At 47.9% G+C, this 60948-nt stretch overlaps 1 long non-coding RNA gene across 2 annotated transcripts; it reads left to right on the top strand.

The window, feature by feature from the left end:
- Window positions 1–42019: 42019 nt before the first annotated feature.
- LOC134736695 (uncharacterized) lies at window positions 42020–60244 on the top strand. Of its 2 annotated transcripts, XR_010120948.1 has the most exons (6): window positions 42020–42341; window positions 46151–46225; window positions 53130–53329; window positions 56890–57022; window positions 58507–58554; window positions 59733–60244. It is a non-coding gene; the product is annotated as an uncharacterized lncRNA (long non-coding RNA). The 2 variants fall into 2 exon arrangements; XR_010120947.1 differs by lacking the exon at window positions 46151–46225.
- The last annotated feature ends 704 nt before the right edge of the window (window positions 60245–60948 follow it).

Consider the following 60948-nt stretch of genomic DNA (forward strand, 5'->3'; position numbering starts at 1 on the left):
TGTGGCCAGAGTTAAAACTTAGAGGCATTTCTCCCTCTTGACAGGCTGAGATCCCCTCTTACTTTAAAGGATCCAGACACTTGCCCTTGGACTTAAAGTGATCACTTCTGGGTCACAGTGTGACCTCCTGGAACTGTGCCTGCCTGCTAACCCACCAACTAAAGCTCCCTTGGGAAGCCTATTTGGGTAGCGCCCTGAACCCAATAAAGACATTGGCCCATGGATCCCTGATCCATTTTCTCTTCTGTTCTTCCCGCAACAAATCTGTGATTGTATGCTCCTCCTCCCGGATCATACCGGGAGGGTGCCAGTCTGTGGGGCCCCAGGAAGACATTGGGTAGGTCGTGAGGGTGCCAGTCTGGGCCTTAGGGACAGAGCTGGGAACTGGGCACTGCGGGAGGTGAGGACGTCATCTCTACCTCCTTGTTGTTTCCTCTGCCTCTCTCTGCCTGGCTGCTACCTTGGACTAACACAGCTTCCAGGAGCACTAGAGTTTTACATGTTAGAATCCAGATCCCACAGGGGTCTAAGTCCCAGTTCCAACCTCCTTGGGAGAGTGATGGGTTGGAACTGGGACTTATCAAATAACCATCCGTATGATAACCATTGGAAACAGAGGAAACCAATGTTCCAAACAGGAGAGTAGCAGAGGGTAGAAGAGAGGTATGGAGACCAGGCGCCGTGGCTCACGCCTGTAATCCCAGCACTTTGGGAGGCCGAGGCGGACAAATCATGAGGTCAGGAGATCGAGACCAGCCTGGCCAACATGGTGAAACCCCGTCTCTACTAAAAACACAAAAATTAGCTGGGTGTGGTGGTGCATGCCTGTAATCCCAGCACTTTGGGAGGTTGAGGCAGGAGAATCACTTGAACCAGGGAGTTGGAGGTTGCAGTGAGCTGAGATCACACCACAGCACTCCAGCCTGGCGACAGAGTGAGACTCTGTCTCAAAAAAAAAAATAAAAAATAAAAAAAATAAAAAAGAAGTGGGGTGCGGAGTATCTGGGCAAACCAAATCAAATAATACCAAGAAGCCAAGAATTCTTCTGAAGCAGCTTTACCCCTCAGCTCATATTGGCTGAGTCTAGGCCTGTCTCCTTCCCGCATGGCAGCATGGTTTTCTCAGAGTGTTGCGCAATCTCTGTCTGTCTGGGCTGTGGTCACCAGGAGGAAAGGGTGGTGACAGGGAGTGGGCAGGGCTGGGCAAGCTTGGCCTGGGTGAGTATCCAGCCAAGTGGCCCTGGGCAAGCCCCTCACTCCTGTCTTCCCTATTTGTAAAATGGGCTTGCAATGGTGCTTCTAGAGATCGTGGAACCTATACATAAGACACAGGGATCCTTCTCCGCAGCATCCTACAGGAGCAAAGGCACCAGCGTGCCCCTTCAGATCCTCCAGAACCCCCTCTGGACACCGGTGTCCTCTAGAGAAACCTCCTTTCCAGTGGTCCCATACCCTCAGCACCTGCGGTCAGACAGAACTGACTCTGGCCTCCAGCGGGCCTTTTTGTAGCCACTGGTAGTGCCCCCTTGGCCACTCAGTATTCCACTGGGACCCCAAGCCTCTTTTTTTGTTCCAGGCCTAATAATTATAGAATCTTTCTATGCAAGTTTTATAACCCTGAATTTTAAATAAAATATCCCAGATTATTTATATACAACAACCCATTGGAAAAACAGCAATGATTGACTCTAATCCGGCAACCAGTTTATATCTCAAAAGGAAAGGCTTGCTGGGTGTGGTGGCTCACATCTGTAATCCCAGCACTTTGGGAGGCCGAGGTGGGTGGATCACCTGAGGTCAGGAGTTTGAGATCAGCCTGGTCAACATGGTGAAACCCTATATCTGCTAAAAATACAAAAATTAGCTGGGCGTGGTGGTGTGCACCTGTAATCCCAGCTACTCAGGAGGCTGAGGCAGGCGAATCGCTTGAGCCTGTGAGGCGGAGGTTGCAGTGAGCCAAGATTGTGCCGTTGCACTCCAGCCTTGGCAACAAGAGCAAAATTCCATCTCAAGAAAAAAAAAAAAAAAAGAGGAAAGGCTAAGAAAATAACACTTGGAGATTGCAAGTGACCTTGGGTCTCCAGATTCAACCCCACTACTTGAAAGCTTGAAATTCACAGAACATAAAATTAACCATTTTAATGTGAACAATTTAGTAGCATTTGGTACATGCACAATGTTGTGCAACCGTCGCCTCCATCTAAGCCCAGATTTTTATCACCCAAAAGGAAACTCGGTACCTGGTAAGCTGTTGCTTCCCATTCCCCTTTCCCTCCATCCTGAGCCAAGAGTAAGTTGTTGTCTCTATGGATTTACCTATTTTGAGCATGTCCTGTAAGTGGAATCATGCAGTATGCAGCCATTTATGTCTGGCTTCTCTCACTTAGCGTCATGTTTCCACAGTCCCTGCGTGCTGCAGCATGTCTAAGTGCTTCACTCCTTTTTAGGGCTGAGTAATATTCCACTGTGTGGATAAATCACATTTGCTTAACCATTCATGATAGACATTTGGGTTGACTCCACATGTTGGCTGTTGGAATTAGTGCTGCTATGAGCATGGGGTACATGTTTGAGTATCTGTTTTCAATTCTTTGGAGTATATTCCTAGGAGTGGAATTGCTGGGACATATGGGAACTCTATATTTAACTTTTTGAGGAACCGCCATACTATTTTCCACAGTGGCTGAGCCATTTCACATTTCTGTCAGCAATGTATGAGGGTTCCAATTTCTCCACAACCTTGTCAACACTTACTTTTCGTTTTTAAAATTACGGCCATTCTAGTGGATGTGAAGTGGTATCTCGTTGTGGTTTTTATTTGCTTTTCCAAGAACTTTTTTTTAAAAAAAAACTAAAAGAGTTGGCAATTTTATGTTCACATTTCACAATACAAATGAAAACTGTACTTTTTTGGTCTCACTTCTCCCCTCCAAAACTATTCTCTGATAGGAAGGGGGGGCAGGTCTTCCTTATGCTGCTAAGGAAACACCCAGCGTCACAGCACCATGGTCTCCTGGAGAAGAACAAATAATAAAAAACTGATATGACGAGGTCTCTCCACTGTTCTAATCTGTCTGGCTTAGTTATTCTGGGCTTTGTGGCTCCACCATGCAATGGGTGGGAGGGCTTATCCCGGGGGTCCAGGTCACACTGGCATGTGACATCCCATGGGTGGCCTCATTCCGGGAGCCACTCCCCTGGCATCACCTTCAGGAAGAGGTGGGCCTGTCATTGGCATCATAAGAGGATTCCCCATAGAGGGTGCTGGCATCACACCAGGGTGGTGAGGAGGACCTGGACACTGGGGGTAGTGGGATCCCTGCCCCTGCAGGAGGAGGAGTGGAGAACGGAGCAGGAGGTGTCTTTCCTTGTTGAAATGCAGCCATTGTCCTGCCCATCAGCCTCAGAGCCTGCTCCTCCACCCCTTTCTGGTGGAGGCCTCTCACATCCTCTTTGTGTTTCCCACCGCTGCCTTGTCTTTCTTGCAGATGGAGAGTCACGGGTGAGGTCTGCACCGCAGCGATGCAGTCAGTCAGACTCAGCTTGTTGTGGAGAGTCATGGGTGAGGTCTGCACCGCAGCAATGCAGTCAGTCAGACTCAGCTTGTTGTGGAGAGTCACGGGTGAGGTCTGCACCGCAGCGATGCAGTCACAGTCAGACTTGGGCTTGTGGAGAGTCATGGGTGAGGTCTGCACGGCAGTGATACAGGCACAGTCAGACTCGGGCTTGTTGCTCCGTGGGCCGTTGGCCCGGAAATCACGTGCCTCCGAGAACGTTTTGAAGTGAGAGATAGCACTTTGTTCTTGATGTCTCGAGGTGAATTCTGGCAAATAGGAGATGGGCTGAAGCCTGTCGCAGAGTAGACGTTGTCCGAATTCACCAGCAAAAAAGAAAGACATGTGGACTCCAGAAGCTGCAGCCTCCAATCCCCAGTCACGTCCGAGGAGGATGAGTCACCAGATGGTGTCCACAGAGGAGGAGCGTGGAAAACGGTTTCCCTGCCGGACTCGTGGCCACGCCACCGCAATAGTGCGTTTTTACTTCCGTGTGGTGTTTTACCGAGTTACACATCTCTGTGAATAAGACAGGGGCCTGTTATGTGTTATGAATTGGCGGGTTCCCTGTGGGGTGCACAATCACACCCCAAGACAAGCCGTGGTCTGAAGGGCTCTGTGTGTGGCTTGCTGGTGTCAGGGACTTCCGGGGCCAAGACTGGGAAGAGGTTAGGGTGCAGCACCCAGCGGCCAGTGCTCAGGGAAGTTCTGGGAGGTCTGGGCTTCCTGAAGACAACCTGACTGCCTGCGAAGGTGAGGCTGAGTTGGGACTGGGTTCTGGGCTGCATTCAAACACAGATGATACATGTCCAAAACGGGGCCCTCTGGGTGACCGGCAACGGGGGGGTGAGAAAACTCGCTGATTTAGCTGAGCTCTGGCTTCTGTGGGTGGAGGAAGTGAGGCACTCTCAGGAGCTAATCTAAGAGATGAGGCCTTTGTTGCACGGCCACCGCGGAGGTGCGATCACAGGGTGGAAGTCCTCTGCGCTGTGAGCCGCCCACACTCTCAGGACGTGAGCGCTGGCCCCTGCGTGGAGCTCCAGGGCAGCGGAGTCCAGCAGTCAGCCCATCACAGGCAGGGGGCAATTCAAACCTCCTCTGCCTCTTGCCTCCCCATGACATTGCCCTTGTTGTCCACCTGCTCCTTTGTCCCCCAGCTCACACCTGGTGCCTTCCCGGCTTCCACCTCCGTTACTGGTTGCTTCTCCCTATTCCTCTGCTACGGAGCCTCTGCAGCCTGACCACGTGGTAATGATTCCTCCCGCTTTTCTCCCAGGCCCCAGAACTTTGTGCGCCTGTCCCCTGCGCATCCATGCAGCTTCTCCACGAGGCAGCCTAGGCCTCCCAGGACTTCCCTGCGTGTCTTCCCTGAGCACTGGCCACTGGGAGCTGCACCCCAGCTCTTCCCAGTCTTGGCCCCAGAAGTCCCTGATACCTGGTAAGCCACATGCAGAGCTCCCCAGACTGGGGTTCTGTGGACGTGACTGTGCCACCCACAGGGAGGATCTGGGAGGGCTCCCTGGACCAGTCCCTGCTCCAGCAGGAAGCCAGAGGTGGCGACATGAACTGCAGGAGGGGTTTCGCTGCTGTAATGTGGGTTGCATGAGGAGGCCCTGGTCTTCCTCCAATCCCCCTGGGGATGTGGGGTCTCCTCCAACCCTCAATCAGCTGTGGTTGATGCACTGCAAGCCCCCGCTTCTTAGCTGCCCACCAGCCTGAATGGACTCTGGGGACCAGCCCAGCCTCTGAGGTTCCTAACCAGATAGACAACGTCGTAACTCTACACCTCTCAGCTGCTGTGTGAGGCATGGAGAGTGTGCACAGAACCTTTAGCGTAGGCTCTAGAATGAGGTTTGCTGGACTTGACAGCAGGTTGGTGTGGACTTAGACAAGTCACTTAACCTCTCTCTGCTTAACTTCCTCATCTGTAAAGCAGGGATAGTAATAGTACTGAACTGTAGAGTGGTCATGAGGGTTACTAAGACAATGCATGATAAATATGTAGCCTTGTGCTTGTAGAAGAAAGAGGGATTTGAGTTATGATTTAAAACTGGCTTTGGGAAAGTCTGAACTCAGTGAGAAGCAGACAGGAAATGGCTTGATCTTCCTTACATCCCGGCTTCAAGTAAGATCACTCCTATCAGCTTTCCCTGCCCCTTGACGACATGTCAGATAGCCAGCTCACCTGTTTGCAGGCATTTTTAGTGAAGAAAAAGGCTGCTTCTTGTGAGAATGACTCACTTTTATGTATTAAAGAGTCAATTTGAGCCTGACATCCATGTCAAACTCCCCCTCCTATAGCCCCCAGCACAGGCTGGGCTGGGGTCTCAGCCAGGGGTAAGGAAGGGGCAACACATGTTCTTTTCCTAGTTCTCTCTTTCCCTCTCTCTTCTCACCCTTATGGGCAGGACAGGGGGATGGGGGATTGGAGGAAGTAAGCAAGAAATCTTTTCCCTTTTAACTTAACTAGCTCTGCAGCTGTAGTTCTCACGTGGCAGCCACCCTAACGCTGGCTCTTGTGAGGACCACGTTTTGTGGCTTCTTCAGAGGCCCCACGGGGATATGCACCCTGTGTAGTTTCTTAACCTGGGAGACATATTCTTTGGATAATCTCTTGCAGCCGCTGTTTGCTGGGGATTCTCCGTTGCACCCTTCTCCTGATCCATGCCTTCCCATCTTTGTCTTTCTCTGTCCCAGGAGGCTGACTCCCAGGGACTGCATCTTTGAACTTTCTTCCTGGATGACTTCTGGGCTTGGCCAATGGAGGTTCCAGCAGGGGAGTGGAAGATGGAGGGAAAGAGGAGTCTGAGGCCTTCTTCACCCCCTGTCTCTGCTGCAGGGCTGCATCTGGCCATAGTGTGGTCCCCACATCCACAGCCCTGGCTGGGCTGCCCGACCTCCCCACCGCCAGTCCTCACTGGGCTCACATGACAATAATTCATCCTGTTTCCCCTCCGTCCATGAGTGGGAGTGGCTGCCTGCTAATGCTAGTCCCTGGGTCTCTCAACACCCTACCTGAAGCAGTGCCTTCAGGAATATTCTTCAAAAGGCAACACATAGAGTGGGATATCAGCACTATCTATTGGCAATATATGCATCTGACAAAGGACTTGTATTCAGAATATTTATGTCACTCCTACACATCAATAAGGAAAAGACAACCCAACATACAAGGAGCTGAAGACTTGAATAGATACCTCCTGAAAGAACACGTCAGAATATCTTCCTGCATGTGTCTCATAAATATATGCAGAAGAGTTAAACTTTGCTGGCCATCGGGAAAATCCAAGTGAAGACCTATGAAAGATGGTCGTACACTCACTGGAATGACTAAAATAAACATGGTGGCCATTCCAAGTGTTGCTGAGGACGCAGAGCAACCGATACTCCCCTGCACTGCTAGCAGCAGTGTAGCATGGTGTGGACATTTTGGAGAAATCTTTGGTGTGTCTACTAGAGCTTTTTTGGGGGTGATGTAAATGTTCTGGATCTTGTTTGTGGTAGTGGCCACACGACTGGAAATATTTGGCAAAACTCATTGAATGGGACACCTTAACAGAATGAATTTCGTTTTGTATAGATTTTGTCTCAATAAAATCAGTTTTTATAAATCTCTTTATTTTAACCATTTAGGATGAATTTCTGCTGGGACCTTGACTGACAACTTCCTTTTCCCTTTGCACCTGGCAGCTCTCCTTGGCACTTGGCTGCTCCAGCCAGTCTCCCATCATCAGAGGTTTCTAGGAGAGAAGCAGGCATCATTCTTCCTGCTCATTTCTACTTCCAGACATTCACCAACTATCTCTCAGGAACATTGTCACCAGGAACCATCCAGCTAATTGCACGGGGTGGGCACACAGTCCTGTCCCCTCTGGCAGCACCCTGATTTCTAAGGGTATCTCTTGGCATCACGTCACCCGGTTCGAGGGACACCTCTTGGCACTCCCCCTGCGTGACGACCTACTGCTGCCCTCCAGACCCCTTCTTGCCCCTTTTCTCTTAATTCCTCACGCACTCTTTACAGTTGATTGGCTGGGCCACTGGGTAAGAGTTGCAAAACCAGTTTAGACTTCTTAGTAAGCCTGAGAGTAGGTTTCTGGTGGCTAGTGGCTCCGTGCTCTTTTGTAAGTGTGGGAGGTGCTTCATTCCTGTTGTCCTTGGCTTTGGAGCCGTAGCCAAAATCCAAATGCCCTGGGAAATGTTTCAACAATGGCTGATGGTAGCGTGCCCTGGTTTGCTCCCACCTGTTGGTGCGTCCACAGAAGCTTGTGCAACACAATCATCCATTGCTCTGCGGTTTTCAAAAATAGCTGGTTGGTTGGTTGAATGAGGCCAGACAACTTTTTTTGGAGGTTTGCAGTGCATAAATAACAACCACAGTGAACCTGAAGTAAATCCCAACCATTTCCTGCCCAGCTTGCGGGGCTCTGCACAGATTCAAGAATTTGTATTTCCAATGTCCCTAATACGCCCACGAAAGAGGGACCAAGATTCAGGCAGAAAATACTCTCCTAAGAATATTTGTCTTTGGTGGTCACAAGAGGATATTCCCTGAAGTTGGCTTTTTGTGACATTGCAACATTCAGAAGGAGGAGTATATATGTGTATATATATATATATATATATATATTTTTTTTTTTTTTTTTTTTTTTGAGATGGAGTTTTGCTCTTCTGGCCCAGGCTGGAGCGCAGTGATGTGATCTCTGTTCACTGAAACCTCTGCTTCCCGGGTTCAAGCAATTCTTCTGCCTCAGCCTCCCGAGTAGCTGGAACTACAGGCGCCTGCCACCACGCCCGGATAATTTTCTGTATTTTTAGTAGAGACGGGGCTTCCCCATGTTGGCCAGGCTTGTCTCGAACTCCTGGCCTCAGGTAATCCACCCGCCTCGGCCTCCCAAAGTGCTGGGATTACAGGTGGGAGGAGGAATATTTTTAAAGCTGAAGACATCTGGCCACCAGTTCCTCCATGAAAGTGGCTACAGCTTATTAGTGCATAACCAGCAAAGAGAATTTGCCAATAGCTAGGACTTTGTCACTTAAAACCTGATAGGAGCCCCGCTCCTATCTGGCCAGGACTAATGCTTTCTCTCATGTAGTTGTGAGGCTTGGCTTCTATTCACGAGCCCAAAGACTGGCAGAATCCGGGAGAAGGCTAAGAACAGGAGTGGCCTCTCCAAAAGGCATCCACTCCAAACCCAGATGATAGAGTTAGGGGGCATGAACTGATCAAGAAGCAGAAACTGGACACACAGGCAGGGACACTGACCTTTCTGGAGGATCCTAGAGGCCTCAAAGTGAGTGACACACACACCAAGTGAGTGACACACACACTAAGGTGCCCGTGGGATTCCCACCAAGGGCTGCTTCAGGTACGCACGGCCGTCCTGCCTGTGTCTGAGCACCAGACCCAGTTGAGTGGAAGGTTCTGCCTTGCTTCTTCACGGCAGGGGCACGACCTTTCGTCAGGTTTGTGCAGCATCTTCAAACACTTCTAATGCTCACTGGTAAACCAATCCACTTAAAAACACACTGCATTTCCAGGATCAATGAGGAGCTGTTAATGACCCCAATCACACGTCTTCCTCAGCCAGGCCCATCACCAGGCACTTGAGCCCTTCCTGTGGGCACATAAAGAACCATGTCGTCATTGGTTGTCCTCAGAATTCCAGCTCTGTCCTCGCAATTAAGTCCTGGGCTTGTCCACTCAACGCATTTGCTAGTACACTGGCTTCTGGCAACCTCTTAGATGACTAGTAGTTGGGCTATCAGACTGAATTCTCTCTTTCAAATGTGAATACTTCCTAGCCAGGAAAAAAAAAAAAAAAAAAAAGCCATGTCAAGTCAAATATTTAAACCCCAAGGAATTTTAGTCTTGTTCAGTTTCCAAACCTGGGGAAGTTAGGACCAGGGATAAAAACTAACACATTTCCCCCAGGGCTGCTGACAAGGGTTTCTCCACTCTTTCCTCAAGACGTCTGTCAGTGCCTGACTTCTTACACAGGCTCCAATTCTTAGTCTGGATTCAGTGATTCCTCCTGTCAGTGGCAGGACCTGCTCTATGTGGCCCTGGCAGTACAATCCAGCCTTGTTTATTGGAGGTACCTCACGCACAGGAGACCGGCACTCTAGAGCAGGCTTTCCTGAAGCTGTGAGCAGAGGAGGGGTGATGCTGTGGACCGACGTAGCTGGAACCTGGAACCCAGACTCCTCTATGCCCCAAGGCCCTCCCCTGGTGGCTCTGCCGCTTGGAGCCTTGCTTGGCCACCAAGCCTGTGACTCTGCTAATCATCTTTGCACTCCTCAAGTTTTCTCACCGTTCTCCAGCCTCCCCACACCTGCAAGGTCCCTGGCTGGTTTAAGCAGAGAAATTTCACCCCCACTACTCACTGCACCTGCCCTCGTGTATCTAAATACTCACCAATGGATGCTCAGCTGAAGTAGGGACAGCATCTAGAGGAGTTGGGGGTACAGTGGAAACTCCGAGGAATCCCTGTTCCTTCTCTCTTCCTCCTACTATCCCTGAAAAACAGGTAGAGATCTGACTCACAGAAAGGAAGGATGACACTCCACATCAAAGGTGGAAGTGGACAGGTGTTTTTAAATAATCATTTCCAGCTGGGCATGGTGGCTCACGCTTGTAATCCTAGCGTTTTGGGAGGCCGAGGCAGGCAAATCACCTGAGGCCAGGAGTTCGAGACCAGCCTGGCCAACATGGCAAAACCCCATCTCTACTAAAAATACAAAAAATTAGCTGGGCGTGGTGGCAGGAGCCTGTAATCTCAGCTACTGTGGAGGCTGAGGCAGGAGAATCACTTGAACCCAGGAGGCAGAGGCTGCAGTGAGCCAAGATCTCGCCATAGCACTCCAGCCTGGGCCACAGAGTGAAACTGTGTCTCAGTAAATAAATAAATAAATAAAATAATCATTTCCTTTCCCACCCAAATATCCTGCTACATCTTTTAATGCATTTTCACATTCTCTGAATACTTCTGTTTACATCTGCCTCTTTCACCAGACTGTAAGTAAGCCTGGGATAGGGCACAGTCCTGGAAACACCAGAGGCCTCCCTCAGCCTTGAACTAAAAGGGTGAAGTGCAATCAGTAGAGACTTCCTGGAGGAGGAGGCAAGGCGAGGTGTGAGTTAGGCCTTAACAAATTTAGATTGGCAGCAAAGAGGGAAGAGGCGAAAGAATGTTGTGAGACACAGAGGGCATGGAACTATTTTCCCTGAGTCAGGCAGGCTAAACCACAAGGCTTGGATTCACTGAATTGGGGGCCTGAATTAGAAACGTGTGTCTTCCCTCCTGTGTAGGGCTGCCAGATAAAATACAGGATGCCTGGTTAAATTTAAATTTCAGACAAACAACAAATAATTTTTTGTGTAAATATGAAGCCATGCATTTTTGGAAACATACACTAAAAATTATTCATTGTTTCTCTGAAATACAATTCACATCAAATTTAACTGGGCGCAGTGGCTCATGCCTGTAATCAGAGCACTTTGGGAGGCCAAGGCGGGTGAATCACATGAGGTCAAGAGTTCAAAACCAGCCTGGCCAACATGGTGAAACCCTGTCTTTACTAAAAATACAAAAAAGAATTAGCCGGGCATGGTGGCAGGCACCTGTAATCCCAGCTACTTGGGAGGCCAAGGCAGGAGAATCACTTGAACCCAGGAGGCGGAGGCTACAGTGAGCCAAGATCGTGCCACTGCACTCCAGCCTGGGCAACAGGAGCAAAACTCTGTCTCAAAAAAAAAAAAAAGATTTAACTGGGAGTCCTGTTTTTTATTCTGCTTGAATCTGACAACCCTCCTCTCAGAGATGCCAACGGGACCTCGCTGTGGCTACCTGCCTCGGAGGGCCCTGAAGGATGTGACCCTACTGTGTTTCCTGCACTGCCCTGCTGGATGGCGACTTGACATCTGAGGACAGAAAGCGGTCCTTTCCCGGGGCTGGGTTCCAGGCTCTGTTGTGCTGTGGCCACTCCACAGAAGAAGCCTCCTCTCCAGCTGAATATGACGGCCTCACGCCAGCAAGGTGGGAGTGGAGTCGCTCAGGACTTTTTAAAATATTTTTTTGAAAATTTTTTTATGAAAAAGTTTTTTATGAAGGCCCAAGTACACAACCTAACAGCTTCCACAAGTGCCACTGGGATCCGCAAGTCACACAGAGCCACGTCCGGTTCCATGAGAAATGTGTCATCCTTGGCAAATAGCGACTCGAGCCCCTGCCTCAGCGATGGGAGGCAGCTCCGTGGGCCCAGCCCCACAGCTTCCACCTGAGGATTCCGTGAGACTTAGCAAACACTGAGGAGTAAAAACAGACTTGGCCGGCTCAGCATTTATAAACAGCAATTCCTCAGAAAATTCCAGATCTATATTAAGGTTTCAATGTTGTCTTTAAATAAACAAACCAAGAAGGCTCACAGTTTTTGCTGAGTTGTGTTACTCATGCGGACGAGCCTTGGCTTCTAAACTACTGCTCTCTGCCTCACTTTCTTCATCTGCCAAGTGAGGATAACCATCGTATCTACCTTGTGGATTTGGGGCTGGGGTAAAATGAGATAATCCCTGTAAAGTGCCCAGTTCAACACTGGCAATAATAGCAGCTGCTCGATAAACGGGAGTTATTAGCATTGTGGGAAGTGGAATCATGGCCCCCTAAAGACGTTGCCCCCAACCTTATTCCCAGAGACAGTAACTAAGTCATGCCATGGGGCAAAGTGGGCTTTGCAGACACAGTTGAAGTTCAGGAGCTTGAGATGGGGTGGTGATCCTGGATTTTTCAGGCAAAAACAATCCAATCACACAATCCTTAAAACTGGAGATCCATTCCCAGTTGTGGTCGGAAGAGGGTGGCACCGTGGACGAGAGGCACAGAGAGACTTGGAAGGTGGATGAAGGCGCCAGGAGCCAAGGAATGAGGGCCGCCTCTAGAAACTGGAAAAGACGAGGGCGTGGATTCTCCTCCGGGACCGCCAGAGATGGCACAGCCTGCCAAGGCCTTGACTTTATTCCACTGAGACCCATGTCTTTTGGCCTGTTTCCCTGTAAAACAATAAATCTGTGCTGTTGGCTGAGCAAGTGACTCATACCTGTAATCTCAGCACTTCGGGAGGCCGAGGCAGGAGGATCACATGAAGTCAGGAGTTCAAGACCAGCCTGGCCAACATGGCAAAACCCCATTCTACAAAAAATACAAAAATTAGCTGGATGTGGTGGCACACACCTGTGATTCCAGCTACTTGGGAGGCTGAGGCACGAGAATCGCTTGAACCTGGGAAGCGGAGGTGGGTGCACAGTACAATCAAAAGAGTAAACTAATCAGAGTGTTCACAACAAGATAATTTTTAGAACTATCTTAGGAAAGAACAGAATAATTGAGGGTCAAGGGCAAATGAATTTTCAGAATAGTTTTCAATTTAAATGTCCAACAACAGGGTACTATCCTGATTGTAATAATTCCAAATATAAAATACTGTGCAGCCAAAAGTGTTGAGAATACTGAATAATGTGGAATTTTCATGCTATTGAATGAAAGATGCAAAATATACAACTGCATAAGGATTTTATACGTATACACACACACACACACACACAGGAAAAATCTCTGGAAGGAGAAATAGCAAAACAAAGCATTATAAGGAATTTATTGTTCAGCTTGCTTGTGGCTTCTCCACATTCAAAATGTTTCTACCATGATCTTGTAATGCTTTAGATTTAAGCGAAAGTTTATGAAAAGGCACATCCCCGAGGGCTACAAAATGGGATAGTAAGGAGAGGCTGCGATGGAACCAGAGCCCCTGGGTGTGTGCTGGAGAACAAGGGTCCCCCTGGGGAGGCTGGTGTTGAGGGAGAGGCCGGGAGGCTCCCTCTTCTGAGCTTCCGCTATGGGTCCTGGGGTCAGGAAGGAGGAAAGATGAAGCATCTCTGTGCCACCATCTTTCTTTGATCAATTGTATTGATTTTCTAAACCCTGGGCAGGAGAACTCCTGGGAGAAAGACAGTTCTCTCTTACTCCTCTAGAGGCCAAAATGCCACCATGGGGTGCCAGGCAGAAGGAGGGCATCCCCTCAAGGACTCTCCTTGGCTCACAAGTTCACGGGCCTGCAGTCTGAAGAACTTAAAGGAGAGAACTAAAAACTGCAGCCATCCTTTATTCTCGGCATCCACCCCCTCCTTCGAGCCACAGCTCAGTCACTGCCGGGTGCCGGGGTGCTCAGGCGTTCAGACCACGCCTTGTTCTGGAGTTTAAACTCCTGCAGAAGCAGCCCTGTCTGCAAACCGTCACCTCACCATGGTGCACATGTTTGGGAGCTGGAGGGTCCCAATGTCCCTGGCACCCTGAGGATGGAGCAGCTGCACTCAGGCTGTTCCTTTGAGGGGGTAAGGGGACCTCAAGTCCCATGGCAGAGATCGCTCTAGCACTAGCCTCCCTCCTCTCCTGGGTTCAGAGGGTTCATGGGCAGCCATGGGGTTTCACAGTTACTCCCAGTGGCAGAATTTAGCAGCACAAAATCCGATCTCTCTTGATTCTAATTAAAGATGCATAATGCTTGACTTGCCTCTGAGTTGCCTTGCCCCCTACCCACATGGGTATGGGATGCAGATTACTCGGGATGCCTGCTCCCTACCTCAGGGTCCAACAAGAGCCACAGGGGCTTGTGGGAGCACCCTAGGAGCTGCTCAGGCCCCGTGTGGGGCTGCTCTGTGAGGCCACACAGCGCTGCTGTAGGATATTGGTCTGCCAACACCTGCCTGGCCCTGCAGACACACTTCAGTGGCAATACTGCCTGGCACTGAGCTCAACCACAAGAGCCTTGCCTGGAGCTGATGGTCCCCAGTCAGCCTGGACAGCTGTGCTATTTCAGAGTCACCATTTGCACAAGGCACACTCCTGAGAACCTCTTCTGTCCCAGGCCCCAAGCTCCAACAACATCCTGGGATTCAGGCGCTCCCTACTCCAGAAGGCCAGCCATGCTGGGTAAGGAGAGAGGGGTCAGAATCTGCCCAGAGCTCATTCCCTTCGTCTCAGCTGTGATGACACCACCTGACCACCTTCCAAAAATCCTCTGCACCCTCTTCTGAGACTAGAGGACTTCCCTCCACCACTCATGTGCCCAGGCGCCCTTCCAAAGTCCAGAAGAATCTCTCTCCTTTGAAGCCAGGAGGCATCTGTGGATTCTTCTCTTTCTAGTCTGAATATTGTTTTCTGATCTCAAGGGAGAAACATTCACTATTCCATGGTTAAGTATGATGCTTGTTGTAGGGGTTTTTGTGTAGATACCCTCTGTAGCCCAAAAGGTGTCTGAGAAAGGTCTCAATCAATTTAGAAAGTTTATTTTGCCACGGTTAAGGACACACCCGTGACCCAGCTCAGGAGGTCCTGATAACACGTGCTCAAGGTGATCGGGGCACAGCTTGGTTTTACACATTTTAGGGAGACATGAGACGTCAATCATTATATGTAAGATGTACATTGGTTCGCTCTGGAAAGGCAGGACAACTCGAAGCAGGGAGGGGGCTTCCAGGTCACAGGTAGATAAGAGACAAATGGTTGCATTGTTTTGAGTTTCTGATTAGCCTTTCACTCAACATACGCTGTACAGGAATAGTCGCTTATGCCTTAGCCTGGCTCAGTGAAACCACAGGGAAGAGGAAGCAGTAGGATATGTGTTTGCCTCACGTGAGCAGAGAGGTGACTTGAGTTCTGCCGGTCCTTTGTCCACAAGGAATTTCCTGGTGGGCAAATGGTGAGGGAGGTAGGTAGCTTTTTATTAATCTTTGTAGCTGTCCTATTTAGGACTAGAATCAGAGGCAGTTCCCACCTTGACTTTTTTTTGCCTTTGGCATATAGTGATTTTGGGGAGATTTATTTTCCTTTCATGCCTCTATGATTAAGGAATCCCCTTCCATTCACAGCTTCTGTAGTTTCCACTATGAACAGGTGTTGGATTTTACCAAACCATTTTTTTCATCCAGTGATATAATTACTATAGGACTTCCTTCTTTATTCTGTTAATGTGGTGAATTCCATTGCTTTCTGAACATTAAACCAACTTCATATTCCTGGAATACCTTTTTATCTATCTTGGGTTTGCTTAACTAATATTTTGTTTCAGATATTTACACCTATGTTTGTGAGAATGATTGACCTGCCATTTTACTTTTTTGTAATGACCTTATCAGATTTTGGTATCAAAGTTATGCTTGCCTCATGATAAGCGGGGTGGTGTTTCCTTGTTTTCTATTCTCCGGAAGAGTTTGTAAAAGATTAGTATTATTTCTACCTTAAATATTTGGAAGAATGCACTAAAGTCATCTGGGCCTGGGGTTTTCTTTATAGGAAGGTTTTCTAATTATATATTTAATAGATATAAAATTATTCAGATTTTCTATTCTCGTGTTCATTTTAAAAAGTTGCTTGGGAGAGAGGGTTTGTTCATTTCATCTAAATTTTCAAGCAGATAGGCCTGCAGATAGGCCTGAATATGTCGACAAAATCCTCTTGCTTTCTTTTCAGTGGGTCTGTAAGACCTTCCGCTGTCCCCCATTGCTTTCCTGATGTTGGCAATCTCCGACTTCTTTCTTCACCCCCTGCTCGTAAGGTGAAGAGCTACCAGAATCCCCCTTCAGAAATGAAGTGCTCATTGCCCCAGCTGCCAAGAGTGCTGGCGACTCCCAGTGTCATGCGCCCTTTCCAGGGCAGCCTACAGGATGACTGCTCACTATGGGACATAAAGGTCTGCCTCTGGCCCCATCTTGGGATGACTCTCAGCTTCCGTCCTCCCTGAGTAGTTTTACACATTTTAGGGAGACATGAGACATCTTCCTCTACCCAGTCCTGGTTTCTTCCCTTTCTTTTCTCTTCCCTTCCCTTTCCTTGGATTCCAAGAATACTCCCTCATAACCTTTCAGCATTGTGCTCTTCATCTCAGAATCTGCTGCCCAGGAAACCCAACTTACTACCAACTGTATTACTCATTTCAAGAAGAAACTTTAACTTTATTGAACACCTCTGTTTGCAAATTTGTTTTCTATTTCATTAATTTCTGATATTATATTTTTTACCCCTTTCCTTTTATTTTCTTTAGGTTTAATTTGTTATTTTCCCAATTCCTTGAGATGGATGCTCAGCTCATTAATTTAAAAAATGTTAATTGTCAGATACACATAAAATGTATCATCTTAACCATTTTGAAGTGTAAGGTTCAGCAACAGTAAGTGCATTCATAGTGTTATATAGCCATCACTACCATCCATCTCCAGAACTCTTTTTATCTTGCAGAACTGCAACTCTGTACCCATGAAATACTAACTCCTTTGCCCCCACCAGCCCCTGACAATCACCATTCTACTTTCCGTCTCTATTAATTTGACCACTCTACGTACCTCATATAAGTGGAATCACTTTGTATTTATCCTGGCTCATTAAATTTTAGCCTCTTTACTTCTCTCACATATCCATTTCAGTATAGCTTAGTTTCATCTCAAGGTTTTAATCACATATTTATCATTCAGTTCAAAATATTTTTGAATTTTTATTTGAGTTTCTTTTTGACCCGGGGTTATGTAGCAAGTTAAGTTAAAAACATTTGGGCATTCCTAGTTTTGATTGCTGGCTTAATTTTAATGTGGTGAAAGAACACAGTCTGCATGATTTCAGTCATTAGAAATGTATTGAGGTTTGTATCATTTCCCTGAATATGGTCAAATTTAGCCAACGTTCCATGTGCAATTAAAAAGAAGGCACATTCTGCAATTTGTGGGTGCAGAGTTCTGCATATATCTATTAAGTCAAGTTTGTGAAATGTGTTGTTTGAATTTTCTGTACCATTGCTAACTTTTTTTGTCTACTTGTTTTTTCAGTTACTAAGAGAGTTGTGTTAAAAATCTTCCAGGATAGTGGTGTATTTGTCTATTTTTCATTTTAGTTTTGTCAATTTTTTTCTTCACAATTTTGAGGCTAATTTAGAATTACTGTCTTCCTGGTGGATCGATCTTTCATCATTACAAAATGCCATATAGTATTCCCAAAATATTACTATTGTTGTTTTGTATGATCGGTCTTGATTTAGATTTACCTGCATATTAAATCTGTGTATTTCCCTTCATTCTTCCCTGCATCTCTGTGCTTTCATCTAGGATCATTTTCCTTCTGCCTAAGGAACTCTTTTGCTAGTTTCTTTAGTGCAGGTGCTCTGGTGAATAATTCTTCTAGTTTTCACTTGTCTGAAAATGTCTTCACATCACCCTCACTTTTGAAGGATATTCTTGCTGTGTATATAATTATATGTTGGCAGCAATTTACTTTCAGTGCTTTGAACGTATAGTTCCATTGTCCATTAGCTTTCACTGATTTCTTTGAAGGAAATATGGCTTTTTTTTCTATGACTGCTTTTGGAGTTTTCTTTTTGGTTTCCAGGAGTTTTACTGTTATGTGTCTAGGTGTGTTTTTTTAAATTTGTGCTGTTTGTGCTTTATAGCTCTTCTGAAATCTGTAGTTTTCTGTTTTTCATCATTTTTGTCATCTCTCAGCCATTATCTCTTCAAATATCACTTCTATCCTCTCTCCTCTCTCCTTCTGGGACTCTAATTACATATTTTCTCTTAAATTCTTTTCTGTATTTTTCATTTTTTTCTCCTTGGGCTTCAGTCTAGATATATTTTTCTATCTTCACAATTACTTATTTTGTTCAGCTATGTCTAATTTGTAGTTAAACTTACCTATTCCTTAACTTTAGTATGACATTTTTAAGTTCTAAAGTTTTCATTTATTGCTTCCAGGATGCTACTGAAAATACCTATCTAATTTCTGGAATATACTAATCTCAGTTATTTTAGTTTTTAAAAGCCTCATAACACCAATATCAGAATCTCCAGAGGATTTTTTCTATTGTTTATTTTTTCCCTCTTGCTCCAACCTTGTCATTTTCATACCTGGTTAGTTTTGATGGAACGTTAGCTGTTGTGTATGAAAATTGCAGAAAGACTCAAGACCCTGGGTGGCAACTTTCCCCAGAGAATATTTACTTTTGCTTCTGGTCATCATCAAGGAAGGGCAGATCACCTGACTTAATTAGGGCCTGAGAGGATTTGAACCTGGGTCAGCGTGAGTTCCGGGGTTTATCAGGGGACCATCTTCATCTGTTCTCTGTTGCTATAATAAAATACACAGAGTGGGTAATTTATAATAAAAATAAATTTATTTCTTACAGTTCTGGAGGCTGGAAATTCTAAGGTCAAGGAGCTGCACCTGCTGAGGACCTTTTTTCTGTCTTGTACCATGACAGAAGGCATCACAGGGCAAGTGGGGTACACAGGGCAAGTGGGGTGCACAAGAGAGAGCCAAATTGGCTTTTATAACAGACTCACTCTCAAAATAACTAACCCACCCCTATGACAAGCCATAGTCCATTAATCCATTCATAAGGGCAGAGACCCATGACCCAATCACCTCTTAAAAGTCCCACCTGACCCCGCCTCTTAATACCCTCACAATGGCAATTCAACTCCAGCATGAGTTTTGGAGGGGACACTCAAACCACAGCAGTTACCAAGAACCCTGGATTGCCTTGGACTGAGGGGATCCCTGGGACAGGGGACCTTCGGTGCTAAAACCAGGACAGTCACAGACAAACCAGGGTGGTTGGTCACTCTAGGTAGCTCTTTGGGCCTCTGAAATGAAGGCCTGGGGTATCTACCTTTGACTCCTCCTTTGCATACCCTCTATGCCAGTTTTTGTTCCCTTGTCTTATGAGATTGTCAGCAGTTCCACCCACTTTTTCAGCCCCTCCATCACTGCTTGTTGCTCAGCTTCTCAACCTCTCAGCTGCAGCTGAGAGAGAACTGGCAGCTGCCTTGAGAGAGAAATAGGCACCAAACTTCAAGCTTGTCCTCCTACATTTCTCTTCTCTCAGGACCTGGACCTTTCAAGTGCTCACTGCCCTGGGGCTACTCCCATGACTTCAAGCAGGTGATTTATATATTTGTCTACAGCTTTTCCAGTTGTTCTTGATAGGAGGGTTGATCTGAAATAAGCTAGTCCAACATTGTTGGAAGCACATATCTGTTCACATATTTTTAACGCTTTTGAAAACAGTGCCAAAATGCCCTCTGGAACGATGGCATCCATGTTTGCTCTTAGTTGTGGGCAAGAGAACCCGTTTCTCCACGTCTCACCAACACTGGGTGTCACTGTCTATACCAAAGACAGTTTATCTTTGTATCTTTTCCACTTGCCAGCTTCAGAACGGGTGAAGCTTTAATTGTTACCTTTCCCTGGTCCCTAGTGAGGTGGGGCTTTATTTCATGTGTTTAATGGCCATTTGTGTTTACTCAACAGAATGTTTTTAGTGCAAACCTTCGCTTGGACCTTCTGCATTGAACATTGCCCTACGGATGTGATAGATGGAAACTGGAAAACGCGAGCTGTTGATGAGTTTTTGGCCGGCAGCCTCTTGTTTACAGATTCACCCAGTGACCTGGGCAATTGAAATGTCTCCAGACTTCAGGGCTCACTCCTTGTTAAGGGCTCCAGCATCAGGTCCCTACCGAAGGGAGCCACTTCACAGTTAACCCTGTGGGTCTCAAGGTGGGTTCAGGGTGCTGCAGTCCTGACCACGAAGGCTGGGTCCTGACATGAGGTGGGTGCCAGGTTCTAGAGGGTCAACGACTCTAATAAATGCAGTGATAAGAGAAGAAACAGAATCAACACCCCAAATCCTGTGGAGAAGAGAAACAAACCAGGCTCAGAGTGGACAGGCATCCCCATTTCCACTCTTCCTTCCATCTCAAGGACCATCACCACCATGGGCAAAAGGAGTGCTGCTTTTGCAAGAGGATTGTCTTAACCCTGGCTACATCCTATGCCAAGCAACGTGCCTGGCACATACAGTCTCAGAAACCCTCCTTCCTCACCGTCTCACGCACAAGGTGCATCAGTAGCATCTTCTGCAGCAGAATGAGATTGTGTCTGGGCTTAATTTCAGTGTTTGCCTTCTCAATAGTTCCCTGTGCCAAAGCGCTGCATTTTGGGCATTTAATTAATAATTTTTACAATAAGAGAGTCGGTCAAAGCATTCTTAGTGAAGGAGGGGGAGAAAGAAGCCTTTCTGTTCTCCTCAATCCCACAGCAATTCTCTTTGGGCTCCCTTGTGGTCACAAAGGCAGCAGCTCTAGGGCCAAATTTGGGCTTCCCACAATGATAGGTTCAAAGAGGGATTTTCACATTTAATTATCCCCCCAGGTAGTGCCTATATCTTTATCAAGTAAATGTGTAATTGGGAGTTCCTGCTTGGAGACTGGAGTCTCTGTCGACAAGAACTTAAAGACCAGCTTCCCACCGGTTCTAAATGGTCCTTTATAGCAGGAGACTCCCAGATACAGGGCTTTTTTCAAAGGCTTTCTACAGCAATTAATGGCTAAAAGCAAATAGCCAAACCTCAGATCCTGACTGTGTGCCAAGTCCTTCACTGCTGGGGGAGTCTCTCACAGCAGTATTTGTTCTCTTAAGTTGCTTGAAACAGGGAATATTTTACACCCATAAATAACTGTTTTTGGTGGGGAAGGAGGGACAGGTGAGCCACAGCAATATTTTTTTTTAAGAAAAGGAACAGCAAACTTATTATGCCTCAAGAAATTTCCAAGGATGTCCCATATTCCTTGCAGGAAGTACCCTGTAATTTTCCTTATTCCCATGCCAATTTTCCTTCCTCCTCGTTTTAATGAATGAGGCTTGCAGCAATCCCAGGTTAGTGCTGGCCTCTTTAACATTTTTTCCATATTGTTATTTGGAGACTGGCTTTGCCTTCAGACTCGTTCCACCCACATATACGGCCGCCCAGAACTGGCCGTCCAGACGGTCTCTGTGGGCAGGGAGGTCCATGACACTGGGGGACTGACCTCTGGCCACAGTGGCCACGGCGTGGTGAGCAGCAGAGAGGCGAGGAGCCACAGGCTGAGGTCACACGGATGGGTGGCAGGGGGGGTGGGCTGGAGGGGTCAGACCCGGGAGACGGGGGTGGGAAACAAAGCTCCTCCACCATCTTCCCAGGTGACCCAGGGCTCTGGGCCACCTGTTCCTATTGGGAGCAGGAGCGGAGCTGGAGGAGGGGTTGTGGGGACAGAACTGGGGAGACCCTGCAGGGCGGGGCCGGGGGCTCCTGGGCAGTGCCAGTTCTGTGCTGACTGAGAACGTCCTTGGCAAGTCCTGCCGGCTGCAAGCGGTGCTGTGAACAGCGCTTTCTAAAGCGAAGCCTTCCCCGTTCTCATCGGCCCAGCGGCATGAACCGGGTCTTTGGGGCCCCAGGTCGCTGCAGTGATCATCCATTGCTGTGCAGCAGGGACCACACCGGCTCAGCTGGGGGCCTCGGGGACAGGAGCCCGCTCAGGACCCCACACAATCCAAGGTGGTTTGCAGGACCTCTAGATGTTTCCTTCAGATAAAACGGGAAATACCGCGCGCTAAGCCCCAGGCAGTCCGGGGTCTCGGTTTGGTGCGTGGGCTCCGCAGCCGGCCTGGCTCAGATCCAGCCTGTCCCACCTGCCGGCCCCACCTGCGCCTCCCCCTCCCCAGCTGCAGAAGGTTCTCCCGGTGGGGAGTGCGTCGGTGTTAGGAGAAGGGCCTGGCACAGCATATGTGTCTGGTAGCTGGTAGCCGTTGCTTGTGTCTGACCTCCTAGGGTGAGATAAGGAACGTACCGCTTGGTTTGGTGAAGGCACCGAACGCAGGAGAGCAGGGGAAGCGGAAGGAGAAAGGATGCGGGTTGCCCCCCATGCCCTTCACTCCAGAACCCAGCTCAGCGGGCCTGGCAGACACCTGCCCCTTGGCTCTGGCTGCCGGCTTAGGTGAGGCCTCCTGTGCCGGGCAAGGACCCGGGTCCCGCCGCTGTGCGTGAGGCTTTGGGAGGAAGGCGGTGCCCGAGGAGCCCACACTGACTCCCTCTGAATACCACCCCCTCCCAGACACCCTCCAGATGCAGGTATTCCCGGGGGCAGCCTCACTACAGGGAAAATTGCACCCTGAGGGACCACAGGCAGCGCATGCCCAAGGCCAGTGGGGACTACAGCCCCTAGAATCCCCCCGACCCAGGCTCCTGCGCCCCCTCCTCCCTCATGGCTGCAGACAGCAACCACCAAACAAGAGTCCGCCCAAGTGGGTCTCCCCACCCCAGGACGGTGGTTTTCGGTGCCGGAGACGGCAGGGGTCGGGGGGAGAGCAGTGCTGGGGTCCTGTAGGGGGTCGGGGGGAGAGCAGTGCTGGGGTGGGGTGGGGGGACAGAGGGGAGAGCAGTGCTGGGGTCGGGTGGGGGGTCGGGGGGAGAGCAGTGCTGGGGTCGGGTGGGGGGTCAGAGGGGAGAGCAGTGCTGGGGTCGGGTGGGGGGTCGGGGGGGAGAGCAGTGCTGGGGTCGGGTGGGGGGTCAGGGGAGAGCAGTGCTGGGGTCGGGTGGGGGGTCAGGGGAGAGCAGTGCTGGGGTCGGGTGGGGGGTCGGGGGGAGAGCAGTGCTGGGGTCCCGTAGGGGGTCGGGGGGAGAGCAGTGCTGGGGTCGGGTGGGGGGTCGGGGGGAGAGCAGTGCTGGGGTCGGGTGGGGGGTCGGGGGGGAGAGCAGTGCTGGGGTCGGGTGGGGGGTCAGGGGGGAGAGCAGTGCTGGGGTCGGGTGGGGGGTCGGGGGGGAGAGCAGTGCTGGGGTGGGGTGGGGGGTCAGAGGGGAGAGCAGTGCTGGGGTCGGGTGGGGGGTCGGGGGGAGAGCAGTGCTGGGGTCGGGTGGGGGGTCGGGGGGGAGAGCAGTGCTGGGGTGGGGTGGGGGGTCAGCGGGGAGAGCAGTGCTGGGGTGGGGTGGGGGGTCAGAGGGGAGAGCAGTGCTGGGGTCGGGTGGGGGGTCAGAGGGGAGAGCAGTGCTGGGGTCGGGTGGGGGGTCGGGGGGAGAGCAGTGCTGGGGTCGGGTGGGGGGTCGGGGGGGAGAGCAGTGCTGGGGTGGGGTGGGGGGTCAGCGGGGAGAGCAGTGCTGGGGTGGGGTGGGGGGTCAGAGGGGAGAGCAGTGCTGGGGTCGGGTGGGGGGTCGGGGGGAGAGCAGTGCTGGGGTCGGGTGGGGGGTCGGGGGGGAGAGCAGTGCTGGGGTGGGGTGGGGGGTCAGCGGGGAGAGCAGTGCTGGGGTGGGGTGGGGGGTCAGAGGGGAGAGCAGTGCTGGGGTCGGGTGGGGGGTCAGAGGGGAGAGCAGTGCTGGGGTCGGGTGGGGGGTCGGGGGGAGAGCAGTGCTGGGGTCGGGTGGGGGGTCGGGGGGAGAGCAGTGCTGGGGTCGGGTGGGGGGTCGGGGGGGAGAGCAGTGCTGGGGTGGGGTGGGGGGTCAGCGGGGAGAGCAGTGCTGGGGTGGGGTGGGGGGTCAGAGGGGAGAGCAGTGCTGGGGTCGGGTGGGGGGTCGGGGGGAGAGCAGTGCTGGGGTCCCGTAGGGGGTCGGGGGGAGAGCAGTGCTGGGGTCGGGTGGGGGGTCAGGGGGGAGAGCAGTGCTGGGGTCCCGTAGGGGGTCGGGGGGAGAGCAGTGCTGGGGTCGGGTGGGGGGTCGGGGGGAGAGCAGTGCTGGGGTCGGGTGGGGGGTCAGCGGGGAGAGCAGTGCTGGGGTTGGGTGGGGGGTCAGGGGAAGTCCTTCAGCCTCAGGCAGGGGAAAGGGCAAAATGAAGTCCCTCAGCTGTGTGTGAGGACAGACGCCATGGCTGGGACCCAGGGGCTGACAGCTGCAGAGCTGGGCTCCCCCCTGCAAACCTGGGAGTGTGGGCTGTGAGGGCTCTTCAGGAGCCGCTGGGGTTCCCCCAGTTCCAGGGAAAGTGCGGTCCTGGGGATTCCCGTGAAGACCTGGTGTCCGGCAGGAGGAGGGGCAGACAGGACAGCGAGGGGGCTTGGGAAGAGGAGTGCGATGGAAGGGAGCTTGAGAGTGCAGAGAAAACAGCGCTGGAGGCCTGGAGGCTTAGAGGAACCTGGGTGGGCGTGCCTCAGCCTACCCTGCGCTGGCCCAGGTAAGGCCCGTGTTCTCCCGCCTCCGTGCCGTTTCCACCCTGCAGCCCAACGTAAGTGCTCTTTCCTTTATTCTGTCCATCAAAACCTTACCCAGAGTCCATGTGTGACCCCGTCACACCCCTGCCTAGTACCTGAGAACTCCAGCCAGAAACTCCTCGCCCACAGATCTGCCACCTGTTGAAGGTAACTGGGTAATAATGTGCACACCCTCCTGAGCCCTTTAGGACGTTAGTGCTGTGTTTTATTCATTGCTGCATCACCTGCACCCACCTCAGAGCCTGGGCCACCCACTGGCTCACTGTCCCCAACAAAGATGTGTGAGCCCTACCAGGCTGTGTGGGTACTGAGCTGGGACAGGCAGGCAGTGGCCCCGGCCCGCAAGTCCTCATCTTCATCAAGCTGACATCCAAGAGGGAAGACGGATGATGGACGAGCAAACAGGTGGACCAGGGGATTTCAGAACACTGGGGTGCTGGGGAAGAGACTGGGCCTGGGAGGCCAGATAGGGCCTCCCTGGGGAGGTGGTGCCTGAGCTTAGGCTGGCATGGAGAGATGGCGGAGACAGCTTTCAATAAACCAATCAGGTGAAGCTGACGACAACAGGCAGTGCTGGGAGAGGATTGCGGATCTCGGGGCCTCGGTGCACTTGCAGGGACCACCACTGCCTTCATGCCAGGCCCTGCCTCCCGGTGCCCTGCCAGGCTCCCTCCTCTGCCACCCAGATAGATCCCAGTCAAAGGGGAAACCGAGATGCTTTCAGGAGGGGATTACATGAGGCTAGGATGCTCGCGTCCTGGAGAAACCATCTCAGAGCTCACTGAGCCCAGGGAGTCCCCAACCGTGGGAAGTTCCTCAGGCCTCAACCCCTCGTCTGAGTCCCAGCGCTGAGTCAGGTGGGAGACGGGACAGGAGGCCCAGCCTGACTTCCCCGAGACCCTGATCTGTGCCTCACAGGCAGGAGAGGTTCCAGGAATGAGATGCCAGCCCCACCAGGAGCCTTGGGGTCTTGGGCCGTGCCCAACCAGAGAGGACACCAAATCCCACAGGTGACTGCACTGGCATAGAACACCTCATCTGGTCTCCCCTCCGGAAGGGCCCAGGAGCATCTGGATGGTCTTATCTCAGAGACCCCCAACCCTGCTCCCAGCCTCCAGGCTCCCGGGGTCCTGGTGGTCTCTCTGTGCCAAGGGCCATGCCCTCCGCACCCCCAAAGAGTAGCCTGGATCTCTTCCTGTCTGTCCACAGAGACCCTGGGCTGCCCTGGGAACTCTGCTTGTTGTAGGCACCAGACTTCTGTGGTGTGCAGGGTGCATGGTGGGTGTGGGGAAAAGTGTCCTCAGCTGACTCCTGCAGCTGTTCCTGGACCCTTCCTCCCCTCCACGTGCCCCCCACACCCCCAGGAGCCCAGGCCAGTTTGGGTTCATTCTAGTTCCTGCCCAGGGAGTGGCACCTCCCCAGACTTTGGCTGCTGATACCTGCATTCTCAGCCCCTGTGCTGGCCCTGGGCCTACAGAGAGCTCCAGCTCCCCTGCTTCTCCGCGGGATCCCTGATCCCTGACGCACCTCAGAGACCTGTGCTCCACTCCCAGACCAGCCCCAACAAATGGAATGTGATGCCACCTGTCTCCAGGCCAGATCCCCGGGGCTGGCTCCAGACCTCCTCTGGGGCGGCGCTCACCCTCCTAGTTGGACAGCCATGACCCTGTGCACTCTGCACTGTTATCCTCTGGGGGCCTCTGGTGAACAGCACTCCTAGCATCTGGCTGGAGGTGGACTTGCTGATGGGCTGTCCCCAGCACCCACTCATCATTGCCTATAATCCACCTTGGAACCCCGGGTGGACACCCACTTTTTAACTGGGCATGGTGGCTCACGTCTAATCCCAGCATTTGGGGAGGCCAAGGCAGGAGGATCATTTGAGGACAGTTCAAGACCAGCCTGGGCAACATAGTGAGACCCTCGTCTCTACAAAACAAAAACAAAAGAACCCAAGTACTTGGAAACAAAAGTGTGGCGATTCTCCCAGGCTCCATGCCTTACACCGAGCGCTTAGGTCAAGAAGCAAACCCACCTTGATTGGTTCAGGTTGTTTGGAAATTCCAACCTGGGTAAATGATGGAGGGCAAAGGAGGATGGAAAGACAAGGAGGCTCCAGGTTCCTCTATTCCTACTAAAGTGTGGATCCTAAGCAGAGGCTTCCTCAGCTCATAAGCTTTCAGCAGCTATTCGACCTTTGAACACTGCAGAGGGTGGGATGCTAGACGGAGCTTTAGGAAGCGGGAGGCAGGGACAGGGATAGTAAAGGGTCCGTACGAGACACCACCCTGGCTTCAGGAATCAGTGGCCAGGGCCCGTTGCTTCTCCAGATACTGCAAGGCAGGCCCTGGACCTGACTGTTATTATTTCACGGCCAGGGGCATGTTGAACACACACTGTATTTTGTGTGGAAGTCTCTTTGAATCATCACCTGGTGATTGGCATTCCTAAAACTCAAGATGTGGGCGTTTATATGAATATTTTAATACTGTTCTTAGGGGTAGCGTTCGAGGCTACTCCTTAATTGATTTGATTTTTGGAATCTGGAGAGAAAAAGTTTTGCCAGGCATGCATTATTGGCCTAGCAGGGGCCCCTTCCACCTCTGCAAGCACAGACGCATGCACCCGAACCCCCTCCACAAAGGCTGCTTGCTGTTCAACAAACACAGGTGCAGAAGCTGCTCCAGCTGGAAGCAGGGTTGCAGCAGCGTCCTCTCGGCCAGAGCTCACTCCGTCCTTCTCAACACTTCCATGGACTTGTCCCAGCACCCGGAGGGCAGCAGGGCACAGGCTGACCTGGCACAGTATGCTTGAATCCCTGCTGCGGTCCTGTTTCCATCTGAGAAGTTTATTCACGTTGTTTAAGTTTTATTTTTATTACATGAATAGGACCAGCTTATTGGAGAAATATCAGAGAATAGGAGAAAACAAATGAACAGCAACTCCGATTCCTCTGTCCAGATATTCAGAAATTTTCCTGTGTGTGGGCATAAGCGTGCACGTACATGTGCACACACACTTCCAGTTACAATAGCTGTGTAACAAACTATCCCCAAAACAGAGTGGCATAAAACAACCATTTATTATCCTATGAGAGGAATTTGGATGTGTGCAATGGGGATGGTTCTTCTCTGCCCAGTAATGTCTGGGGTCTCAGCAGAGACACTTGGAGGCTCAGGATCATCTGAAGCCTCATTCAGGCCAGTGGTGGGTGTTGGTGGCCAGTTGGTGCTGTTGGCCTCTTCGAGCAGCCAGGGCTTCCTCACAACATGGTGGCTGGGTTCTGAGGGCAAGTGTCCCAAGAGATAGAGAGAGCCAGAGCCGGCAAAAACAGCTTTTCTGACCTAATTTCAGGAGTAATGGACATCTCTTTTACCACCTCATTAGCTGAAAGTTGCAAAGACCTGCCAGGCTCAGGGGGAGGGAAGAGACACTCCACCTTCGGACAGACAGTGGCAGAGTTCTGGGAATGCATTCAGGACCAGAAATATTGCTATGGCCATTTTTGGAAAATACAATCTGCCATGTTAAAATTTCATGCTACACTTACAGCTTCTCTTTTATTGAGGTATAACATTCACACAATGCAGGGCTCAAATCTTAAGTATACAGCTCAATGATTTGATAAGTCTATAATCCTTTGTATCCCCCCACCCATCAAGACAGAACATTTCTGGCATCTGGAGGGTTCCCTATGCCCCTTGCTAGTCAATACCCACCCTCTTCCCCACCCTTGCACACTCTCTGACTTTTATCACTGAAGATGAGTTTTCTAGCCTGTGTTTTTCCCAAACGCATTATTAATGGTTAACCATGCCAGTACTCGCTTTGAATAGCTGTACGGTTCACACACGTATGGAAATATCATCGTTTCTTTAACCGATAACTTGTGGTTGGGACTCTAAGGGTTTTACAACATCCATGAGGGAAAATCAAATGATCGTAAACCATGGCTCTGCCCAAGGGCCCTATCACCACAACCCACCTCGTGAAAACAGTTGGCTGCCTGCACCCCCAACCTGGGGTCTCCTGGGGACAGTAATGGGGCCAGCTGCTGGCCAGGCAGCACTGGTCGCAAGGGAAGATGGGCCCTCCACAAGGCATATATATGGCTCGATCCTCCTGGGGTTGGCCTGAATGACTTGGAAAGGAGATTTATTTATCTGCCACCATTTTAACCATCTGTACAGTAGGAAGACCTTGTCCCAGAGGCTGAACACACGTGGTGGCCTGGTGGCCTGCCTTTCATACTGCTCTCCGGTATCTCTGCTTTCTCTGAGTGGATAGCATTTCTCGTCTGTCTGTGTCCCTTCAGAATGCCTGGGCTGAAATGTACTTTGCAATTAAGTGGCACGGGCTTGCTTTACAGACTTCCCTTGTCTGTTAGTTCTAAGTGTTTCCTATAAGGGTGTCATCATATTTGCCCACAACCAAACAAGAAGATGAAAGGGAGGAAAGGGTAGAGGCATGAGGAAGAGAGGGGGAAGGAGAGGGGAAGGACTGGCGGGAGGAAGAGAGGAGCCACTCTTCTAATTTTGCTAGGGGGGATGTCAGGGTTTGTGGGGTCATATATCATCATGTTGAGTTTACAAATAAAGACACCAGAGGCCACTGGTGCACAAACACAGGATGCAGACGCTCTGTCTGCAAGGCATTTTTTTTCTAAGGAAAATTAAATTCCAAAAATATTTGCACTGACTTGAAAAAAAAAAAAGCTTCTCCTCACGTCTCCCAGTTTCAGCCGCATTCCTCATTTGTATGTTCAGTTCGAATCACTTTTTACAAAGTTTAAATAAGAACAGAAGCTATCCAAGATTGGAGAACACATTGCGTAAATGGAAAGAACACGTTAAATGGGAAGCAAGAAAAAGTGGAGAGAAAGCCCCTTCCTTCCCCATTAAATGGCATGGAAAGGCACCCTCAGAAGCTCCCTCCTGATCATCCAGCCATCGGAGGGCAAGTGAGAGGGCCGTGTAAGGAGCGCTGTGTTTGGGTGCTGTGGAGGCCAGCACGAGTGCTACGTTTGGGGCACAGGTGGGGCCAGCACAAGAGGGGAGCCCGGGCAGTAACTCCAGGATGGGATGAGAGTGCCATCCCCGGAGGCAGAAGGCAAGCCTGCAGAGTTTCACTGTGGCCCCTGCTTTGTCAGAACGGCATCTGCAGGCAGCGCATTTTAGGAACACAGGCGATCGACTGATCCCGGTGGCCTTCCTCAGCTGGGAATAACAGCAGAAGGGAATGTCTTGGGATTCAGAGATGGGACCAGCTAGCTTGCCATGCTTCTGGGCCTCTGCCTGCCCATGGAGCCATTGTCCCTCCTGGGTGCCTGCATACCTTAGGGCAGTGCTGGGTGGTCACTGCACTCCTCTCCTCTGCCAAACCCTGAAGAGCTGCCTCCCGGGAGGGACACGTTGCCATGAGCACATCTGCTGCTGCATCCTTGGCTCCGTACAGGAAAGATCTGCTCACGAGGCCCCCTGGGCCTTATGCCCCATTTCGGCACGGCTCTAGGAGGGTTCCATGTAGGCAGCAGCAGGTGGGGCAGGGACAGACCTCCAAGATTAAGAGCCCCGGGTGTGGCCTCAAGTCACCATTTCTGCTCTGTTAAGTGAGGAGCTTGGAGAAACTGATTCACGTCAGGGAGGTGAGAAATGACAGGCATGCCACTCCCGTTAGCTCATGGAACTCCTCGCCACTGCTCTTCGAGGAAGACCCAGACAATGAAGCTGGGGCCCGGAGGCCGAATCACTGGCCCCAGGACAGCGGTGAGATGGGGACCAGCCACCACCCGACTGGGGTTCTTTCTCCACCACCTTCCCCGGTTCTGTCCCCACGCTGCTCCCACAGCTCTGGGCCGGCCTTGGGCCCACCTAGCAGGAGGCTGCTCCATGGCACCTTCCAGTGCCGGGGGAGGCTGTGGACTCCAGGCCACCCCTTCTCCAGGGTCACCGTGCGGCCCCTCCGGTAACTTCCACCCACCACACCTGGTCTAGCGTCCACTTGGGACACCTTCTTGTGAAAAGGGAGCATGGCGGTCACAACACGTCCCACAGAGTGAGCAAGTTGTTTGGGGTTCGGGGTGTGTCCCCTCCTGCCTCCTGCTCTCTCTCTGCTGATGAGCCTTCCCCTCTCTGCCCTGGGAAAGCAGAGGCCATGGGAGAAGTCCCCACACCCCCAGTGCTGCCTGTGGGCCCCGAGGCTCTGCCCTTCCCTCCGTGTCTGGGTTGCGCTGTCCACCCCCGCCCGCAGCCCCACAAAACCAGTGCCTCCTCCTGGCCCCAGGTCCTGCTTCCGGAGGACAGCCCTCCACAGGCCCGGCAACTCCTAACCTTCCCCTGGGCCACGGCCATCAGCTAGAAACACATGGTTATCTCTCTTTTTTCATGTCTTAAAAGACAAACATCAAACAAGAAATCCTCCCTTGAGTCACCCCTACCAACCCCCCCAGTTACTGCCCTCTCTCTCTCTCTTTCCCTTTCCGGAAAATTCCATGATAGGCCATCTATCCTGCTGTCTCCAAGTCCTCTTCTTCCTTTCTCTGTAGAAAGCAGCCTGGCTTTCACCCCCACACCTCCCAGCGGCTCTGGCAAGGCCAGCGCTCGCCCCCAGGCTGCTCCACCCAGCACCAGTCTGGTCCTCATCCTTGTCTCTGCCTGCCTTGGGCTCCACTGGCTGCTGGTCTCTCCCTCCTCCTCTCCCCACTGAGCACCGGGGGCTCCACGGGAGCCACTTCCCATATAATCAACACTCCCTGTCCCCATGAGCCCAGAATTCTCCTGGCCTGAAATGTCTCCCACTGGCCTGTCCTGCACACCTGCGCCTCTCGGGTCTCCGGCCCCTGTTCCATCTTGCCTCGCCCGCCCCAGAGAATGGCAGTTCCATCGCACGCGCCATGCATTTGAGCCCTCTTGGCTCCCCTCCTTCCACACCATTACTCTAGGGCACGGAAGTGCGCCCTCCGTGGGACCACTGCTGCCCCCATGATTGCCACCACCCTGGGCCCTGCGGTCACCACCTCCTGCCTGGAACATTGCAAGCACCTGGCCTCACCTCCCTGCACGCACGCGTGACCCTGCAGTCTTGCCTCAACACGCGGAAAGGGTGGCTCTTTCACGTACAAGCCACACGTCCCTTTGCTGTTTGAAGGCCCTACCCTCCGCCAACTCCCTGTCCCATGCGAGACAAAGCCAAGGTGTTGATGCTGTGGCGAGGCTGCGAGATCCGGCCCTGTCACCCCAGTACCCTCGCCTTCGGCTCCTCTGCTCCCCTCACCCCCACTCCAGGACCTGGCTGTTCCCTCAGGGTCCCCCTTCCTGGGTTGCTTCAATGTTTACTCGGATTTCTCCATCTTGCAGATGTCTTCTCTGGCCCAACTATGTAACCTGCAACCCCTCAGCCCACCCCGGGCACTTCCTATACTCTTTACCTGCTTCATTTCCCTTCTTATCTGTGTGTGTGTGTCCCTCTGTTCAAACGTAACAGAATGTCCTCTCCATGGAAACGGGGGGCTGTGGCTGTCCTGTCTACTGCTACCTACCCGGGGCCCTGATCAGAGCGGACACAAAGCTGGCTCGGTGAGGAAGTCAACAACCTACACAGCCAGTCCCGCTCCAGCGCCTCCAGCCTCTCGCCCTGCCCGTCACTCAGCGTCAGAGTCGATCTACAGTACACGACTCCCGGATCTCATGCATGGAAGAACACAGTGTAACCTGGGTGAATCCACTGAAAAGCAAAGCGCAGAGTGGGCAGAGCTGCTGGGGTCACACACGAAAAGCAAGTCCAGGAGGCAGGTCAGTTACAGCCAAAGAGGAGAGAAGTGACAAAGATGGTGCCTGGCCCAATGCACCCTTCCAAAGGGAGCAGATTCTAAGACACAGCGTCAGAGAGGGCCTGGGAAAAGCCACAAGCCTTCAGGGTTTTGTGAGATGACCCTATTCATGTTCGGATGCCGAAGTCAGAAATTTAAAGGACACCGCAGAGCCCGGGGGTACGTGCTCAGACCCCGGCTCTCCTAACACTGGCTGCGTGACCTGGTAAGTTACGGAAGCTCTCTGTGCTTCAGCTTTCTCACCTGTGAAATGGAGATGGAAATGGGATTTGTCTCTGTGAGTGCTGTGAGCATTAGATGAGTGCAGATACACATCTATGGTACCAGGCACATGGTAAGTGGTAAGTATTTGCTATTAATTTTGTAAGAGCATATACAATTATGCCAAAAAAACTAATTAATAATAGCTTCCTTTCCTCTTTCATTCTAAAAACTGGCTCAGGGTTGCGTATCAAGTAATTTATTTAAATACAATTTTTCACAATATATTGATATATAATATATAAATTTTCACAGATGTGCTTCATTTTTTACATAGGTTCCAGTTGAACCCTGTGTTTTGTGTTTTTTTTTCACTATTGACTGTGAAATTTGCTCTCCATTTAAGCAGACTCACGTTAGGTGACTTTATCCAGGTCCGCTGTCCTTTGCCTGGCCAGGTAGGTGGGCACTGAGGGAGGAAATTAGCTTTCAGAAGAGGACAGAGCCAGGAATGAGGGGATGAAGAGGCCCAGTGTAGGGAAGGCCCTCCCAGGAGTGCTAAAGGTGGGCTCAATGGGGAGTCCTGGCTTCCTTCCTTCTTTCCTTCCTTCCACCAACATTTGGATGAACAGAAAATACAGGTGGTCCACAGGGATCCCGTCAGCATCCACCATGGGCTTAACATCGGGTCAGACTCAGTGGAGGTACCAGAAGAGCCACAGGCCTCAGTGAGGGCATGGGCTGCGCCCTGCCCGGCTCAACCCTGGAGACACCTTGGGAAGAGGAAGCATGAAACCACAGAGCCCCAGGGAAGCCTGAGGCCACTGGGACCCGTGAGGGGTGTGGGTGGGAGCAGCCCCAGGGCCAGGGCAGGGAGCAGTGGTGGGGAGAGCTTAGAATCCTGCTCCTGTGTCCACCCCACTTTATTCCGTTCCTCTGGGATAGCAGCATTCCCAGCCCAGCCGCCTTGTGTTGGTGAGGGTCCAGTCCCAGGCTTGCATGGGTGGAGGCTGGGGACATTCATACCAGCCTTCCTCGGGCACCCATCCTGGCTGCCCCCTCTGCTCCCCAGGGCTGGTGGGCTGCAACCTGAAAAACCCACCTCTTCTCAAGGCCACCTACAACTGTGAGTTAGAGAAAGTGCTGGCAACAGAAGCAACCTCATGGTCTCAGGGCTCATCTCCCATCTCATAACCCCCTTCATGGGGGCCACAGACACCCGGGCCTGAGCTTCAGCACCTTCCCCATTACCCGTCCCCAAACAGGACTGCAGATGCCCCCAGGAGGACATGAACCTAAGACCAAAGCAAATGCAGGCCCGGGGCGTTTGTCACAGTCACCCATGCAGCAGGAGCGCCAGGCGGATCGGAATCTAAACTCAGTGTAATAAGTATTCTCAGCTAAGGGGCAGCATTAAGAATAGAAAGCAGACACGGGAACCGTAAAAGAGCCAAATGGAAACAAGAAGAGTGGGAAACATAAAACGCGGAAACAGATAATGACGAACGAGGCCTGCACACTCAGGCTTGCAGCAGGAACGTCCCAGGCTGGGGGCCTGTGTCGTGGGTAAGCGGGGAAGTCAGGTGCGGAGGGCACCCGGGATGCCAGGCCCCCATTAGAAGCAATGGCCTAGATGTGTGCAGGGACGGGAACCTACTGTGTGGTTCTGGTGCTGAGTGAACATAGAAACCCATCCAGGCCAAGAGTGAAGTAGGCCTCATGTAAGTCAAGAGTACAAAACAGTACTGAGTGACAAGGAGTAAGTGGATAAGCAAAACGTGGCCTATGCAGGCAAGGGAAGATGATTCAGCCTCGAAAAGGACGGAGACTCTGACAGGTGCTACAAGATGGACAGACCTTGAGGACCTCATGCTGAGTGAAATAAGCCAGGCACAAAAGGACAAATACTGCGTGATTCCACGTATGTGAGGTGCCTGGAGTTGTCAAAATTATTGGGACAGAAAGTAGAATGGTGGGGGCCAGGCATGGTGGCTCTCACGCCTGTAATCCCAGCATTTCGGGAGGCCAAGGCCAGGGGATCACCTGAGGATAGGAGTTCGAGACCAGCCTGACCAACATGGTGAAACCCCGTCTCTACTAAAAAGAATACAAAAATTAGATGGGCATGGGGGCGGGTGCCTGTAATCCCAGCTACTTGGGAGGCTGAGGCAGGAGAATTGCTTGAAGCTAGGAGGTGGAGGTTGCAGTGAGCTGAGACCGCACCATTGCACTCCAGCCTGGGCAACAGGAGCGAAACTCCATCTCAAAAAAAAAGAAAGAAAGAAAAAGAAAGGAAGGAAGGAAGGAAAAGAAAGAGGGAAGGAAGAGAGGAAGGAAGGAAGGAAGGAAGGAAGGAAGGAAGGAAGGAAGGAAGGAAGGAAAAGAAAGGAAGGAAGGAAAGAAAGAAAGAAAGAAAGAAAAAGAGAAGAAAGAAAGAAAGAAAGAAAGAAGAAAGAAAGAAAGAAAGAAAGAAAGAAAGAAAGAAAGAAAGAAAGAAAGAGAGAAAGAAAGAAAAAGAAAGAAAGAAAGGAAGGAAGGAAGGTGGCTTTCAGGGGTTGAGCGGAGGTGGGATGAAGAGTTAGTGTTTAATGGCAACAGAGTTTCAGACTGAGAAGATGAGAAAGTTCTGGAGGTGGATAGTGGTGACGGTTGTACCACAGTGTGAATATAGTTAATGCCACTGAACTGTACATATGAAAATATTTAAAATGGTAAATTTTATGTTACATATATTTTACCACAATAAAAATAAAATTAAAAAGGTTCAATCTAGTAAAGAAATAATTTTAGAAACCGAAATAGAATAGTGTTTCTTATACTGGGACACAAGCAAATTAAAGGACACACATTAAAATACTAGAACACTGAGGGGGGAACGAGCACAAAAAAAAATTAAACCGGTGAAGGGGCCACGGACCACAGCACGTGGCAGACAGTGCCCTCTGCCCACGGCCAGAATGCGGCATCAGGAGTGAGCAGCAGGCAGTGGGGTGATGGGTGATCTCAGGGTAGCCTCCCAAGGCTGCAGGAGAGTCACCATCCCACAGCCTAGCCGGTGCCCCAGCACACCCAACAGCCCTTCCAAACCCCCGGCTCCGAAGAATGCCCTAGCAGCTGTCTGGGCTTCCCCTTCCCCTGTGTGGCCTCGTGGAGTGGAGTCCAAATCCCAGCTGCCCTGGACACTCGTCCCAGCCTGGCTGGCCCGTGGCCCACCCACACTGGGCTCATGCACACAGTAGGTGCTCAGAGAGGTTCTGCTGAGTGAGAATAAGTGATGGGAATTGAGAAGGGGGAGACCTCTCTTAGCCAGGAGAAATGACACAACGCCCCTTTCGGGAAGCCCAGTGGATGACCCTCCAGATCCCCAGGGGATAAACCTCACTTCCGATCTCAGGAGCATAAACGTGGCCGTTTCTCTATTTTCAGTAACTGAACTCAGTTTTAATTTTAAGCGTCAATACCACCAGGTAACGAGGACTTAATCTCCACCAGGGCAGGGGCTCAAGCTTGCAGGCCAACCCGACCCTCTCTAAGCCGCCTTCTCCTCTGACCAATTCTCTGTGGCACGAGGCTCAGCCGGGGACACAGTGGCCCTGCAGTCACTGCAAGTATGCCTAGTCACTTGGCCAAGTGCGGGGACCGCTGCCGCAGGGAGCAGAGCAGGCCCTGCTGCGGCCTTCAGAACAGGAAAGGTGGAAAAGCCGTGTGTATACTGTGGCTAAACCCTGAGTTTGCTATACCCCCTTCCAGGCTTGTAATCCACATTCCAGCCCACGGTGATTGACAGCTGGCACACAGCAGCACTCCGGGCGCCACCCACCTTCCATGAGTGTGCTGCTGGTTTAATTGATGTGTGCAATTTTAGGGACCACTGAGTCCATCAGAATGCCAAGGAGGAAGGGGTGGGAGGGACGGCAGGGCAGGGTGTGCCTTGCATGGGCAAAGAGGTCAGAAGTGAGCATTACGTCAAGCAGGCCCGTGGCAGCTTTGAAGAGCACTGTCAGGGCAGGAGACAGTCCTCGAGCAGCAGCACAGGGCAGACCCTGACTGTGCCCACCAGGCTTCCCGCCTGCAAAGCGCTTCTGGTTAATCATCAGAAAGAGAATGTTGTAAAAGGGTATCAAGGGGCTCACAGACAACTCCCTGCTGAATCACTGTGGGGAAGGGTCAGGAACCTGGAGGTGCCAAGTGGCCACAGCTATAGCCCCAAGACATGTGGCTAGGACCCTGCTGGTGTTGGGCATGCACTAGCCACTGCTCTTTGCACCCAGGACACTGAGGCACTGCTCTGGCCACTTGGGAATGGGGGATGGACCCTGAAGTCTCTGTGCTTCCTGGGCATGTGACTGCAGAGCCCTGCTCCCCCACCCAGGTGTCAGGGAGTGCACATTCTTGGCCTTTTAGGCTTCTGTAGAGGGAAGCAGGGTTTTGCCTCCCACCAAGACAGTTCACTTCTCAGATGTTAAAAGGCTGTCCTGATGCTGGATAACCACAAAATAAAAAGCATCCACAAGGCCAGGCATGGTGGCTCACGCCTGTAATCCCAGCACTTTGGGAGGCCGAGGCGGGTGGATCACTTGAGATCAGGAGCTCGTGACCAGCCTGGCCAACACAGTGAAACCCCATCTCCACTAAACATACAAAAATTAGCCAGGCGTGGTGGCTAATGCCTGTAATCCCAGCTACTTGGGAGGCTGAAGTGGGAGACTCACTTGAACCTGGGAGGCAGGGGTTGCAGTGAGCCGAGATCACGCCACTGCACTCCAGCCTGGGTGTCAGAGCAAGACTCCATCTCAAAAAAAGCAACCACAAGAATGACCAAGTGGCTGCTCAATGGCCGTGGATGTTTCTGGACCCTGGGGGCCCCTGTTTTGCTGAGATGGAAATCATTTCTGACTCCTTTAATGTTTAATTTTTAAAAAATCTCTTCAAGCATTCCTCTAGATTTCTAGTATTCAGAACTATGCTGTGAACACAGAAAGATTAAGGACTGTTCTTCTGATGCCTTAGACAGCCTTGTGCCAATTGGTCTCAGAGTAGAGAAAAATATATTTATGCTGTAAAACCTAAATACCAAACTAAATTCATTTTAGCAAAGATTAATACGTAGAGCCCCAATTCTTGTACAGATTCCTCAGAGCAGCAAGTGCCGTTCAGCGCTTCTTCCTTTCTAATAAACGGCCAGGTGTGCAAACCACTGTTTGAAGAGCCATTAAAGAGTCAAAGTCAGCTGTGGTGTGGGCAGAGTGGGCAGTGGTATGCCAGGAAGTGCCCAGGGTTGCAGGTCTAGGGCATTGTGGAGAGAGCATCAGAATTCAAGACAGCAGCATTCCTTGGTCCTGAGCTGGGATTCCACATCCAGCTGGGCCCAAGCGTGATCTGTGTGTAGTTCCATGAGGCCTGGGTGGAGGGTGTTGGGAGTGATCGAATGTTTGGAAGGAAGTACAGGGGAGTGAGGCCTGATTCACCCAGGCTATGGGGCCGGGTGAAGATGGCCAGGCTCTTAAAGGTTTGGCACACAGAGGAGAAAACTGTCATGAACAAGGCTCACAGCCCCTGAAAATAGGCAGCTTGTCTTCTCTGCGAGACGGCCTGGCTGGTGTCCCTGCAAGCCCACGTGTGAGCTGGAGGATTCGCAAGCAGGCTGGTGACACTTTCCATCGGTGGGAACCCCTCTACTTTCGAGCACCTGCCCCCGACCTCATGCAGGGAGTGCACGAGGGGGCTGCCTGGGACTGTGGATGGGCCTGAAGGACAGCCCAGCCTGGGGCTGTGGGATGCAGCTGTCCAGCGAGGTGCCGGCCGGCCAGCAGCCACCACCCAGGCCCAGCTGCAGGGCTGGGTTTCCTGCAAACCGTGATTCTGGAGCAGGGTAGGTGACCCCGAACTGCCTGTTTACAGTTTTCATGCACCCTGGGGACACCATGAGCCTCCCCAGCCCTGTGGCCTTGAGCTGCTGTAATCTAGAAATACCGGCAGCTGCGTGTCCCCTGAAGCCTCCCCACAGCTTTGAGCAATGGTGAATATTGGTTAATCTCTCCTGTAAACAGTTGTTTTCCCGGCAACTGCCCAGCTCGTGTTAAATATTAACAAAGAGCCGCTCCACAGCCGCTCACAGGGTGTCTGCTTTAAATATTTAAGAAATTGCTCTTGCCTCCCTGGTGACTGCGTCGTGTGAAATGTCCGACACCCCTGCTTGCTTGCTTTTTCTTCACCCATTGCTCTCTTTGTCTCTGTCCTTCCCTGTCTCTATCACTGTCTCTCTGTCTCTCTCTCTCAGTGAATAGCACTAAAAAATGTAAACGCTGAGGGATGCATCCAGTCCTGGGTGCTCAGCCAGACTGCGGGAGACGCCCCGGGCAGGCTCCTGCTCCATCCAGACGCTGCGGAAAGCAAGTGGCCTTTAAGTGTTGCTGCCTCACATGCACATGGTTAGGTGTGAACAGCTGGGGCACCCCACCCCTCGCCCCCGTCTGGGGGTGTGTCTGCACACACGTGTACTCATGTGCCCAGAGGGTTGTGGAAATGCCGTGACGGTGTGTAAATCATTTATGTCTAAGTGCTTCTCACTGTTGGCACTTCCCATTCCCTTCAGGCTTTGTGGCAGACACGCCTGTTTTCTTCCCTGGGCTAACTGTGAAGCTCAGAAGAGGACGAAGGGCCCCGATGGCAGATGAACCACACAGGGCTGTGCGGCCTCAGCCCCACAGCTGGGGAGCTCAGTGGCCTCCTGCAGGAGAAGCTGACTTTGGAGGACGTGGAACGCCATGGCTGCTGGGAGTTGGGGCTGTGCGGGAGGCTTCTGTCTCTGTGTGGCATTTGGTCATAACCACTGGACTTTGGAACATTCTGCTTAAAACCACAACTTTGGCTGGGCGCGGTGGCTCACGCCTGTAATCCCAGCACTTTGGGAGGCTGAGGTGGGCGGATCGCTTGTGCTCAGCCGTTCAAGGCCAGCCTGGGCAACATGGCAAAACCCTGTCTCTACTAAAAATACAAAAATTAGCTGGGCGTGGTGGCTCACACCACTTGGGTGGCTGAGGCAGGAGAATCACTTGAACCCAGGAGTTGGAGTCTGCAGTGAGCCGAGATCACGCAACTGCACTCCAGCCTGGGCCACAGACTGAGACCGGGTCTCAAAGAAACAAAACAAAACAACAACAAAACCCCCACAACTTTACCAAGACTCATCTGTGGAAACTTCAGTGAATCCGGCCTCAAATCGTCACCATGGGGGAGACACTGGCAGGTGAGTTTGTTTAGATTCCTCCTTCCTGGGTGAGACCTGGGGTTGGAAACACCATGAAATTCCCTCTAGAAATGGGCTCTGTTGGCCGGAGGAAGGGGCAAGGCTCCCCCACCCCCACTTCTCACTCCTTGCCCGGGGTCTCTTCTCCCTTCCTGACCAGGAGCCTAAGGACGGCCTCAGGTAGAAAGAGAGAATCATCTTCCTCCACCTGGGGCCAGAGATTTCCGGCCGAGTTTTGTGAGAGTCCAAGACTGCTGTGCATATCCTCAGAGCTCCTGAGATCATCTCAAAACTAAACTCATTTAAAGTCACTTTCATTTATTTCAAGAGCTACTGTGAAGCTCTCAGGATAAAATGAAAATGAACTTCCATTCACTTTAATTTTTTAAAGATATGCTCTTTTAATATCCTTTTTAAAATGAAAACAGGGAAAAAGAGTGAGTGGTTTCAAGTTTGCGATTCCCATCCGGCCCGGGTGAGGCCACAGGGCCACCTCCTGTGAGAAGAACATGGCCTCAGGAGGGCAGGGGGCACAGTGCCTGAGCCTGCGGCGCGTCTTGGGCGCCGCCTAGGGCAGGGGGAGGGGCTCTCTGCATCTCAGTCTCCCCAGTTCTAAACGGAGAAAGTGGTTGCACCTGCCTTAGGGTGTTAGTAGAGAGCTGACTTAGATCTTGCAGGTAAAACTCAGTGCCTGCAGGCGTGACCTTACAGCAGGTGGCTACAGGCACAGTCCTGGCTACAAGCCGGGCAGCTGTCTTGTCCCAGGAGACCAGGAAAGCCTCCAAGACACCATGAGCCTGTCGGTAGGGGACAAGTGGGCTTCCCTGCCGGGTGGCTTGATGACAGGGTCGTTAGCAGTTGAAAATTTTGAGAAAGGCTGGGTGCGGTGGCTCACCCTTGTAATCCCAGCACTTTGGGAGGCCGAGGTGGGCAGATCACGAGGTCAGGAGATCGAGACCACAGTGAAACCCCGTCTCTACTAAAAATACAAAAAAAAAAATTAGCCGGGCGTGGTGGCGGGCGCCTGTAATCCCAGCTACTCGGAGAGGCTGAGGCAGGAGAATGGCGCGAACCCGGGAGGCGGAGCTTGCAGTGAGCCGAGATCGCGCCACTACACTCCAGCCTGGGCGACAGAGCGAGACTCTGTCTCAAAAAAAATTTAAAAAATTAAAAAAAAAAGTTAAAAAAAATTAAAAAAAGAAAATTTTGAGAAAATGATTCTGCGAGCTGGAGGGCAAATGGACAGGTGAGGATGGTGGATACAGCCAAAATCCACAACTCCGATCACTGTCAGGGCGAGGCTGGGAGTGGGGGAGCGGGGCATCCCTCCTGAACCCCAGAGGAGCACAGGCTGCAAGCTGGTGGCCTGGAGGCCTGGGGGAGAGGAGCGCGGCCAGGGCAGGACTGTTGCTGGAAGTCTGTGGAGGAAGCTGCCTTGTCAGCCAGCCTCCCCACCCCAGGCACACAGCGATTACAACCTCACGCCAAAAAACAAAAACAAAAAAAACAAGGCTCTTTTGAAAAGAAATTGAACAAACTACCAGATTGGGCCCCATCCTTAGACCTCATTTAATTTTTTTCTTTCTTTTTTTTTTTTTTGAGATGGTGTCTCACTCTGTCACCCAGGCTGGAGTGCAGTGGCGCGATCTTGGCTCACTGCAACCTCCGCCTCCTGGGTTCAAGCGATTCTCCTGCCTCAGCCTCCCGAGTAGCTGGGATTACAGGCGTGCACCACCATGCCTGGCTAATTTTCATATTTTTAGTAGAAACGGGGTTTCACCATGTTGGCCAGGCTGGTCTCAAACCCCTGACCTCAGGTGATCCTTCTGCCTCGGCCTCATAAAGTGCTAGGATTACAGGTGTGAACCACCACATCCAGCCTCATTTAACTTTAATTACCTCTAAGGGCCTTGTCTCCAAATACAGTTGCATTGAGGGGCAGGGCTTTGACATAAACATCTGGAAGGACTCAAACATTCATTCCATAACACTCAGAGAGCAGCAGCTACAGGAGGCCACTGACCCCCACAGGACTGGAGAATGAAATGGAAAGTGGGGCTATGAGAGCTTATGAGCACAACTGCCCTCATCCGGAAACCAGGAGTCACCCTCTGGCTGCTGCCATGGAGCTAAACATCAACAGCTCCGCCACTGTTGCGACACCCACCACCAATCTGCAGATTGCAGTCACTCTCAGCTGCCAGCTGCTCCCGGAGCTGGAGAAGGGGACATGCTTTCTCCCATGATCCAGACTTCCAGCCTCCAGTGCCTCTCATTGGCCAGAAACTTGCATCAGGAGAAGCTGGGAATATAGTTCATAGGCTTCCAGCTCTGGCAGTTACAAATGGGAGTATAGAGTGACAAGTTAGAAGCTACGTCGACAGATAATTAAACAGCACAGACTGCAAGACAGAGAAGCGCAATCAAGAGGCAGTTATTCTTTGTCCATGAGAAAATTAAAGGTAAATCAAACGTGGAGGGGGGGATATCGAAAAGTTGTCTATGAAAGCCACAGTCTAATCACGAAAAAACTAAAAATATGTTACGGTTTTCTGTTTTGAGACAGAGTCTCGCTCTGTCGCCCAGGCTGGAGTGCAGTGACATGATCTTGGCTCACTGCAACCTCCACCTCCCAGGTTCAAGCAATTCTCCTGCCTCAGCCTCCTGAGTAGCTGGAAGTACAGGCACCTGCCATCACGCCCGGCTAATTTTTTGTGTTTTTAGTAGAGACAGGGTTTCACCGTGTTAGCCAGGATGGTCTCAATCTCCTAACCTTGTGATCCGCCCACCTTTGGCCTCCCAAAGTGCTGGGATTACAGGCGTGAGCCACTGCACCCAGCCATGTTATGGTTTTGATTAAGAAGAAAGTTTATGAGAGACAGAATGCATTCAGACTTGAGGCTGAAGTCATTCTCTCGTGTGGCCCCAGGAAAGCCATCATCCACGGAGAAGGAAACCGCTTGGCTGCTATGAATGGTACTTAGAAAGTTGTAAAAATGCGAATGCCATTGACTTGTTTTCAACACAGATAAAACTTAACAAAGAACAGAAAACTTAATTATGCTCATCAAACAGAATATTATGCCATCCTTGGTGCTGCAAGCCCATGGGATGGAGGAAGAGAAGGGGAATGGGGAGGGGAGATGGAGGACGGGACAGGGCTTCAGGGGCCTCCACGGTGTGCCGAAGATCAGCAGTCTCAGCTGGATGGAAAAGCAGTCAATGCTCAAGTCTGTATTGACAGGTGCGAATCTAACAAATGTGAAAACTAACAATCGTGACTGGGAGGAGGCGGGGGAGGGTAAATGAGGGAAATTTTCATTTTTTAATAGTGCAGAAGCAGTAGGTACTGTTGAAGGATGACAAATGAAGAGGTGATGGAATAAGCATATTGACTAAAGTTATCATGGTGGATAGATTGATTTTTTTTCTTTTGAGACGGAATCTCGCTCTCTGTTGCACACGGTGGAGCTCTTAGATGTATTGACAGAGTCTAATCGCATCCCTTTGACCTGCGAAGCTCTGAGGAGGGAGGGTTCCAACAGCCACCTGTGACCGGACCCCCTGTCTCAGCACCCTGCAGGGCAGGTGACCTTACGGCCAATGAGACACAGGGAACATTGGCTTTTCCCTCCCTGATGAGCAGGGAGGAGCAGTTTGAGGCCATGATGCACAGAACGAGGTGGCTGTGTTGTGACTGCCAGGGAGGGAGGAGCCACCAGCAGCTGAAGGGACAGAGGAGAAGGATAAAGGAGAGGTTCTGGTGACAGTACTGGGCACTGTGCATGGCGGGGGACTGCCTGCCTCCCAAGTTCTTATTGTGTTGACAGAGATGACAAAATGTCATCATTGTTTAAGCCGCAGCTCGCTGGGTGCTTGGCAGCCCACTCCCCCAACAGGCCCAGGAGCCTGGCGGTACCACGGCTCCTCCTAGCGCAGGCACTCGGCTCAGTTTTCCTCATGGAAGGGTTCCAGCGGGCCCCGGTCTCACAGGGTGGCCCAGCTGGCTGTCAGGCTTGCTCCTGGGGACACCTCAGGCAAGACGGGAGAGGCGCTCTGTGCCCTCAAGCTTTCATTCATGCACTGGTTCTGTCAGCGGATGTGTGGACACGTGCCACACCGTGCTGTGTGCTGTGGACCCATTACCTGTCATCTTCCTAACTGACTGCAAACTTCATGCGGGGAGGACAGTGGCCTGTGTGACCCAGATCCTCAGTGGCCAGCCCTGGGAACTGCTCATCATCTAGGGGAGGAAACAGACTCTCGTCAGATCCAAGCCCAGCTCCTAGGGGTGGTGATGGTGCTATTTAAGCAGGACCCTCTCACACGCACACCCCCCCGCCCCAGCTGCGTGGCTGAGCCCTGTGGCTGGTGGCACTTCCCACACATAATTCTATGGCTGCCACTGGTATTTAGCGTCCCCTCCTCCTGCCTGGCCCCTCCAACAGGGTCTCATTTCTTCCAGGGCCCTGACGTCTCGCGGAGACACTGCCTCCCACATCTCTCCATCTGAGCAGTTTCCCCAGCCCTTCCTTGCTCCTCCCTCTCCTCTGCTGCAGTACCTTCTCCTAATACCGTGGGAATGCTGAAAGAGGTCTCTGGGGAAGCGGCGCCTTGTCACCTGCAGGCCCAGCAGCCTCAACTCAAACACGCTGGCACAAAGTTGCGCTTCATTTACTCCACTTGATTCCTGGGATTCCAATTCCAGTCCGGGAAGACGTGTAAACAAGGACGTTCAGATGGTGGTTGCCCTGGAGGGTGGGCGTGGGGGCAGGTATTGATGGCAGCGGGGCACGGGGACGCCTCCTGGGAGCTGCTGTCTTCTGTCTTGGTCTGGGTGCGATTTACAGGGGTGGGCTCGGTTTGTCAAAATTCATCAAACTGTACTCATATGATGCGTGAACTTTTTTTGCTATATGTAATATGTCAATAGATAGAAAGCTTTCTGTGTGTGTAGGCTTTTTTAATTTTTGATTTAAAAATAAGGAACACTCAGAGTAGCATTTCACATTAGTGAACAAAGGTAACACAAGGCCGTGCTTCCCTGCAAGTTGAGTCCTTGCCCTTTTCACAGGGGCCCTGCCTTTGTCTGTGCCCTGGCTGGGGTTCCCACTCTGTGGCGGGAGCTGGAGGGAACCTGTGGGCACCCGTCTGTCTTTGCCGTCATCCTTGCTTTTCTTCCCCTGGCCACCTGCTGGGACTGTCGCTGGATCTGAAATTGGCCTGTTTACTGCTCTGGAGTTTCCGTGTTGATCATTCTGTGTGGTGGTTGCTGCAGGCCTGGGGCCGTTGGGCGTGGGTTTCACCAAATGCAGTAATGTTTATATCCACCAATGCCTTTACGTTTATATGAAGGGAATTAAAACCAAACTATCTGCCATGATAAACGGCCATACCCTTGGTTCCTACCAGACCTTCCTGTAGAACTGGAGCCTGGCTCAGTTCCAAGAAGGATAAACTTAATATTAATGATAATAATACTTTGCACTTGGTCTAGTAAAAACATTTTGAATATAGCAGAGGCAAGGATATGAATGTTTGCTTGGCGCTATTTATCAGGAAGTGCTTCTGCTTGTTTATTATGTTAGGACTTTGTATACAGAAACTATTTTTTCCTCTCTTGCCACCGAGGGCCATATTTCTTGTTGGTTGCTACATCCAAAGTTTAACAGGAAGTTGCTGTTCATATTTAAATGGTATGCTTCTAAAACGTATCTGTAAATAGCCAAAGACAGAATGGCTGAAGGTGTGGAGTTGTTTAATGTTCTCACTCACAGATATTTTTGCACTTCAAATTACCTCTCAGTCGTTGTGAAACAGGAAATTTGAAAGCACCGTGTTCAGGAGGTTGTGACACTTTAATGCTTTTCTGTCCTTGAATCTGTGGAGGTTTAGAAATACTCAGAAAATAAGGAAGTTGGCCAGGCGTGGTGGCTCACGCCTGTAATTCCAGCACTTTGGGAGGCCGAGGCGGGCGGACCACGAGATCAGGAGATCGAGACCATCCTGGCTAACACGGTGAAACCCCGTCTCTACTAAAAATACAAAAAAAAAATTAGCCGGGTGTGGTGGCGGCTCCTGTAGTCCCAGCTACTCGGAGAGGCTGAGGCAGGAGAATGACGTGAACCCGGGAGGCAGAGCTTGCAGTGAGCCGAGATTGCACCACTGCACTCCAGCCTGGGCGACAGAGTGAGACTCTGTCTCAAAAAAAAAAAAAAAAAAAAAAAAAGAAAGAAAAAGAAAAGAAGGAAGTTGTTTTGTTTAATTGCAGGGTGGATCTGAAGAATTACTTTGGTTCTATCTGAACATATTTTATGAAAGCAGAAGAAATAACGAGAGAAGCAAGGTCAGCATCTATATTCTCTCCTAGTTGACATGGGGGAAAAAGACCTTCTCTGTGTAGCATGGTAGCTGTCCTCTCTGCAATAATTATTACAGAGTTTTCTTGCAGATCCCTCATTTCCTCCGGGGGCCGCCTCCTCGGTGTGTAATGCATCACCTGTGGGGACTCTCTGGCATCAGTGAAACAGCAGCACTGGGATGACGGGATGGAGCTATTCTCAGGCAGCAGCAGGTCCCTTGGACGCGTGTTGCAGCAATCCGTCTCCAGCGCCAGGCCTTGGATAATGTATTACCTGCAGGATAGAACCACCCAAGGAGCAATATACTCAGGCTCTAACTCAGGTTAATTCCATGATGCAGCTTTGGGTTGCTTATTGGGTCCACACTGCAATAATTCAGTATTTGTAACCCTTTGGAGTCACAGATCTTGCTACAGCAAATTTGGCCTTAGCTCCATCCCAGGGGACTATATTACTGCCATAAACTAGTGGACATAGAGTCTGTGCGTCACAGACCCATGGCACCGGCTGGCTCAAGAACTTGGAAGGCCTGTTGACTCCTCCTTAGATGTCTCTCTAGGTTAAGAAAAAAACAACTCTGGGTTGGTTCTGCAGGAGCTTAAGGGCTTGTAAAACTGGGGTAAAAAGAACTCTGGTTTAAGATGGTGGATTTTACACATGGATTTTTCTTTTTCCTTCCAAATCCCACTAAAGAAGTACAGAATGAAATAATCTCCCAAAACATGAAGGAGAGGTGAAGAAGGGGTTATATGGAAGCAAGGCATGGGCACAGGGAAGTGGAACGCAGAGGGTGCAGGTTACAGATGTGACAGAGCCAAGGACAGGGTGCCAGATCAGAGACACGAGCAGTGGGGGCACGGCAGTGGCCAGTTCTCCCCACAGAGCTCAGAGAGGCTGCAGGCTAGAGCTGGGAGTAAGGGAAGGGATCACACAGAAGGTTTTAATAAAAGGTTGTCAACAAAACACTTGTGCCAGGCAGTCCCTTCCCTAAACCCCTCCCTACTTCACAGACAGACTGACAATCAGATCTTTACCCCCGGGCAAACAAAGCAACAAGCTAGAAGGCTCTCTTCTAAAGACACAGACCATGGAAATCCAAGGTTCTAGTGGAGGGGTTGGTACACTCCTATTCTAATATCAAAGGATGCTCCCAAGACCATTAAAATCCTACAAAGTCTGCTGGTGTGCAAGCACCAACACCACACATGAGCTGCCATTCAAGTGTTTCATCAGCTCAACGGTGAGCCCATGGAAGACACACAGCATGCCAGCTACCGTGAGTGTGATCCTTCATCCTCACGCATGAACAAAGGACAGAGGACCACCAGTCACACGGGAAAAGTGAGCCATCCAAAAGAAAAAGACCAAGAATATTAAACAGAATAGCTGACCCCAAAGGAAAGAAAGGTAATCAAGGGAACATTTATACAAAGAGATACAAATAGGAGAGAAAACATAAGAGGCCCAAAGGATTACTCCAAGAGGGGGCAACACCCAACTGACAGTTTCAGAGACAGAAAATGGAGAGAAAGCTATTATCAAAGACAAAACAGAGATTTTTATAAAGAAATCTACCTTCTGGCTTAACATGGCAAAGACAACGCCCAATTTACGGCTCCCTCTAAAAACCAGCAAAATGACAATGAGAGGATAAACCTGTAAAGACAATGAGAATGGCAGGACAGTCTAAAACCATCCACCTGGAAGCTGGGAGGCAGATGGATAAGTGGTGACTGTTAACAGGGCCAAGAAAGCTGAAGCCCTCATGGGCTCTGAGGAAAATCCAAAAATGGGAGAGCCCTAAAAGTTGGCAGCGTTAGTTAACTGAAACCGAAGGGGTTGAGTGAGGCTCAAAAGAGGAAGATTGACTGAAAATCTGAACAAGAAATAGGTAGACCTCCCGGGATCCACTACAATAAACCCGTTAAAATATAAAGGTACAAACAGGTTTAAAATAAGAGTTGAGAAAAGGCATAGAATAGATTTAAAAATATATACTATTTGAGCATTCACTCAAAGAAAGCAGCAGGTGCTAACAGGTATGAAATTTCAGAGCAAATGATATTAGCAGAGGTAAATCGGGAAATTTCATAAAGACAAAAGAGGCAATTTACCAAGAACATATAAAACAAACCTAAACACTTATGCACATCATAGCAGAGTTTTAAAATACATGAAACAAGAGTGAATAGAACTATAAGGAGAAATGAGCAAGTCCAAATAGTAGTTAGAGATTTCAATATTTTATTCTCAATAATCTGTAGAACAAATAAATAGAAAAATCAGTGAAGATACAGAAGACTTGCAAAATACTTTCAACCAACATGATCTAATTGATATTTATAGAACATCCTACCTAACGACATAAGAATACGTTCTTTTGCAGTGCATATGGAGCATTTACTAAGATAGACTATATTCTCAGCAGAAAAAAACCCCTCTATAAATGTATAAGGATTTAAATCAAATAAAGTATGTTATCTGGAATAGTTTATGGAGAATTGGTGTTAGTCCTTTTTTTTTTTTTTTTTTTTTGAGACAGAGTTTTGCTCTGTCACCAAGGCTGGAGTGCAATGGCAAAATCTCAGCTCACTGCAACCTCTCCCTTCTGGGTTCAAGCGATTCTCCTGCCTCAGCCTCCTGAGTAGCTGAGACTACAGGTGTGTACCACCACACCCAGCTAATTTTTGTATTTTTAGTAGAGACAGGGTTTCCCATGCTGGCCAGGCTGGTCTCGAACTCCTGACTTCAGGTGATCCACCTACCTTGGCCTCCCAAAGTGCTGGGATTACAGGGATGGTTAGTACTTTATTAAATGTTTGGTAGAATTCAGCAGTGATGCTATTAGGTCCTGGACTTTTCTTTGTTGAGAGACTTTATTACTGCTTTAATCTCCTCTCTCACTATCGGTCTGTTCAAATTTTCTATTTCTTTGTGATTCAGTCTTGGTAGGTTGTATATGTCTAGGAATTTATCCATTTATAAATTTCTTCTAGCTTATGTGACTTTTTGGCATATAATTATTCATAATAGTCTCATGATCTTTTGTATTTCTGTGGTGTCAGTTATGATGTCTCTTCTTTCATTTCTGATTTTATTCATTTAAGTTTTTCTCTTTTTCTCTTGATTAGTCTAGCTAAAGGTTTGTCAATTGTTTATCTTTTTTTTTTTTAGAAAACATAACTCTTTTGTTGATGTCTGGTTTTGGTTTTCTAGTCTCTATTTTATGTACTTCTGCTCTAATCTCTATTATTTCTTTCTTCTAATCTTGGGCTTAGTTTGCTCTTTTTCTATTTGCTTGAAGTGTAACATTAAGTTTTTAATTTGCAAGCTTTTTTTCTTTTTTGGTGTAGGCATTTATTGCTAAAAACTTTCCTCTTAGAACTGCATATGCTGCATCTCATAAGTTTTGGTATATAGTGTTTCCATTTTCATTTGCTCAAGATATTTCTAAATTTCCCTTTTAAGTTCTTCATTGACCCATTATGTTCAGGAGTATGTTGTTCAATTTTCATGTACCTGTGAAATTTCCAAAATCTATTTTGTTATTGATTTCTAGTCCAAAAAATTAAGAAGAAAGAATACTTACAAATTCTTTTTATGGGGCCAGCATTACTTTGATACCAAACTAGAGAAGGACATCACAAGAAAGGAAAATTACAGGCCAATATCCTCAGTGAACATAGTTGCAAAAATCCTCAACAAAGTTGCAGCAGACAGAATTAAATAACACATTAAAAGGTTCATTTACCACAATCAAGTAGAATTTATTTCTGGAATGCAAGGATGGTTCAACATATGCAAATCAATAAATGTTATACACCATATTAACAAAATAAAGGACAAAAATCATATGATCATCTCACTAGATGCAGAAAAAGCATTAAAAGAACTCAGTGTAATTTCATGATAAAAACTCTTAATAAATTAGGTATACAGCTTTATGAACTATTACCTCATACCTGTTAGAATGGCTATTATCAAAAAGACAAAAAAGGCTGGGCATGATGGCTCATACCTGCAATCCCAGCACTTTGGGAGGTCAAGGCAGGTGGATCACAAGGTCAGAAGATCGAGACCATCCTGGCTAACACAGTGAAACCCCGCCTCTACTAAAAATACAAAAAATTAGCCGGGCGTGGTGGCATATGCCTGTAGTCCCAGCTACATGGGAGGCTGAGGCAGGATAATCACTTGAATCCAGGAGGTGGAGGTTACAGTGAGCCGAGATCATGCCACTGCACTCCAGCCTAGGTGACAGAGCAAGACTTCATCTCAAAAAAAAAAAGACAAAAAAGTGTTGCCAAGGACATGGAGAAAAGGGAACCCTTGTACATGTTGGTGGGAATGTAAGTTATACAGTAATTATGTAAAACAGTTCAGAGGTGCCTCAAAAAACTAAAAATAGAATTAACATATGATTTAGCAATCCTACTTCTGGGTATTTACCTGAAAGATTTGAAATCAGTATGTTGAAGACATGTCTGCACTCCTAGGCTCATTGCAGCACTATTCACAATAGCCAAGTTATGGAATGAACCTAAGTGTCCATCAAGAGGTGAATGGATTTTTAAAAATGTGGTAGATACACACAGTGGAATGCTATTCAACCTTTAAAAAGGAAGAAATTCTGTCATTTGAAATAACAGGGATAGAATCAGAAAACATTATGCTAAGTGAAGTAAGCCAAACACAGAAAGACAAATGTCACGTGTGCTTACTTATATGCAGAATCCAAAAACAATTGAACTATAGAAGGTAGTAGGATAGTAGTTATCAGAGCCTGGGATATGGGGGCAATAGGAAGATAATAGTCAAAGGGTACAAAGCCTCAGTTGGACAGGAAAAATACATTTGATTTTTGTGTATACAAACAATTGTACAGCATAGGAAACATAGCCCATAATTAAGTCCTGTACATTTTAATATCAATAAGAAAGTAAATTTCTAATGTTTTTATCACAAAAACATCAAATATTTGACTTGATGGATATGTTAACTAGCTTGATTTAATCTTTTCACATTGTATTAAAAGATAATAGCACCACTTTTTCTCCCATAAATATATACAACTATTATCTGTCAATTAAAAATTGAAATTAAAAAAGTGTTCTCTGACCACAGTGGAAGTAAATTAAAGGTTACTATTGCAAAAGTATCTGGAATATCCCCCAAAATATTTGGAATTTAACTAATACATTTAAAAATAATTCACGGATCAGGAAGAAATCAAAAGAGAACTAAATCAAAATGAAAATTCAGCCTACCAAAATGTGTGGGATGCAGCTAAAGCAGTATGCAGAGGAAAATATATAGTCCTACAGGCTTATATTAGAAAAAAAGAAAGGTTTTATATATACAACTTCAGTTTCTAACATAAGAAATAAGAAAAAATAAGAGCAAATTAAACTATTAAACTTAAATAAAGCAGAAGAAAGGAAACAATAAAGGTAAGAGTATAAATAAATAAAATAGAAAACAGAAATACAATATAAAAATCAAGGAAACCAAAAGTTTACTATTTCATAAAATCAATAAAATTCATAAGCTTCTTGACAGAAAAATCAGAAAAAAGAAGATACAAACTATCAACAAGAATGAGAGATGTGATATCACTACAGATTCTACAGATATTAAAAGGAAAATAAGAAAATATTATAGATAACATTATGCCAATACATTCAACAACTTAGACAGATTTCTTGAATGACACAAGCTATCAAAGCTCACCCAAAAAGAAATCAAGAGCCATAAAAAGGAATAAAGTTTGGATACACGCCACAATGTGGATAAACCTTGAAAACTTTATGCTAAGTAAGCCAGACACAAAACGACAAATATTGTGTGGTTCCAATTATATGAGGTACCTAGAATAGCCAAATTTATACAGAGGAACAGAGGTCACTAGGGGAGGAGGAAGATATTGTTTAATGAATACAGAATTTCTGTTTGGAATAATTTTTTTAAGTTCTGGGAATAGTGGTAATGGTTACAGAACATTGTGAATGTACTTAATGTCACTGAATTATACACTTAAAATGGTAATTTTATGTTAAGAATATCTTATCACAATAAAAAAATAAATAATCTGAATAGGCCTATATCTATTAAAAAATAAAATTTGCAAGTAAAAACCTTTCCTGAAAGAAAACTCCAGCTCCACATGACTTTCCTAGTGGATTCTACCATACATTTTAGGGAATAAATAATACCAGCTCACACAAACTCAGGAAATCAAAGAGGACAGAATACTAACTCATTCTATGGAGCCAGCATTACCCTGATACCAAAATCAGAAAAAGACAAGAAAATTAAGCCACAAGCAAATATCTGTCATGAGCATAGATGCAAAATTTCTTAATGAAACTTAACAAGTTGAATCTAACAAGAAATAGAGTGAAAATACTTCATTACCAAGTAGGGTTTAACACAGAAATCAAGGTTGGTTTAACATTTGAAAATCAATTGATGTGGCCAGGGACAGTGGCTCAAGCCTGTAATTCCAGCACTTTGGGAGGCTGAGGTGGTAGGATCACTGAGCCTAAGAGTTTGAGGCCAGCCTTGACAACATAGCGACACCTCGTCTCTACCAAAAATTAAAAAAAAAAAATTGACTGGGTGTGGAGGCATGTGCCTGTAGTCCCAGCTACTCAGGAGGCTGAGGTGAAATGATTTCTTGAACCTGGGAGGTCAAGGCTGCAGTGAGCCATGATCACAACACTGCACTCCAGTCTGGGAGACAGAGTGAGACCCTGTCTCAAAGAAAAAAAAAAAAAAAAAAGAATAAGAAAAAGAATTAATCATATTAGCAAACTACAAAAGAAAAATCACTTGACCATCTCCATAGACGTAGGAAAAGTATTTAACACAATCCGACTTTAATTCCAGATAAAAACTCTCAGCAAACTAGAACGTCATACTTCATGGTGAAAACAGACTATTCGAAACAAGAAGAAGATAGCACCGCACACCTAGAAGAGTGGCACTGATCCAGGGCGCTGACGTCACCAAGCACTGCAGAGGATGCAGAGCAAGAGGGGCTCGCTCACTGCTGGTGGAAATGCAAAATGGTACAGCCATTTTGGAAGGTAATTTGGCAGCTTCTTACAAACTAACCATATTCTTACCATACAGTTCAGTAATTTCACTTCTTGGTAGGTACTCAAATGAGGTGAAAATACTTATGCTGATACAAAAACCTGTGCACACATTCATAGCGGCTTTATTCATAATTCCCAAGTTAGAAGCAACCAAGATGTCCTCAGTAGGTGAATGGACAAATAAACTGTGGTACATTATACAATGGAATATTATTCAGCCTAAAAAAAATGAGTTATCAAGCTGTGAGAACCTCTTTTTTTTTGTTTTTTTTGACAGCGTCTCACTCTGTCACCCCACTGGAGTGCAGTGGTGCAATCATGGCTTTTTGCAGCCTTGAATTCCTAAGCTCAATCAATCCTCCCACCTCGGCCTCCTGAGTAGTTCCAACTACAGACACGGGCCACCATGCCCAGCTAATTTTTGTTTATTTATTTATTTAAAAATGGGGTCTTGCTATGTTGCCTGGCCTGGTCTCAAGCTCCTGGTCTCATGTGACTCTCCTGCCTCAACCTCCTGAGTAGCTGGGATTACAGATGCAAGCCACCACGCCTGACCAAAGGAAACTTAGATGCATATTACCAAGTGAAAGAAGACAATCTGGAAAAGCTACATACTGTATGATTCTAAATATATGACATTCTGGAAAAAGCAAAACTACGGAGACTGTAAAAAAGATCAGTGGTTGCCAGCAGTTTGGGGAGAGAGGGACGAATATGAGAAAAGAGGATTTTTAGGATGCTGAAGCTACTCTGTATGATTTTATAATGATAGATACATGTCATCATACACATCTCTAAGCCCACAGAATGTACAGGGGTGAATCCTAATGTAAACTATGGACTTCCGGTGATAATGATGTGTCAATGTAGGTTCATGGATTGTGACAAATGTACCACTCTGGTGGGGGCTGTTGATAATGGAGGAGACTGTGTGTGGTGTGGGGGCAGGCATGTGGGTAGTCTCTATATTTTCTGCTCAATTTTGTCTGTGAACCAAAAACTTCCTAAAAAATGAGTCTATTTTTTTAAAAAAGGAAAAGCAGCCACCATGTTTCAGTACATTGTGTTGTATCAAATAAATTCACCACCCCCTCACAAGACTTCTTTTATGATTATGACTTCGTACCTCTAATAAAAATGATCTTTTGAATGAAAAAAAAACCTGAATGCTTTTCTTCTAAGATGAGAAGCACACTAGGATGTCTGCTTCTGTGCTTCTATTCAGCCTTGTCCTGAAAGTTCTAGACCATTAAATAAGCAAGAAAAAGATAGATGGGAAAACGGAAGAAACGTTGTATCCAAATGGAAATAAAGAAGAAAAACTGTCTTCATTTGCAGACATGATCATCTATGTAGAAAATCCTGATAGAACCTACAAAATAAACTCCTAGAACTAAGAAGTAAGTACAGCAAGCTTGTAAGATATAAGATTAGCACACAGCAGAAACTCAAATGCGTTTCTATACATTAGCAATTAATAAAAATTGAAATTTTAAAAAATAATAGGATTTACAATAGCATGAGAAATACAAAATACTTAGGGGAAAATCTAACCAAAGGTGCATAAGACCTTTCCACTAGAAGCAATAAAACATTGAAGAAAGAAATTAAAGAAGATCTAAATCGATGGAGAGACATGCCATGTTCATGAATCAGAAGACTCAATATTATTAAGATGATACTTCTCCCCAAGCTGATATATACATTTAGCATCAAAATAATCAAAATCCCAGCAGACTGTTTTGTAGAAATTGATAAGCTATTTCTGAAATTTATATGGAAGTGCAAAGGACCTCGTATAGCCAAACATATTTTGGAAAAAAAGAACAAATGTGAGGACTTTCCCTACCCAATTTTAAAACTACTATATAGCTCCAGTAATTAAGCAATTTGGTTCCTGGTGTGAAGACAAACAAGCAGATTAATAGCAGAGAGTAGAGTCCAGACATAAATTCATGCCTATAAGGGCAACTGATTTTTGACAAAGGTGCCAAGGCTATTCAAAGGGAAAAAGATAGTTTTTTCAACAAACGTCATAGAAAACAGTGGATATATACATGTGAAAAAATAATGAACCTTGATTGTTGGTTCATATTGGATCATAGATCTAAATATAAAACCACAAATCTTCTAGATGAAGAAAACAGAAAATTTTTGTGAGCTTGAGTCAGGCAAAGATTTCTCAGCTATGGCATCGAAAGCAAAATTCAGACAAGAAAAAACTGATAGTTTGCACTGCGTTAATGTTAAAACTTTTAAACTTTTCTGGTTTTTTTTTTTTTTGAAGAAAAGAACTTTTCTTCAAAAGATGTTGTTGAAAGAATAGACAAGGCACAGACTTGGAGAAAGTATTTGCAAATTCATATCTGATAAAGGCTTGGATCCAGAATATATAAAGCAGTTTCAAAATGTGACAATAATCAACCCACCCATTTTATTTATTTATTTATTTATTTATTTATTTATTTATTTATTTGAGACTGGGTCTTGCTCTGTCACTCAGGCTGGGGTGCAGTAGTGCAATCTCAGCTCATTGCAGCCTCAACCTCTCAGGCCCAAGGGATCCTCCCACCTCAGCCTCTGGAGTAGCTGGGACCACAGGCATGCACCATGACACCTGGCTAATTTTTTATTTTTAGTAGAGATGGGGTCTCACTCTGTTGCTCAGGCTGTGTCTCCAACTCCTGGGCCCAAACGATCCTCCCATCTTGACCTTCCAAAGTGCTGAGACTACAGGCCTGAGCCACTGTGCCCGGCCCACCCATATATATATATATATATATATATATATATATATATATATATATATATATTTTTTTTTTTTTTTTTTTAATGGGCAAAGGCTTTAAACAGACCACCAAAGAAAATATTCAGGCCAGGCACTATGGCTCACGCCTGTAATCCCAACACTTTGGGAAGCAGCGGTAGGCAGATCACTTGAGCCCAGGAGTTTGAGCCAGCCTGGCCAACATGGCAAAACCCCATCTCTACTACTAAAAATATAAAAATTAGCCAGGTGTGGTGGTGCATGCCTGTAGTCTCAGCTACTTGGGGGGACTGAGGTGTGAGAATTGCTTGAATCCAGGAGGCAGAGGTTATAGAAAAAAAAAAAAGAAAAAGAAAAAGAAAGAAAACATACAGATAGAAAATAAGCGCATAAAAATATGTTCAATATCATTGGTCATTAGGGAAATGCAAGTTAAAATCCCTATTAGATACCACTACACACTTTTTAGAATGATTAAAATTAAATAGTCTGATGACTCAAAATGTCAGTGAGGATAAGAGCAACTGGAAATCTCAAAAGCTTCTGGTGGGAGTGTAAAATGATGCAACCACTTTGGGGAACTGTTGGCAGTGTGGGAGGTGTCTTCTGACTTGACTCCCAGTGACCCCAGTGCCTAGTATTCATGCCTTTGTGTAACCACTCTCCTTGAGTAACTTTCTCCTAACCAATATAACACAACAACATTGAAGGGATGGCACTTCCATGTCTAGGTTACAAAAGATTGTGACTTCTATATTGTTAACAGACTCTCTCCTCCTAGCTTTCAGGTAGCAAGTCACTGTATTGGAGAGGCCTACGTGGGAAGGAACTGAGGGATGTCTCCAGCCAACACAGAAAGAACTGAGGCTGTCAGCCCAACAGTCCTCAAGGAACTCAATCCTGCCAACAGCCACGTGAGTGACTTTGAAAGTAGATCTCTGCTCAGCTGAGTCTCCAGATCAAACCTCAGGGCTGCCTCACGCCTTGACGGTACTCAGCCAAACTATGCCTGGATTCCTGACCCACAGAAATTCTGAGATAATGCATGTGTGTTATTTTAAGCTGGGGAGTTTTGGGGATAATTCCTTATGTAGCATTAGATAATTAATATAGGCAATTTCTTAAAAAGTTAAACAAATACCTATCATATGCTATAACCATTGTACTCTTGGTATTTACCCAAGAGAAATGAAAACATATGTCCACACAAGCTCTTGTGAACAAACGTTCATGGCAGCTTTATGTGTAATAGTCTAAAACTGGAAACAATTCAAGTGTCAATCAACAAGTGAATGGATTAAACAAATTGTGGTATACACAATATACAATGAAATATCATGTAGAAATAAAAAGGAATGAAATGTTGATATGTAGAGCATGGATAATTTCAAACTTATTAGGCAGAGTGAAAGAAGTCAAATAATAAAGAGTATATAATGTATGATTCCATTTATATAAAGTCTAGAAAATGCAAACTAATCTACAATGAAAGAAAGCAAATCAGTGGTTATTTGAGGATAGGATGATGGGGGACGGGGTGGGGAAGAAGATGTGAGAGAGATTATGAAAACACATAAGAAAACTTACGGGGATGATGACTATGCTTACAGTGATTATAGGGATGGTTTTATGGGGATATATAAATATACACATATATAATATGTCAAAACTTAGCAAAGTGTACACTTTAAATGTGAGGAGTAACATTAGCATACTTCAGTGAGGCTGAAAAGGGGAGTATTGTTGTAGAAAGGGACATTTAGAAAACAAAAATGATTTTGGAATTTTAAAATCCAAAAGCAGAAATGAAAAATTTAGTAGAAACCTAGAAAATTGAGGAAATTTCCGAGTAACAAAAATGATTACAACAAATAAGTGGAAAATATAAGCTAAAAAGCCAGAAAATTAGACTAAACAGGAAATACATCTTAAATAATAGGGCTTTCAAAAACAGAGAAAAAAAATGGAAGGGAGCAATTCACCAAAGAAACAATTCGAGAAAAATTTCCTGGATCCCAAGGACATCAATTTCTAGGCTAAGAGGTTCACCAAGTGCTCAGTACAATGAATGAAAACAAAGCCACACAAAACACATTCACACGAAGTTTCAAAACATTGGGAACAAAGAGAAGGTACTAATGCTCTTTGAAAGAAAGAACAAGTCGCATACAAAGCCCTAGAATTAGTTCTGCGTTAGGCTTCTCTACAGCAATGGTGAACGCCAAATGATAATAGAGCAAGGCCTTCAACATTCTTACTGAAAATGATTCCAGATTAGAATTCTATATCCTCAGCCAAAGTAGTAACGTGCTCTTGGGCTAGAATAAAGACTACTGGGCGTTTTCCGAATGCAACGTCTCAACTTTTAAAAACTGTTCCTGCTTTTTTTTTTTCTCAGGAAGGAGACTTCTTTCTATTGAGGAATTTGGAGACGGATTTGTGATAGGTACGTAGTGAAACCAAACAAATGGGATAAAGGTTGACTCCAGTGAAAACAAAAACTATATAAGAAAATAAAGGAAATTAGAATGCATACAGCTACAGCCTCAAATAGTATTTCCATGGGCATAATAAAATAAATGCTAAATATTGATTTGCCCTAAAATTGTGCCATTCTATTAGAGGAATGGGATGGAAAAGAAATATATTTAAGGGTATGGGAGTAGAGTAGAAAGCTAAACCCTTATTGTCCATTGCCTGAAGTAAACATATTATATTTAAAACTAAAAATATTAATAAACAGGAATTTAAACCTGCTATTTAGAAATTTGGAGGCAAATACAAGAAAACTAAAAGCACTGAAAGTCATGGCTTCCAGGGAGTGGGAGGAGAGCTGCTAATATCACCTGTAGATTTATAGAACTGTTTAATTTTTTAAATTATATAAATGTACACTTTATTAAAACCAAAAGAATAGAGACATGATAGAACAAAGTTTTCCAGAAATGAAGAAAGATAATTATCTCTAGACTAAAAGACCCTCCAAGTTCCAAGTAGAATAAAGAACCAAAGACTTGTGCCCTGACACAGACTCAAGATATTTTAGAACGTTGAACATAAAGAGAAATTCCTAAAAGCTTCCAGGAAACAAGAAAAGTCATTCTCAAAAGAACAAAGATAATACTGGCCTCAGACATCTTGTCAGGAACATTGAATACTAAGAAGAAAAAAATTCTGGGAAATACGATTTAAAACCCAGAATTCTATACCTGGAAAATCGTTAACATGTGACCAAGAGTTTCAGTTTTACAAGTGAGCACCCAGAGAATTTGCCTCCAGAGCGCCTGTTCCTTCTGTGACTGCAAAATACAGTCCAGCAAAAAGCTTCAAGAAACAGTATGATTCAGAGGTTTGGTAATTCTCAGGATCTGACAAAGGCACAAGTACTGCAACTTAAAATCCCAAGGAAAACAAAAAGCTACTTAGGAGATTTATGTCAGTGTCTAAATATAAAGGAAATAAACATGTGACATGAATTTAATAATTAAGCTTTCATGTCACTTATGGTTAATGATACTGGACCTAGAGAAAAATAAATAAAACCCTAACATACTGATTGACTTTGAAGGAACAATATTTACAAAGTCATAATTATGTACACAGTGTTTTTTTTTTTATTTTTAGAATCAACCGGTGGACAAAGCATGAAAGCCTTATGTTTATAAGACGGTACATCAAATGATCAACTCTGACAGTATAAAAGTTAAGGTATGGCTAAGAGAAACTGATCTATTATCTGAAAACAATAGAAGAAATGATAGATAAGAGATTGCAAGTTAGAGAGGCAAACAACAGAAAACTAAAAATAACAATATAACTGTGAAAATGTAGGGGAGGGTGTAGTGTAAGTCAGCTAAAGCCTTGTGTTTCATGGCAAGGAGTCAATAGACAGAGCCTGAGTTGGATATCAACATAGAGATGTGAGGGTGCCGTGTAGAATGAGGGTGCTAGCCACCAGGAAAACAAAATGCAGAAATGCGGAAAGGTGGTGGCCTCTGCGACTATGGGACTGTGGGTAGGACAAGGGAATGGAGTGGATGATTTTTGCTTTAATGCTATGCCCTTCTCCACCATGCATACTCTGAGAAACATGTTTTAATGCTTTAAATGAATAAACTAAAATGTTGAATTGTGAATACATTCATGTTCTGAAAACCAGATATGAAAACGTGCTGATAGTGAAAAGCAATTTTTTAGGCAATCGAGACAGGAGGATATTCGGCATCTGTCATGCACTTGTCATCAGTTTCCAGAATGGTGGTCTCGCCAGAGGGTGGGAACAGTCCCTTCCTCATTAGTACTTCCAGCCCCAAAATTAAAGATAAGCTTACAGTGGATATGAAGTATTAGTTTGACGGCAGTGTGTGTGTGTGTGTGTGTGTGTGTGTGTGTGTAGTAGTTTGATGGCTGTGTGTGTGTCTGTGTCTGTGTGTAGTAGTTTGATGGCAGTGTGTGCGTGTGTGTGTGTGTGTGTAGTAGTTTGATGGCGGTGTGTGTGTCTGTGTGTGTGTGTAGTAGTTTGATGGCTGTGTGCGTGTGTGTGTGTCTGTGTGTGTGTGCAGGAAAATTACAGGAAAAATGAAGCATCTGAATTTTGAATCAAAATTGCCAAGTTGTTTTTGTAAAATGTGATTCAGAAGACCTAAAAAATATCAGGTATAAGAGAAGTTCCATTATTATGACCTTTAGCGATAGAGCCAACTGGCAGGTGTGAGCCTCCGTTCTGATGGAATTCTGCAGAAGCCTCTGGTCAAGAGAGGCCCTGGTGAGCTGTGCTGGGCTTATGAGAGAGTCCTGTGATGGGGCCCAGTTTCATTCAAGAGACTTAGCATCCTTTTTG

This window comes from Symphalangus syndactylus, chromosome 5 (assembly GCF_028878055.3).
Source record: "Symphalangus syndactylus isolate Jambi chromosome 5, NHGRI_mSymSyn1-v2.1_pri, whole genome shotgun sequence".
Classification (NCBI taxonomy): domain Eukaryota; kingdom Metazoa; phylum Chordata; class Mammalia; order Primates; family Hylobatidae; genus Symphalangus; species Symphalangus syndactylus.